The sequence below is a fragment of the Trachinotus anak genome, unplaced genomic scaffold (genome assembly GCF_046630095.1).
Source record: "Trachinotus anak isolate AG129_WGS33_773 ecotype Australia unplaced genomic scaffold, CSIRO_AGI_Tana_v1 ptg000011l, whole genome shotgun sequence".
Classification (NCBI taxonomy): Eukaryota; Metazoa; Chordata; class Actinopteri; order Carangiformes; family Carangidae; genus Trachinotus; species Trachinotus anak.
Genome location: NW_027273862.1, coordinates 6,968,036 through 7,028,309, shown reverse-complemented (window position 1 = coordinate 7,028,309; position 60,274 = coordinate 6,968,036). Strand labels below are relative to the sequence as shown.

The 60,274-nt window shown below is 41.8% G+C and overlaps 1 protein-coding gene across 2 annotated transcripts; it reads right to left on the bottom strand.

Moving 5' to 3' along the window:
- Positions 1–9,857: 9,857 nt before the first annotated feature.
- Positions 9,858–42,466, bottom strand: nkd1 (NKD inhibitor of WNT signaling pathway 1). Of its 2 annotated transcripts, XM_071489164.1 has the most exons (10): positions 42,222–42,466; positions 42,081–42,113; positions 41,785–41,921; positions 23,147–23,204; positions 18,964–19,067; positions 18,693–18,788; positions 16,590–16,737; positions 15,580–15,661; positions 14,978–15,105; positions 9,858–14,356 (listed from the first exon to the last, which is right to left on the bottom strand). In XM_071489164.1, the coding sequence occupies exons 1-10, from the start codon at positions 42,244–42,246 to the stop codon at positions 13,824–13,826; spliced, it is 1,344 nt and encodes a 447-aa protein (XP_071345265.1). In that variant the 5' UTR covers positions 42,247–42,466; the 3' UTR covers positions 9,858–13,823. The 2 variants fall into 2 exon arrangements, with proteins under 2 accessions (XP_071345265.1, XP_071345266.1); XM_071489165.1 differs by lacking the exon at positions 41,785–41,921 and having other exon boundaries at positions 13,057–14,356; positions 42,222–42,421.
- Positions 42,467–60,274: the final 17,808 nt, after the last annotated feature.

Here is a 60,274-nt window from a genome sequence, read left to right as displayed (position 1 = left end):
TGTTCCTGAGGCAGGGGTCCCAGCCGACTGCCAGTTTGTTCCCAAGGCTACTGTCTTAGCTGCTAACAACTAGTGTGCTCCGTATGCTGTTGTCTCCACCAATGACCAGCCTGTTCCTGACGCCCTGCCTGTTCCTGCCTGAGAGTGTATTCCCAAATGGGGACATCCTGCCAGACCGTCAGACTGCCTGCACAATGCTACAGTTGGTTGGTTACAGTTCAGAGGGGACCCACCTTTGCCAGCAGCCTTGTGTTTTCCCTCTAAAGGGGTCCCTCCCCGGCCACGGTGCCATCTGCCCAAAGTCACTTGCCAGATCGTTTGCTAATGTCCCTTTGGGGTTCTCATGCTGTGGACTCCCATTCCTACTATCTGTATGTGGTTATCTGTTGTCTGTATCACCATACCTGCCTGCCTGTCCATCCATCTGTCTATAAGCCTGGTCCTCATCAATTAATCTATTTAAGTTCCTTCATTGCACCTGCCTGGTTGGGTATCTGTGCTTGTGTCCTCCCTTCCTGTGCTCCTGCCACCAGCCATGACACTTTCTTCACTGTACCCTGTGGGGCACTCAAACACAAAGACATGGGTAATCAAAGACATACTAGAATAAAACTTTATGAAGCAAGTTTCTTTGTTTCCTTCTTCATTTTTGTCTAAGAAACAGGGAACTCTACCAAGGGGAGTGTAATGCAGAGTACTCTCTGTCAGGCATCCTGCATGAAGCTCTAATGTGGAATTCTGTCATCCAAATCACAGTAGGGAGTCCAGATGGGGTTGGATGGATAACAAAGAATAAGGTAAGACATTGTCAATAAAAGAAATACAGATGAAATCCCAAAAGATATCTCAGAGTATTTCTGTCCTCTCTTGCAACAACAGAATTCTTAACATCTTGTGTCAAACCATTGAAAATATGTGGCTCCAACTTCATGCATTTTGACTATATAACATCCTTCATTATGAATGTAGAGATCTTTGGACCTGTTTAGTAATAATAGTTATTAGTCATTGGTCATGGTGAAAATTTTAATAGAATAAAGTATTCATGTTTCCACCTCAGACAGAATGACTTAAACTTGCAGGGCCTGGAGGATCTACTGCTAATTTTGCAATTTATTGGGCATGAAAGTTATGTCTTGATTCATATGGAGTCAGTTGAGCTCTGGGTACTCCACTAAAGCTGCTGCCCAGCACTAGGTAACCTTGTCCACCAAGTCAGTTTAAATTGTATGTCATTGAATAAGTGTGCAGTTCAGTGCTGGATCCTTCACTCTCTCATAGCAGAGATGGAATACTTTGGCTCCAGTCATTTCACCACAGCATTTTTTCTGTGCAGATATCAAAAGCACATGTGATGAGCTCAGTGTTAGGCCAGGTGCACTGCTGTACTGTGTACAGTAATGTGTACTGATTGGTTTGCCAGAGATTCAGAACTCCCAAAAGTAAATCACCATGTCTCATGTATTCCCGAAGTAAATCTACACAGCCAACTATCTTTCATGTTCAGTGATGATTATTTATTTTTTGATGTTATGAACTTTAAAAGAATGCACAGCTGTACTGCACAAAAAGCACTACCAGTTTGACATCAATATAGTACACAAAATAACACAATTATTTAAGATACAATCAATCAGTCAACCCAGAACAAAAACTTTATTTCATCCTTGTAATGGAAACTACCTATGACAACAAGGAGTGTTTGTGTTTATATGAATTAACTGATCATTCTTCAAGAGTAGATGACCATTTTTGAAGACTATCTTAATGCAATATATATGCATCCAGATATGTATTGAAAGACTTATTGGTTGCTACTCACAAGAGAAAAACAATCCCAATTGTTCAAGGGTAAGTCCACAGTGGAGGGATAGTGAAATAAAGAGGGAATTTTCGACTGAAAAAAATCTTTGAGGCATATATATATATATATATATATATATATATATATATATAGTTTTTGGTTTAAAACAGAGTTGAAAAAATCTACACTGATCCTTTAAAAAAACTAACTTACTTAACCTTGTAACCTCTTAAATGGACATATATTGTACAAAAGGTACCATGGAATTTTTGGTTCATTATGTAAGTTTTTTTCTTTTATATTGCTTTCAGATATCAGTTCACATATCCCCAGAATAACACACAGTTACAATTCTGGGAAACAATAATACATTTGGATACCAGAAATATACATCATTGAGCTAGGGTAGGATCCATGCAGTGTTTCCTGTTATGTTACAGATCCAGTCCCAGTCCCCTATCAAATGAAAATGAAACAAAAATGTACTGTCCTCTAACACAAGCACTGACAACTTTCTTGTTACAATCTTCTAAAATGCAAAGAACAATGACAGCCACTTTATCAGTGATGTCAAGTGAAAAAGATGGAAATTACTCATTAACAGGCTGTAATCTCACATTCCCATAAGGAGGGAATGACGAATAAAGGTGGATTACCTCATTTGATTAATGGAGACATTAACTGTAAGAGGATCACTGTGCGCAGCAATACTGTAGCATTGCAGCCAATCAAGCCCCAAATTGACTCATACATTGGAAGGATTAGTGTATAATTAGAAGTGGCCTCTCCAAGCCAGAAAGAGAGGCAGTCAACAGAGGAAGTGGATGGCATCTCTTTTAGAGGTAACTGGCTAAGGGGAGCACAATTGCGTGACCATGTGTGCATGGGTGTGTGCGTCAATCAGGATTTAATTGACAGGAAGATTAAAGCTCACATCTGAGAGCCCCCCTTTTTTCAGGAGAGGCAAAGTTGATAGAGTCTGGTCTCCCGTGTCTGCCCAAGGTTTGGGGTGCTGCGCTCAAGGTTAGCGGGTGCACCCCGCTGCGTGTGCGCTGTCTGAGATGGGTCCTACTTGTTGGACATTCATTATCAAACTCTGTTTGCTCCTTTCATCTGCAGCTTTCTGCAGCACTCATCGTAAACTACAGAGGCACCTTGCAGCTTGACATCTCTCCATTCACTCTGTACCTTAAACAGCATGCTGCCACATCAAAGAGCTGCGGCTGCCTTTGATGTTGCAAAAAGAAAGAGCTCCAATGATCTACTAAAAACCAATGCAACTTTCTGGAGCCTTGTTTTATTCATTTGCTATCTCAAGAAGTCTGGAGTCAGTCTCTTGAAGTCCAAGCAGCAAATCTGGAATTTGGAAAAGTTGAACTGCGCTCTTTGCAAAATGAAGTGAATGAACACCCGGTAAAAAGATAACAGTGTATACTCGCTTTTATATTGCAGTGGTGGGGTTTTTTGTTTGTTTTTTTTGGGGGGGGTTTTTGCAAATTACTACTGCTGCAGTTTAAGTAGTTGTACTCACATTAAGTGGACGGTTCATTTTGTGAATTATCAGTATTCATGTTGTTATATTCTAAAGAGCCAAGAGAATTTGGCTCTTCTTAATAAGACAATATCCACATTCACTTCACATCAAGATATAATAATTAACAATATCCCCAATGTGTACGTTTTTAACACAGACATGCAGTATTAACAATCCCAGGTTAAGCATCAAATAATGTATAGTAACACAACATCCTTGACAATGAGAGTGCTCGGCCAAAACTTTGAGAGTATTTTAAATGTTGTAGTGCAAATGGCATCTTGCTCAGCCACCTTGGTACTTCAACGATAAGACTAGTGTTATTCATTTTCTTATGGTGAACAAATCTCAGAATATCCCGTAAAAGATCAAATCATCTGTCAGTACTATGCTGTTTGTTGAACCTGTCTGTGGTTTTCAGCCCCAAACAGATTTACTCCTATTGAAGATAAAAAGGGGGTTAAAAGGGTAAAAGGCTAAGTAACTTCCAAAGAAAACAAGATGTATTAGGATCTATTTTCAGCTACAGATTAATATGCATTTGGTGCTTTAATATTTAATAAAGACAGCATATGTGGGATCAACTAATAAAAAACTATATTGCCCATGTTCATGGTTATGAAGTGTGTTTTTAATAGTTTCAGGATCTCTGTTGCACAGAAGAAAAAGATATGTCAGACAGTTAGTGGGAGGTACAGAATGAATGAGAAAATAATTGCAATTTCTGTGGTTTCAGGATACAGATCTCACCCTGACATATTGCATGCACACACATACAAACACATAAAACTTATCCAATCTATCTAAAAGCAATCATTTTTTTTAATCCACAGAGTTGAAGTATTTTTGCTTCTATCCTCAAAAGAGCTTTGTAATTGCAGATGATAAATGTGTGGTTGCTCAACTTTTCCTGTTTATGACAAATGAAGTTCATTAACAGTGAATCTTGTGCAGGTGAAGACACTTCAACATGAAAAATCTCTCCAACACAAATGACCTTTTTGTGGTTGGGTTGCTTGTCATTAACTGGAGGGATCATAAGAAACTCAATTAAGTGGTCCTAACTTGCACTTTCCTCTGTCATGGAGGTGACCACTTGCTATTGCTCAATTCCTTTGTTTCGTTTACAGCAGGATTTCTTTTTAAATGAAGATGTTTTTACACATATTTGGATGGCATGGTTTTTTTAATGACATGCACGAGCACTGTGCATGAACGGCAAACTACTGGACCAACAGACAAATTACTGCCATCCTCAGGCTCCAGCTACCACAACATCAGAGCTGAACAAAACAGTCTCTCTCTCTCTCTCTCTCTCTCATACCAGGATGGTGATTATAGGGTGAATTTAATCCTGCTAATTATAATTTCATCAGATATAACAAGGCAAATGTCGACAGTGAAAAGTGACATTTAATGCAAATGGCTACTGGGTCGGGCACACTGAACTTTAGCACTTTGTCAGCTTGTTTCCTAATTGAATGAACTTGACAATAATTGAAGTGTTTTATTTTTGCCCTTCTTTTCACACATAAAAGACTGCCATGCCAATTAGCTTTAATTCTCCTTTTTCCCTTTTGCTTTTCATGCTCTTGAGTAGGCAGGAACCGGCATATTCTGATCATTTGCATTATCCAAAGCGAATCTGCTTTGAAGTTCTGAGATTCTGTAAGAAAAAGGATCCACTTATCCCACATGAAAAAATGTTCAAAGCTCATAAATTCACTGGAACAGATGTACATTATCATTGGATTTGCCTTTTTTTTCCCTCTCTTTGCTCCTGTATTGGTAATAGACTACCTCATGTCCTTCTCATCCCTTAGCGTTTAGCATCCTGCCTTTACAGAAGCTAGCACCCTGCTGTGCCAATCCACACTTCAAAGCTCTCCGCCTATCTGCTGGAAACAAAGCACACAGAACATATTATGACAGCCTCTCATTTCCCCATATTTAAGTCAGTATCATAGCTTTTTTTTTTTTTTTTTGCGAGTGGTTACACAGAGATAGTGTTTATTTCTACCCAAAAAGACCAATTGCTGTAACCCATGTCTCCCGACAGCACAAATACAACACCATACAGATGCACAGGAAAGGTTTATCCCATTATAGTCCCTCCTAATGTTGGATTTTTCCATGACAGTCACAGAGCTGTTCATGGCTCTAAATATGGAAAATCCAGAGAGGTTGCCATTATTCTCTGAAAAATTACATAAAACTAGATGTAAAATGATGTTTAAAATAGTCATTTGGGCTTTGATTTACCAAAAAGAAGCCTTATGCTCAGCAAAATCCTTCTGTGTTGAACCACCTGGATCAACTTGTTAGACAACTATAATTACACTACACAGTTACTGACATGTTACTATCCTCTTGGGCACTGGCAGAGTTAAGGTAAGTGAATGAATATTTTCAGATTATAGTCTTAAATACTTAAAATACTGTGCTGAGCAGTACTGAGAGACCATTACTCGCCTCAATGCTGCTCTTTATTGTCTTCAGTGTGAGAGATACAGGTCTCTGGAGGATGATTCTCAGAGTAATTACGTACTGTAATTGCTGTCTTTAGTGCTCATCTATAAATGATCATGTACCTTTTGCACAGACCTCAGCTTCCTATGTTGGTAGACTTAGAAGAGCATTAGACTACTATTAGTTCTCCAGCTTTGCAGATATATAGGATATCACAGACAGACTGAGTGAACTTTCACACTGTACAACTTGGAAAATGCCAGAAAAGCTTTGATTATGACTATAGCATCAAATAAATACAATAAAACATACCTTTCAGTTGTCTCAAAATTTAATAAATCGGTTTAGAATTCCTTAACATGTGCCTATTGCTGTAATTTACCTTCTTTGGTGGTTATTTCTCATGAAAAAAACGATCATGTCATGTCTGTAAACATACACATAAATCTTTGTATTTTGGAGTTTACTCCCTTGGAGAATGATTTAAATTTCACCAAGAAAACCTACGAACTTGAATAACCCAGAAAGACTGCATGTGCATGTGAGTTCTCATAAATACTGTTTTATAAGTAAAAGTCCTGTGTTCAAAATGTTACTTAATTAAAAGTACAAGGTCACTATTAAAATGCTCATTATGCAGAGTGAACCTAGTCAGTTAGTTATTATACTAGTTGTTAGAATGTTTGTTGGTGACAGCAATCAATAATTACATATTTTGTTTTATAAAGTGGTCGCCCTCAGTCCAGCCACACAGTGTGGGTGTGTGAAAACTGCACTTGACAGACTTCCTCACCTCCCCACTGACTTTGATGGACCTGCTGGGGCCGGGCAACTTACCCCATCATTATTCCCAGCATAGCTGCACCAGCACAGAGATCTAATGAGTGAATGAAACTATAACTATACTTTATAATGTAACTATAGCTGTCAAATAAAGGCAGTGTAGAGTAGTGCAAAAAGTATAATATTACATCCGTAATATAGTGGGTTACAGGTAAAAAGTAGCATTAAATAGAAATACCCCAGTATAGTTCAAGTACAATGTGTCAGAAATATAGTTTCACTCAAATCCTACCATACATGTGGTACCACTTGACAAGCAAAGGTGTTATAGTATGACCCAATGTGTACACAAGCTAACCTACAAGAGCTTTGGCCAAAGAGATTAAGGTCTGTTTTGCCTCCAGCAAAAAGAAAGGAATGATATAGTGTAAAAGAAAACCATGGATGTGGAGTCCAGCAGTATTATAACACAGTCATGAAGCAGCAGTTGAAATTGAAAGTAGTGAGTGTAGATCATCTTTTTTCAAAAGTCAGACACAAACTTTAGTTGGAACTTGTAAAACATGTTCTGCACCCATTACTTCTTTGCCTGACACACCTGTGAAGAGTCCTGAACCAAAGAGATTGCGCAGCAGACACAGATGAGAGGAAGGACACTGTCTGCAGTACTGTCATTTCAAAAGGCGTGAATGCATTATCAACCGTTACCCTGCACCGCAGAAGAAAATCTCCATGAACACCAAGGCTATTACCAACATATGTGAAGAGTTGAAAGGAGTACAGATCAAAGTCAAAGTAAAAAAAATGAAGAAAATGGCAAAAAAAAAAAAAAAAAAAAAAAAAAAAAAAAAGAGCCAGGCTACAGAGAAGAGAGGATGCAGCAGAATACAGTAGGAAATGGCCCCTTTGGCTATACGGCATGTAAGACTTGCAATGAAGATGCAAGGGAAGTTTTTGAGCTCTTTTTTCTTTTTTTAAATAATTTGGTGGATTGAGTGCACAATCTGCATTTCACGCAACAACAAAACAACATGTCACCAGTTCACAATGAACACAGTCAGAGCCCTTTAATTCAGAGAGAAAATGTGTAAGTCAAGACAGCCATGATTGTATTATAGTTCAGGGTTAATTATTGTTTTCTGGGCTTGTGGTTTGAGAAGTTTTATTTCATTCAAGTTAACAGCTTCAGCCTACGCAGGGTCAGGACTGTGGTTCTAACTTGTTTTCGTTTTGCTGTAGCACTCAGCTCTCATGGCTTTCATTAGTTATGGCAAATATAGAGAAGCAGTCTTACAAAGAGCAAGTATGGAATCTATTAGGTTTGCCAAGTGCTTATGAAACAGTACTATTGAGTGATGCTCACTTGTGCAGTCTTTAAATCACTTCAAATATCTTTCTGTCTCTGTCTAGGGATGCAATGCTAACTAAAACTTTTGCAATAAGAAGAAGAAGAAGAAGAAGAAGAGAAAAATTCCATGTGGGCAAATTTTTCCAGTAAATAGCACCATTCTGCAGGAGCTGCTGTGATGACTGCCATAAGCCAGAAAGGCATTTCTTCATTGTTTGTAATTTGTGTGCACCTAATAATACATCTCAGACCTGGACTGTGTTTGCTTCAATGCATTTAAAATTGAAAGGAATAAGCACGAGTAAGCCTGTTTCATCAGAGGAGGTGACTTTAAAAATGAGTCTGATGGCCACATGGAGCTCTCTTAAAAATAATAGCTGAAAGTACTCTGCATTGTTGGTCACAGACTTCTGGCTTAGTTTAAATGCTAACCTAAAGAATTAAACTTTATCAATTTAATGTTTTCCTATAACCTTTAAGAAGTCTAAATATGATGTGATTATAACTTTAACCACTTACTTCACACCAACTCATTCTTTAAATAGCCTAGATGTGTGAAGCTGTGGTAATAATAACCTTGTAAGCTGTGTCAGGATAGAAATCATTTGTAACGATGATACAAGTTCTGCGGGTTCGCTTACACAAATAGACGTGTTCGTGAGAGGAAGTCGTATCACATTGCCAAGAGGTGGACTCTCTGCAGTTGCCCCGACCAGAGATAAGCTGCTAAGCTGCAGATGAAAGTGTGGGTGCGTGTAGCGAGCGTGGCGTGGTGTGCAGCTGTGGTCAGCCAGATTTGGGAGCCTTCTGTGACACCACAGTTAAGATACAGTGGAGAGGAGCTTTACTTCCCTACAAACACACACACATACACACACACACACACACACATTTCCTTAGACCCACCCGTATCAGTCCTTCTCCCTTCTTGGAGATTAAGAATAAAAATGTATTTAAATTCTTAAGAAACTTTGAAAATTTGGTCTGGTGTTATAAAGGTATAGCAAGGCAGCAGTAAATGCGTTGTCGCACGGGCCCTCACTCACCCAAATCCAGTGTTTTCTTGTTTTGATCCTGAAATCCACATTTCAGGATCATTGGCCATAAACGACGCAGTAGCTGAGTGGATATATCACTGTCACCTCACAGCTAGACTTTTGGGTTTTTCTGTGTGGAGTGGTAGGTGAAATGGGGATTTATTTTAGGTGTTGTTTGTATTTGTTTTCTTCTTTTTAATTTACTTATTTAATCATTAGCCCTGTAAAATACTTGTGATCTGTCCACGACCCTGCATAGGATAAGTGGGTATAGATGCAGATGGATGGATAGATGGATAGATGGATGGATAAACGACATAAATTGAAAAGCAAAGATCATGAAAATATTCCATTTGTGTTCATCAAAAGTTAAAACCAGTTCAACTTTTCACAGACGGAAGGTCAAGGCCATCTCGTGACTGACTCCTTGTCTTTCACCTTAAAGGAAATGATCTATATTTTCGTTTATTTGTTTTCTTGCTATGATTTTAATGAAAAGATTAATAACCACTCTCTTGTATGTATGGTAAACATGAAGCTACCACCAGCAGCCGGTTAACTAAGCTTAGCATAAAGACTGGACATAAGGGCTCCATTAAACATTCTGCCTACCAGCACCTTTGAAGCTCACTAATTAAAGTGCTATATCCTGATCTCTCTCAGCAAATACATTCATTTCCCTAAATGGAAGACCTACATGTCAGTAGATGATGTTTTCGGTTTTTGAATGCAGTTGCGTACAAATGATGTGTTTTTGCCTAAATAATTGGTGTACTTATATCATTAACTGGTATCTTTTAAGGGCCATAAGTAATATGTTCTTATTATACATACACATGCACCACGCAAATCTGAATAAAATAAAATGACTCCAGAAGTCAGTTTTTAAGGAACAGGTTCATACTTTAATAAAAGGGTATTTCCCTTGGCACAGATCTGCTATCAAATAAATAAAGCAATTAATCAAATACAATCTATATAAACTAAACAAAGTCATGTAAAACATTAGGAGGGAGGGAGAAAGGGAACAAACGCTAGTGCTAAACAATTTTCCTTTACAACAAATACCAAGTGAAAGTGTGCGGAGAAAGAAACAGCTCGTGTTAGAGGCAGAGAATTATTCCTCCCTGCTGAGTCAGATTGGTGTGGCAGGTATTATAGCACTAGCTGACAGTAGGCAGAGATAGTTTGACAGTCATTAATTATAAATAAGCCTTATTTTCCTTCTAAATGATGCTAGTTTAATCTTTCTGCAGTCCACTATATACATCAGATTTTTTTAAAAATGTTGATACACGGAGATTAGTGGAGCAATACATAATGTATTAACATGGAGAGGTGGCTCTGAATGCTGAATATCCTATACAACAGGACAGAGGACGATGGATCTAGAGCAGTTTGTGTGACATGATTTGACTTTTTTTTTTGTTCCAAAAAGAGGCATTTATCATTTGAAATATTAAAGTTACACCCACTCTCACATAATAATATGGCAAGCAAAATAATACAAAAAATGTCTGGTAGATTTAGAGGCATAGCTGACGACTTGGCTGCTGATAAAACAACAAAAACACCTGCACATGATCTTTTTTTTCCTCTCCAAATATAGATATATTGCCACGGTATGACAAGACAGAAGAGGGATAGTGACAGTGCTAAGGTTACAGAGTGAGGTTTTGACAACACATGTTTTTTAAAGGAAGGAATCTGTATAATAAAACAGAAAGATAACTGCCTTCCCAACCCTTAACAAATGCTGTTTAGGTTCCCTTGAGCAAAGCAAAGCATCCCAAGATCCTCCAGTGACTCTGCCTGGTGGTCAGAGGTATGAAAGTACATTTGTACTTTCTAGTGTGCAGCTGTTAAGTTTCTAGTGTCACTTCAGGTGATTCTATGAATGTGAAGCAGGGGATTAACAAAAAGGAGTTATGTGTCCTCAGTAAAACTCTCTCTGGGTGAAAGAAGTTTAAAAATTACAACCTGACTGAGCCTTTCACCCAAATTCCTTCAGAAGCCCTCACACACCGTGTCAAATCAGACCACCCTGCTGGATGAGCAGTCGCCTGCTTGCTGTCTGTTCACACAACTAGACGACCATTTCCACACAGCTTATATTTAGAGTCATACAGTGGTATCAACACAGTTCTTGGGTGAGGTGAAAGCACTGACAAAGGAGTTACAGTGTTGCGAGGGGACCAGTGGGAAGGGTTTGTCATCCAGGAAAAGAAGCTGAGGTATGGAGTGCAGCTGTGATCCCCCTCGGGGAATGACGCCGTTTTCACCGCCAGGTCCCGTGAGACGACCCGTCTGTCTGGTGCCTCTTGCTAAAGGACAGCCTGCAGCTGTGGGAGGACGTCGCAGGGCTGGCATACACTGCATTCTTGCTCATCACAAAAACACACATGCTTATGACAGACTAACACAATCAAACGTAGAGGATAGTTTCGGCATGAAGCCTGCTCATGGTAATGGGCTCTGGTTTGCTCGGATCACCTCCCCTCTGTATGTTTGAGGCTACCCTAGAGCGAGGCACTTAAACTTTCAATGCTCTAAAGGTCAGGAGACTGGCTCCACTAAAATCAAAATGGAAAGTGCTGCAAAAGATCATGTGTGCTAACTAAGAATATCAGTAGGAAACACAGTGAATAATCCCGAAGAACATGCATCTCCAACTTCACTGCCTCTGTTGGACCAGATGTGGCACAGTTAAAATACATTTCTGCATGCTGCATGTGTTTTGCATGCACCATCGCCATCTGCATGTTTATAGGAGTGCCCTTGGAGCATCATGGGACAGGATGAGCAGACCGTCCCAGGCGCTGGCAGAAGAGCACCAGCGGTGAGTTATGTGTCTAGTGGAGACTGCAGGCCGGGCCCAGTGTTATCCAGCACCAGAGGAATGAGACAGCTGAAAGAGCCCTTGCCCTGCCGCACCACAAAGAAAGACCTGCTGACAGCTGGGGGACAGGAAGATGCCAGGAAACAGAGGGAGCAGCCATGTGACCCTGGGCCAGGCCGAGGCCCCCGGACAACAGAGCTGCTAGGGAAAGTACCAGCATGAAAGCAAGGAAAGAAAACCATGGAGTATGACAACTCCCAGGTGTGAATATGCGTGACTGCTCGGCTCTGAAGCAGGGCAGTGGTGAAATTACATGCATGCTCAGCAAAAAATGTCCCTGCATTAATTACTGTAAAACAAAGGTCAAACTCTGCACTGATAAATGAATACACCAACCTCTGACTGGCTGGATGAAATGTATGCAAGTATATACTAAAAGGCCTGAGGCAGAACTAGTGTACTCACAGATCACGCCATGTCTAGTTTTGTTTTTAAGTTTATCATGGGACTGAGGACGTGTGATTCAACTGCTGACACTTTGGACATCAAATAAAAAAACACTGCCAGGGTCTACGAATTTAACACAAGCTTGATAGTATATGTTTATAATTTGGATATTTCTACCTTATCTTTATGCAGAACCCAGATACTAACAGTCTACATGAACATGAACACCATAACATTACAGCTGAGCTTACTTGAACTAAACTCCAGTAATGTACTTTGATTCAAAAGCCGTGCCCTCACTTTTTCGTGCTCTAGAAACACTACTGAACGTGACTGAACAGCACTGTTGAGAGTTGGGATTTCAGTCATTCAGCCATAATTACTGGGTCACGGTCAGGTAGCCAATCACATGGTGAGAAAGTTGAAATGTGGGATTGTGTGAGTGTGAGTGAGTAACACAGTTGTACATATTCTAGTGAAAATGGGGCTCCAAGTGGTCTTATAAAATGCGGCTGTGTAAGAAAACAAACATAAAAGCTTCAGATAGTGAATACAAAGATATCACATTATCAATAAAGCTTATAAAATTGATAACAATATATACCTTATGTACAGTAAAGGTTAGTTAATAAAAGGAGCTTTTCGACACTTCAGTACTGCAGATTATGACACAATTTCTCTTCTTTCAAAAAAAGTTTTGAAGTAATTTGAAAATAACTTCTGAATGCTTAGTCAAAGTCACCATTACAACAACAATTAGGATAAAATTAGAGGTAGCAGCGGATTTGGGATCTGTTTTTTCTTTTTTCTTTTTTTTTCACTTCTTCTTCCCATTAAACTTGCTTACAGGGTATTGCGTGCTTAGATCAGAATCTTCATTTTCATCTTCAAAAACCTGCCTGACAGCCAGCTTTAAATACTCACGCACCCATGAGCGCACTTCAAGTGGTTTTCAACAGACACCAGTGATGTGACACTCACACACACACACGCAGACACACACACTCTTGCTACGTCCACACATTCACACAATGTTCCACACAAACACACTCACACACATACATATGCTATGCCCTGCTCTCCTATCATCTATATTCCTTCATATATTTTCATCTTTACACCACAGTCTTTCTTCCTCTCATCCCTCCTGTTCCTTAAAAATGTTTTGGCTTAGTGGTCTGGAAGGGTTGTGGTGCTGGTTTGGAGCCGTACAGTTCATCAGGTAGTGGGATACAAAGTCGGTGGGGGAAGAGGAGCTTCTGAGCTGTTCATTAAGTCTCTCCATCCATCACTCCTCCCAAGCCCCTGCCGTGATCCTCAGTCCTGCTGCATACCCAAGTCTGACCAAACTGTTTATAACACTGGTTAATATCATCTCAGCACTGGACTGCCCTTCCCATGATCCCCCCCTCTGCTCCCAGTGTCCTGTGTCCACTACAAAGCCACTAGAGGGCTACCTGCACAGTCTTTGAGGAGGAAGCTGAGTGCAGTCAGTGCCTGCAGGCCTGGTTGGGTTTTGTGGGGATGCAGGAGTGCTGAGCTGTCACAGGCGGGGTGGAAATTCAGGACTGATAAAAGTGGTGGTAGTGGTGATGGTGTTCGTGGTGGTGGTGATGCTCGTGCCGCTGCACCACTTGTGCCAGCCCCCCCTCATAAAGCAGCACACTGGGCAGGTCCCTCACCTGCTCCTTCTCCACCACCGGTCCTGAAGCTGCCAGAGGGCCTAAGGCGCGGTAGCCCTGGCTCTCCTTGGACCGCTGCTTGTGCTTGCGGTAGGGGGCTGTAGACTGGTGAGGGGGGGTCTGGCTAGGTAGGGCTGGGGGAGGAGGTACGCCTCGGCTTCTCATCACCCTGCCACTGATCTGTGCAGGAGGTGTGCGGCTGTGGGTCTTGGGAGAACGGAGGGCATGTTTCCCTGAGTCTTGGCCTCGCGTCCGGGGAGGGTGGAGGCTGTCTGGAGCAACAGTGTCCACAACAGTTTGCAAGCGGCGGTGGTGGGAATGGGAGTGGCCATTTTCTGGTTCGTGGGAGCGAGAGCGAGTCTGGTTGGACGAGCGGGTCTGAGGCTCTGCCTTCGCCGGCTCTGTGACAGGAGCTGTGAAACAGACAGAAAGGCATTTAATTTCAGCAAGAAAGGAACATCAGTAACAAACCTGCAGATAAACCATTCTATCACAGGACTGGTTGATGTTAAAATTCATTACATATGTACTTACAACCCAGCAAAAAAACGGAAGAAAAATAAACCATTATGTGGAAATTATTGTGCCAATAGCTCACTAATGAAGATCCACTAAAAAGCTCCACGATCAGATTTTGGCAGCTTCATTTCAGGTTGTGTCCTCGTGCCTCATGCCCCCTGACACACTGTGACACGGAGCAGATCTCTGTTCGCGCTTTCCTACCAGAACCAACATTAAAATAATCACATGTCATCACTGACCATCAGATCAAGGCTGCTGCTTATTAGACCTAATACTTCACTTCACAACAGCCTGTTCTGTTGATGGGCTTTAGCCTTGAACACTTGATGTATTGTGCTTGCCTGAGCCCAGATGTTTGTACTGGCGAGGAGCTCAGTGGGCTGGTAGTTCCACCTAATGGCTCCAAGCAGGTGCCGCAGTAATGAGGGCCCCTGGATGCAGCTTCAAAGGGCCACGGTGTGTGTTTCTCCCTCCCCTCTCCCCCTCTTTACCCCTGGCCACGGTCCACTCACCGGCTCCGAAGCGGGATGTGTAGTTTTCGATGCCTGCCAGGTCCAAGTAGTGGTTCCTGCGTTCCAGGTTCTCATCCACACAGTGGCGCTGGCAGCCCGGCTGGGTGTGGTGGTCACTGTGGTGGCGCCTGTGGACACAAGCGGCACCTCTCATTAGGTAGCAGTTTGGGTCAGTGAGGTTCAGTATGGTAGTGTTTGGAGAAAGTAAAACAAGTGTTCCTTATGATCAGGCAGCAGCAGAGTAATTGTTAGAGAAGTGAGATTGTGACTGGAAAATCACAGGTCTAAACCTCAACTGGAAGGATCTGAACAGAGAGCGGACTCTCCCCTCCACTGTTAACTCCTCCGCAGTGCAGTAGAGGGAAATTTGGGCTAAACTAATTAAAGAGTAGACGACTATTGCAGATCCCAAGTGTGTTAACATTCATAGGCCCTTTGCACTTTTTTATGAGAACATTTTTAGTGTTCTGTCTCAAAAAGTGGATGTTCAAATCAGTGAAGTCAAAAAAAATAAAATCTGATGATAATAAACTTCATATTCTTCATCGAGGAGACACCACAAACTTTAATAATGAAACTGTGTTCAGAGGAGGTGGGTTTACCTTAGCAGTGCTCGAGTCTTCTTGTCTGCACTCTTGGGGTCTTCTGTGCACTTGTCATTTTTCTCTCTGGGGTGGGACAAGTCTGTGTATGTGTGAAAGACAGGAGGCTATTATCAAAGAGAGCAACACAAAGTAGTAACACACACACATACACACACACACACACACACACACACACACACACACACACACACACACACACACACACACACACACACACACACACACACACACGACAACAGTCACACAAGCCTCAGAAGAAAGCAACCTTTGTTTTGGGGTTTTACTTTGAAGATCTATAGAAAAGGAAAAACAACAATGCTTCATTTATTCTATTTTCAACTCCCAGCCTCTTATAAGGCGTGAAATGAAATAAAAAAAAACTTGCAGACTTCAGAAATAGTTTATTAAGGCTGCGAGATCTGATGCAGTTTGAAATTAGCATGAAGGCAAGCGACGATATTTTCAAAGCTTGCTCTGTTTGAATCTCTTGATGGATATTTATAGTCGAAACAATAGGACGCAAACACACAGGAATATATACTTTTTGAGATATTTTTCCCTGACTACTTGTTTACCAAGTCATCAGTGAGAAAAGTTAAGTTGAACGTAGCTATATTTTCCCGGCAGCTCTGAGAAGTGGGGGAGGGAGAGAGGGTGAGAAGAGGGGAAAAAAGGGAACTTTGGAGAAAAGAAAAATGGCTGTGGTTATCAAAAGGACTCGGCACATCTCTTAAGGTTTCTTTCAGAGTATTTGAAGGCGCTGAGGGAGGGGGCCTTCTCTTGGCTCTGTCACTCCCCCCATCATTAAAAATGAACCCCATTGAGTGGGAGAGATGGAGCGACTCTGAGACTGTGAGGAACAAAGCTCTGACAGGCCTGAAGCAGCCGCCTTTCTGCATGACAACAAACACATCTCTGGCTGAGCTGACAGCAGGCAACACATGGGAGACCCCAAAATGCCCCCTCTTCTCCGCCGCCCCCACCCACTGTGTTAATGCGAGCTTTACCTGCCGCACCCTGCGTGCAACTCCTCCACCGCTGGCTGGAATCGGGAGCCACCGAGAGCTTGACTCGCAACGTCTTGCTGCTGCTGGGAGAGTGGTTGACAGAGGCGTCCACGACCTCGTAGATGGTGTGGAGCAGGCTGGTGATATCCTGCAGGAGAGAGGTTACGGGAATGTGTTTGATCTGGCCTTTTTGATACGCAGCTTCCATTTGCCACTTGATCACAATGTAGAAGAAAGATGTTGTGGATTCTTGGTAAAACTGGTGCAGAGACAGAATTTCAGGGCAAATCTTTTACAGAAGGAATCAAGAAAAAAGGAGCATGCTGTAGGAGACTATTCTTATTACTACACTGTTTGAATTCAGTATTCTTAAGCTTTGTGCATGTATCATACATTTCATGCTAGCTAGGAATTTAAAGAAGTGACTCAGACAACAGCGAACAGAGAAACACACTGATGTCAGTTGTTTCAGTTCAGCTTTCCTAGTGAAGCGATCAGACAGGGTGTAAAGACAAGTTATAAATTCATGAAAAGAAACGTCTCTGCAGTAGCAGGGGAGGCTGACTGAGATGTCAGACCTGATATCAGTCATGTTACAGCTATGTGAGCTCTAGACTTTTTCTGTTTAATTCCTCAATGTCTCTTAAATGACTGAGATCACGTCTGCAGACACACTAACATGTGTGTAGATTTTCAAATAAATGCACAAAAGAGCATGTGTACATAAACTCAAAAGCATACATTCAAATGCAAATATGCAGATATTTTCATGTGACTACAGGTAATTATAATGCTCTGGCTCAGGCCAAGGAAAAGGAGGGATATAATTATAGGAAAAATAAAACAATTACCAACATCAATACTTTCAAAATAAAAGGGAAACCACGTTTACTTCAGGGTGAGGTAGCTGACCATATTTGGACTGCTTAATTTGCACATAAAATAACTCTGTCTCTTGTGGCTGTTTATATTATTTATATTTTCAGTATGGTGTTTTGTGCACCATTATGGAGCTAATGACTCCCTCTTGGACTCCCATAGTAAACCCAGTGAGGTTTACCATGAAAAGATCCAGCACAGTTGGTGCTGGATCTTTTCATAGTAAACCCAGTTCTAATTGTCCATAAACCTTTCACCTGGTGTGGATGTGAAATGAACTTACTTATACAGTAGCTCAAATCTCATCTGTGTTTTACTTTACACAACTTCACAATAAGAGCTTATTTGACAAAAGTGCTGAGAATTAAGCCTGTGCCACAAAAAGACTCCACTAGCATGATTTTCACTCACGACACCACTCTGGCTCACAACAAAAAAGGACTATTATGAATTCTTCAGGGACCGGTTCCACATACTGGTTTCAGATATAGATGAACTGTAAAAAAAAAAATGACATAAAATAAATTCTTTCTGTAACGTTTTTTTTTTTTTTTTTTTTTTTGCGTGAAGAGGTTCAAAAAAAAGAGTTAGAGAAGAAAGCTCTTCTCTCCTCCTCCAAGCCGCCGCCTGCCGTCTCATGAGCCGTGGAGCCACAGGCACTGCCAAAAAAACTGCACAGCCAACCACACAGAGGACAGCTCCAGTCTCTTTGCACTGTTTCAAGTTGTTCTCAAAAAAACACGGGCCTTTCTGGATGTTCTCTCAGATCTGTACCAGGCAGACACAAGCCACAAGGTACCTCACAAGAGTGGGAACACACAGACGATGCTGGATTTGGAGTGAGATTGGGTTGGAGGTTTATAACTTCTCTCCTCACTTTCCTTTTGGGTGTGGTAATACCAGAAAAAGTTAACAAGGAAGTTACTGATTCATTTCCAGGCAAAGGTGGGATGGTGTTTTGTATAAAAAAGCTGCTGACTGGTAAAAATTTTTTGTGGCATTAACTTAAAATATGTTCATTTTTTCATGAATATGTTCATTCAAAAATGTTTCTTTCATGTTGTTTCATTTGTATTAATGCAGAGTGCAGGGAAATGAAATCAAAAATTACTGTGTGGTGTTGGCAGATGTTTTGTTTTAATTGCTTGCTTTGTATTCATTCCCTTGTCTGTTCATTCATTCATTTCTCCAGATTAAAAGCCTTTCAGAGCAGATGGTTATTACCTCTCTGGTTACTTTGCCATTGTTGTCAAAGTCGTAGAGGGTGAAGGTCCACTCCTGCCTGTTATCCTCCTCCACAGACACAGCGCACTCCAACTCCTGAAACAGCACAGCATCGAACTATCAGCATCATCCAGCGTGCATGTGAGTGTGTGTGTGTGTGTGTGTGTGTGTGTGTGTGTGTGTGTGTGTTTGTGTGTGTGTGTGTCCTGCCATTGCCCTAGTTTCATCCAGAGGGGAGGTAATAAACGTCCTGTTCAGTGTTGACACTCACTTCAAACTGGAGCTGTTTCTGTGGCCCTGCGGGGGATTGGCTGTCCCTCTCCTGCATCTTCTCCTCCACACAGCAGCTGTCTGTCTTCTCTGGGGGTAAAGCCACTGCAGGGACACACACACACGCACACACGCACACACACACACACACACATACACACACACACAAAGATAAAAGAGTGAGCCTCAGGATGGAAACGTTGAGTGCAGTCATAACCTGAGGATATGTCGTTGCCTTCAAGTGTTCCTCGTAAGCTCCTACTTCCGAGCTTGGCAGACGCAATTAAGTTGTGTTACGTACTGAAGTGCTCCTGATTGGCTGCACAGCCAAGCTCCTCACTGTTTCTGTCTCATTGTAATTGCATTTTTATATTAATATTCACATATTAATTAGGAATATAACATATTTGAAGGCAGCACAGGTGTCATTAGCATTACAAATGCATACATAGTATAATACTTTAAATGTTGAAGACTTCAAAATTCAGCTGAATTGTAGTTGACAAGTGTATTTACAGTATTTGCTTTAATTTTTGAAGGTAGCAGAAAATCAAAGTACAGCTTGGTTAAGATTATTACATATCTAAAACACTAAGAGGAAGCAATCAGAGCAAACTGATCTGTGACAATGTGGGATCAAGTCATAACAGGGTTCAGCAAAATCCAAAAATATGTATTATGTACACTCGTTTTGTTTAAGATATTTTAAGGTGCATATACCAGTACTGAAAATACACTCATGGTGCCAGGTTTGAGAGGCAGTACTCTAATTGAGTTTCATTTCAAATAAGAAAAATAATTCGTGCGTCACTGGGGAGAGCAGAAGTGCTGTAGAATCAAAACATCAAGACTGGAACTGGGGTCCAAAATGTCAATTTAGTGCAAAGAAAAATGCTGAAACTGTGACACCACTGATTCTCCAGTGGCAAAAGCTCTTCCATCAGCCACACATAAAGTAACAGTTTTTAAACTCTTAGCCACCATAAAGACAGTATATATCCCAGTGGGTTCACACTGAGAGGGGATGTCAAACATGAAACTGAATGGTATAACATGCCTAAAACATGACAGAATATTAGGTGGCTTTCGATTATAAATGGTGGAACTAAAACAGCATCTGAACATCAAAGGCCTATAGGAGGCCCCTGAGTCCTCAGCTCTGTGCAGCAGAGCTCATCATTTTATGGAACGGCATTCATTACATTACCATCCAGACGGGGAGTACAGGGACACAGTCCAGAGGGAGCAATAATCTGTCGTATACATTTTACCAGTTAAAGTGACGGCCAGACCAACCTGTGCAGAGCCTGACAACATATCCAATACCATGAATCAATGAGGGCACAGATATTCCCAGACCATAACCCTGCTTTGTAATGAATCAGTGAGCACAAGTTCCTGGATAGGGTGAGAGTCCATGAGGGGTCAAAACAGGTGGACAATACAAAAAATAAACATCTAATAGAATACATTACAGAAATGCAATTAAGAAATATGTGCAGCCTTTACTGATTAAAAATATAACTGTGTAATACATTTTGGTAATGTCTGAGGTCTCAGTTAATGGTGGTGTATTTTTGGATTGCGTGGCATTGTGAGGCGGTCCACACTGGTGGACAGAAATAACGTGACTGTCATTGTGTGGCTGGATGTTTTAGTGTCAGCGCTGGATGTTAGCCCAGATCTAATGCTACCGGATATCCTTCTCTGCTTTGAAAACCAACATTTGTTTGACACGTGAGACCGCAGATACACGCAACATATGACACCATAGAGGTGTATATGTCGGTCCCTATGAGTAATGGTCGCCTAGACACGTCCTTGGTTCATCTTTGTAGATGTATCCATGTATTTTCTCAGAAGCGTCTTACAGCTTTTACCCAGCCACAGCCCCTGTGCGTTTCACCTCTGGTCATTTGCTTTGCTGTGTGGAATCATCAACCCCCCCCCACCCTCATCCAATCACAGACCTGTAGGCCGCAAACACACCCATAAACCCACACAGACCACGCCCCTCTCTCTCTCCACCCTCCACAGCTCCTCTCTCCTCCCGCCACACTTTGAAGTTCCATTCTCAAACCTTTTGGAAGAGGATCAGAAAGGCTGTAAAACAGAATCACTAATTAATTAAGCCAAGTCAAATCTGAAACACTGTTTGTTTGCTCGCCAACAGAGCAGACACAACAGCCCAATTTCTTTCCTCCTGATCCAAGGCAGATCAAAGCGGACCTGTCTCATCCCTGGGTAGGGGAAAATGCCAGAAATGAAAGGCATCATCCCAGGGAGCTTTCACCAACTTTTTGGAGAGGAGCAGCATTTGGGGTCCTGCTGTTTGATCATCTGAGGTGCTCAAAGGGAACATTGTGTGCAGGGGCAAATCTGTTCCGTAGCAGGCTCAATATGGTGGTGAGATGCTTATCTCGGAGCTAATGAAATGCCGGGAGGAGTAACAGTAATCTGCTATCACCCTCCCCCCACAACCCCCCACCCCACCCTCCACCACCACCAGAGACATAAGCCGACTCTTTATGAGAGAAGCTGCCGCCAGGGGATTGGCTGCACATCACATCTGAGGGGCAAGACGAGGGCAGCAGAGGCTGGCACCCTCCATGCCAAGCCTGCTCCAGCAACCCTGCTACACACACACACGCACACACACACACACACACACACACACATTCATACACACACAAACACAAGTTCTGGCAGGTTGGGAAAGCTGCCACACACAGTGAGCAATCACACCCAGCTTAGCTAGGTGACTGTATTACACGTAACTGAGCCTGCATACTTTATATTCCTCCAATCTCATTTAGCTACTTAGTGACCAACTGTGCTGCCCACTGAGCCCGTCCTCCAATCTTCCAATTTTTGCCAACATGTTCTTTTTAAATCCCCAGAAAACTTTCTTCTGAAGTGCTTCCTTAAACCCAGAGTACAGAAGGCTTTCATGTACATTTATTGTCCTATCATCTCTGTTTTCTCTGTTTTCCCTTCCATTCATATTTAACTCCACGTATCTTTAGACAATGACTCTGATCGCTGCATTAGATGCAGTTCATGCAGGCGATGGCATAAATCCTCCACAGCTGTCTTTATTTGGGTCTTGTGCCTGAGGAGGCACACAATGGCCTGCTATGAGGACAATTTATTCCAAACTAAAATGAAGAACCGTAAATAAAGAACATAGTTTTCACGAGAGCACATTAACACAGTGCAAATACAACATTTGACAAATTCTCAGGCAGACAAAATAATTTGAATGTATCCACCTCTGGCTCATAAAGTGAGTCCAAACTCTGACACTTGAAAAAAGTCTGCTGGTATGAAACTTGTTCTTAACTCTATTCAACTATCAAAACTGTGTCCCACTCTCCCTGACTGAGACCCCAGTTTACCCCACAGATATTCTGGTATGTAACGTTTCTCCACCCATATTTCACACAGTGGCCACCCCTTACTTGCTGTCAGTGCCTGAGTTTATCTTCGTAACTTGAACATGATAAGTAGAGTTTTATTAAAGTCTGAATTATTGAAATATTCACACATAAACTATGGAGTCTTTTATTGAAGCAAATTATCAAGGCTTTTGCTCATTAATCACGGAGAATGAATAGAGCAACATACGCTAATTTGCAACATCTGTCTTCAAGGGAGGACAAGCTCGGACCAGACTCTGGTTCAACCCGATGGCTAAACATCATTTCCAGCTCCATTTATCAGCCATGTTATCTATTGTCTCTGTACTCTGTGAAGCAGAACTGAAATAAAAGTCTCTGCCACGCTTCCAAATTCTGGGCTGGTCTCATTCAATTCTACATTTCTGCCTGCATGTCACGTCCAATCCTGTCTTTAAATGGGAGGGAGAGACTTTCTCCTCCCGGAGCTCTTAATCCAGGATCACATCACATCAGGGAAAAAACATGGAGGAATGGAGGCACTTTGCAGAGCACCGCTGGGGGGGGGATGAGAGACGGAGGAGGTGAAGAGGCGGGAGGGAAGGTAAAGGGGACTTCATCAGCACATTGTTGAAGCTTAGCGAGTGGGTGTGGAGCAGTGGGGAAAAAAGGCGATAGTATGCTGCAAACAGTATTTTTGCAGGTTTTCAGTCAAATTAAACAGGGACCACATGAGCTGCTGTAACCTTTGGTGATGATGATGATGATGAAGAGCAGGGGGCCTACCTTCTAAGCGGTAGTGTTCATCACCAATCCCATCAGCACATGCTTCATCCATAGAGTCCTGGAGGGAGAAAGAGAAAAAGACACATATATCACTGTTTCAAGTCGTGTAGTTGGGAAGTATAATATTTTTGTCACGTAAAACAAACATCTTTAACGGTGCAAATCCACAGCACAGCTTTCCAGCACAGAGCGGCAGGCCCCAATCGAAATTATAGCGTTTATACATCTATATATGAACAAAGTTTGACAGCTGCGTGCTGAGCTTAAACAGCAGCGGAAAGTTTAAGAGGCTTGTAATTGCAGGACTCAAATGAACTGGGCATAAGACTGGCAGTCGGAACTGAGACTATGAAAGAAGTATCTAAATCACCACCGCCGGCCCTGCAGGGAATCATGAGAAAGACGGCTGGTAGTAGGGCTATTTCGGTAGCGGGCTATCGTTGCAGCGATACGTTCAGAGGCTTGTTTTGTCCCGGGCAGCTTTCACCCGGGGCCCCCTCTCCTGGCAGCTCTATCTGTTAGTGCATACCACAGAGACTGGAGGGACATGTGATCCCCCAACTTCACTGTGGAAAAGTGTGGCTCAGGTATCCATGTTGCATTACAGTCATCTGGCCAAAAAACCATTACTCACGGGCTGACAAACGCATATACGTACACACGTTCATACACACATACACACACATAAAATGACCCACCCCTGGCTTTATTTTGAAGTTTCCCACTGCACATAAACAGTTCAGCCAGGCATTAAAAAATGAGACAAACAAAGACCATGCTGAGAAAAAACATATTAACAGCTGACTTATTATAGGTGATGATTAACCTTAATAATTAATAATTAACCTCATAAAATAGCTCATATATACCTGCTAGTATGTTCATAAATGTGTGTGTGTGTGTGTGTGTGTGTGTGTGTGGGTGGGTGTGTTTGTTTGACAGCATGAGAGGGGATTTCTGTGTAATCCAGAGAGGTAGAAGGTCAGATGGTGTGATCCTACCCTCCTCAGGCTAGTGCCGGCCAGGCTGCGGCGTTGTAGGTGGCCTCGGGAAGAGAATACAGCAAACCACAGGACTGACTGGCTGACTGGCTGACTGGCTGTATGACTGATTGCCCAAAGCAGGGATAAACATGCGTTTGTTGTTGGTGTGGGCAGGTCAACACCCGTTACGGCCCAGCTTTCATGAGCCTGCTCCTAAGCTGGTTTTAATGCAGGTCTGATGCTGCTCGGCTTGGGTATGATGAAAGGGTCGCCAGTTGTTTCTATGATAACTGCAGGATCATGTACGGGTTACAACAGAATGCAAGAAATAAATATAGGGCTATGAACCATGCTTGAACTGACAACTGATGTAAACAAAAGTCTTTTACTTCACCAAATGTTTTTGAACAAGGTCAACAATGAACTTTAATACTTCAAATGGATTTCAGACCACAGCTTATATATGATATATGATTGCATCCAATTTTGTGTTAAAAAAGCTGGCTACTTCTGCAGTTGTTGCATTTGTAGGGTTTGTGGTATTTTTCAGAATTCTGCATCGTGATGAAAATACTTCATATTTACTATAAATTTAATTATGACTTCCCTCCCTCTGTCAATATACACACTCACTTTCTCCAACTTGTGTTCCACCCTGATCTGGAGGATGTCCACAAAGGAGAGTTGGTTGATGTGTGTTGACCCACGCAGATAGGTCATAGCTATGAGCCATATCACTGGGTAAGTGTAAATTAGACTGTGGTAACATTAACACTGGGCTCTGTTTCAATAATACCCCACAGAAAAATAAAATCACTCCACAATCTTGAGAGCATTTCAGTTTTTTGATGGATGATCCAAAATTATTGAGGGGTTAGCCAAGAACATGAGAAAAAAGGGGGAAGAGGAATGTGCTAATTGGTTGTTGTCTGTGGTGATGGATGGGAGCTGTATTATTAGTATGCTGGGGTTACTCTGGGATTTGCTCTGGTCAGTGTTAAAAAAAATGCCATGTTTTTTTTTTGGTTTTTTTTTTTACCTTACACACACACTCTCTCTCTCTCTCGCTCTCTCTCTTTCTCTCTCTCACACACACACACACACACACACACACACATACACACACACACAGACACAAACTCCTCTCATGAACCACTAAACAGAAATAGATATACAAGGAAGTAGAAAAAGAAAAACAGAATTTTCAAATTGAAGCAGAAAACCCACAATTCTAATAATTTCTTAGTGCATTTTTCTTTTCCCTGTGACATGTTGTTGAAAATAAAGAAAAACAGTTCTCCTGGTTAAGAAACCATATAATGATGTCAGATATTCAATCTTGATCTGTTTCATAAAATAACTGGGAATATTTGTTTTATTTTTTTGGTTTTCAGTAAACAACCCTCCTTTGTGGACATCCTCCAGAGCCTGTACGGAGGTCCTTCAGAGTGACTGACTGACCTGATGACACAAGCACTTTCAAGCGCAGCTCTCAAGTTTCAGGCTTTGGCAGTGATCAATCAGATTGTCCTGGGCAGAAAAATAACATGTAGGAGTTCTAAAAATAAGATGTTTGCTTCTGAGTTTCCTGCTTTCCCACCAGCCAATTGGTCAGGGAAACAATGAGGCAAATTTCTTGCCCAATTCCAGAAAAGGGAGGTTTTGAAGGCAGAAGCAACGGTTCTGGTTACACTATTCACATTATTTGCTGCTGTAACAGACAACACCAGGTCCTGTTCCAGATCCTCCGTCTGCCTGATACCTCCTGGCCTGACCTCCTTTGTCTATGAGTCATATCTTGACATTATTCATAAACAAAACACTGCCAAAGAAAAGAGACAAAATTTATTTAAAAGAAAAAAAGCTACGAAACTGAAGGCAGCATAGAATGGTGTTGCCAAATTGGAAGGCTATTAAAAAGACTCAATACCTTTTGTAGAGCAGAGCAGAAATTTGATGTCGCAGTCGTAATAACTGCATGTTAATGCTGCTTTTAGACAGGACAGCACCACAGTCCAGTTTGTTACACCACAGAGGAAAAAGACTGGAACTCCCTCCTTCTAGTCTGACTTGAAATTCATGGGCTCAAAGGGGATTTTGCCCCAAACTGTGATGCTGGTCATCCCTCTCTAAAGTGATGTCTCAACTAATGAGTACAGACGAGCTCAACTGATGCAACATTTACAAACAGTTAGTGAATCTGAATGGTCAAGGCTATCAATGAGAGAACTGGGTCTCATTAGTTTCTAGCACACATGTATGCATGCACAATGACCAGCCATGTGTATGTTACACGGTAAAAGAGCCATCAATCTCATTTGGTCCAGCAATGAGCCAATAATGGGCTTCTCTTGTGTGACCCTTATTAACTCAAGGATCAAAGGTCACTGTGCGAGAGCTACCCCACCCCCAGTGGCTCAGTTTCAGTGCAAACGATGAAGATGTCTGTGGCAAACTTCCATAAAGCAAATATCGGCATTGGCTTTATAAACTCACCGCTGCACAATTCAGAAGCAGTGCTGATTAGCTCTGCTGTACACTGGGTGTCATGGTTTTAACTTTCTGTCTGCTCGTTCATTCAGTGCAGTTGTTTGTGCATTCATGTTTTAAATCTGCTGTCATTTCTGACCCTGTCATTCCCACCTGTCTTTCCCGCCAGTAGAGTCACCTGACCTGCTCCTCCTCCTCACTCACCTGCTTACCTGTTCCCCATTCCCCCTAGTAAATATACCAGTCCATTTCCACCTGCTCTCTGCGTCACGTGCCTTAGCTTGCCTTCCTGTTTTGATCCTGATTGTGTTTTGGGCCTTGCCTCAGCCCAACCCTTTGTTTGCCTGCTTGGACTTTGGTATCATTGTTTTGTTCTGCACCAAGACTTTAACATGTGCCTCTTGAGTCTTGCTCTGAGATTCTGAGTCCTGCTCTTGGATCCCTTTTCTGAGGACCATGACATTGGGTGTTATAGTGTTCGGATGTTTTGCTCCTGCTTGTCTCTGTATGCTTATGAAAGCTACGGCGAAGGTCTCACTTCCCCCCGTCTCTGCAGGACCTGGTTAGAGGTGCTGGCTTCAGGGCACAAACAAGCATCTTTCTGCTGCACTTGGGACCAGCTATAACAATTTTCCAGACATGATGTTAAATGTTCTGTGGAAACGAAAGCATAAAGCACTCTGCTTTTAACAGCAGCCATGTCCTTCAGAGCTTCTTCAGGGCCTTTAGGACAACAGATTGTATGGCCCCTGTGTGTTTTAAAGTCATTCAAGCCCCTTTACTGAAAGTGATTTATTACTAGACTCTAACACAGAACACAGTGTGCCTGCCCCATTACAACATCCCATATACATAACTAGCCAGCCTGAAGGCTTGTTTGGGTTGGCGATTTGAATTATTTTGCAAACCTCATCAATGGCACACTTTATGAATATGGATTTGAAGATGCCAAAGACAGATTAGCATATTTAAGAACGATAATATTTACTGAACTAACACTATATCAAGTTATTTGTTTAAGAATGGCAACCACTCTACACTCCTCAGTATGTTTTCCTTATTAATGAAAACGTCAGCTCATTCAACACCAGTCCTCTAACCAATTCCTGTTAACTATAATAAAATAATAATTGACATAGTTACGCTTAATTATGGTGGACCCAAAGAAATATAATTCAAGAATAATTACAACGATTTCTATGATTTCCACTTACTTTCAAAACACACTGGAGTAAACTAGTCACGTCAACAAAGCACTGAACAGTACATGTTTGGATAGCTGTTAAATTTAAATCATTTAACAATGTAATTAACACAGCTTACAGAAATATCTTTCTAGCTTGGTGTTGTCATACATACTGTATGGTCCTATGTGTCTGCATATTGATAAAGTCTGTGGACATGTGATAATAAATGAAAAACAGTCAACCTATTCTAACTGAATTTTAACACTGAGGCTGTACCTCATTACATGCAGTGTAGATGTGAGCACCACAGCCTTTACGTCCATAAAGTTATTCTGATGCCACAGGCTTAAGGAAATTAAATGAAAATGCCACATTGCTGTTAACGCTGGCCATTTTCGTCCTGGCTCACAAGTCAGCTCCGAAAAGGTAGCAAACCTCCAAGAGTTAAACATTTCCACCTTGTCAGCAGTTTAAATCATTGCATTTGCTTCAAAGTGGTGAGATGGTGTTAAATGACCCAACTGACCCCTCAGCTACTAACATTGATCAGCATGAAAAGCAATGAAGAAATCATCAATTGAGTACATCCTAAGTAATTAAGAGCAGGGTGTAGTCTGAGAAACTGCAATGTGCTCAACTGGCCTGCACCAGATATAGGGTTAAAAGTATTGAAAAAAAGCTTCTGCCACTGAATTATGCTTTATAGGGTCCATATTGTGCAGTAAGACATTGAGAGATGCTGGCACAGAAGCGATTTGGTGAGTTAAGACAGAAAGTTGCCACTAGCGTCATCCCTTACTCTGGCACTGCAGACATGGACCCACTGGGCCATTTCTTTCTGAGTCCGTTTGAAAGCAAAAGGGCACATTAAAGTGCAAGTAATGTGTACTCGTATGTGATTGTGGGAAAGTCCCACAAGGCCTCTTGGTCTCAGTGCTGTCTGCCTCCACGACCCACCACATAGGCTGACAATTTATGCGGCCGACGACAGCTCCCCCTGATCATGCGCCAGGGCTCAGTGGAGGCAGGCCTCTAGAGCAATGGCAGTGCCACTGGCACTCCATCAAAACCCAGGAAAAATCTCATTAGGACTGCGGCTGGGTGCCTCCTGCTTCATTCTCCACACAGCGCAAGAAAACACCTTCAGGACTGCGACGTTTGGAGCAGTGGTGCCAACATGAAGCGGGGTGCGACACACATGAAAGGCCGTTTAGCCAAGTGCAAGGCGAGACAGGAAGGGTGACAGAGACAAGGGTGAATGTGAGAATAGCAACAGTGCTCCTCCAAGTGTGTCTGCATCCCCTGGGCCTTCAAACAGGAGACAGCTGAGGTCGCTGACACACATAAAAGCCACCCAGCACTTGAGAGGGTGAAATAGAGCCTTTTCCGAAAGTGAGAAGTGATTATTCTCACTTGTGTCATATTCTTCACAGCCAAGGCATGACCAATATCTGCAAAGACTGATACAGGCGGTAATATAAAATTTAAACAACAGTGCAAGGCATGCAGTCTTTGCTGCGCTTATACCACGTATGTTAAGATACAGTCAACTTGTCAACATGTATTTGTACTTTGTCCCATAAATTTACTGCACTTGGCAAATGAAATGATTTTAACTGATTCTGACTGACCTGGAAAGCAGCCACTGACTTTAAGTTTATGAATAACTAATGGAGAAACCAGCTGTAGAGCACTGGGATTTTCAAAAGCTTTAGTATACATACTGCCTCAATGTTGAAAACCAAGTAATAAAACAACAAAAAAAAATCTTATTAGTTTTAGAGCTGCAAATTAGCTTATAGGTGTAGCGTTACTCGCGAAAGACCTCAAGAGAGGAAATACCCACCCCCCCACCATCATCCCAAAGAGTAAACTGAGATACACCGGAGGCAGTTTCAAAGGACCGAACAGCACAGCTCCTGGAATCTGGAGCAGTGCCTATCCTGCAATGTGTGGTGAGTGCAGCAGTGCTGCCGGAGCGGACCACCAGTCATTGTCAGACAGCAGTTTAAACCTGGCTCCAGTCTTTTGCAGTTCTTTAACACTGGAGGTGCCCCTCACCTTCCAGCAACATTAAACAGCCTCATTCAAAGCACCACGTAGCAGTAAAACATAACGCCCAGAGATGGAGCCAAGATAGAGGGTGTTGATGTGAGGCAGTGAAGCGCTGCGCTGCCTCTGAGTGAAGCTTCAAAGGAGATCAGTTTTCACACATGAAATAAAGATCTCAGATAATCATATAGAATAGCGAGGCTGACGCGAGACGGTCCCATTTACAGGGGAGCGGTGATTTGGAGACAACACCTACAAACTGAAAGCCACAGCAAATTAACGTCTCCGCATTTCACTCTCCAGCCAAACAAGATACAGCTGTTTTATTTCACAACGATACTATCAGGCTCATCATCACATGATGCACTGAGGTAGTTTCTTGACTTTGCTCCAGTAGAACAGATGCTTACTTGTCTAAAATGTCAGGGCTTCACAACAAAGCGAACAAATGCATAAAACTGATCTCATGAGCAGTCTGCAGTGCCAAGAGGAAGTCATAACTGCTGTGTTTTTTTCATGCCTTTGATAAGAAATTCAATGCCTTTCCAGAGGTCACAGATTGTAAATCCTTTGATGTTGAGCCCTTCACATGCACCATTCACATAGCATACGCTACCTGGTGGACGCTTTTTATCTGAAGCATTTTACAGTACATTTAGTGCACAACTTTTCATTTTTATGAACAGCACTCTGCAAGAAAAAAATCTGATTATCAGATGTGTACATTTTATCAAGTGGTTGCAGCACCCAACTCTGAAGAACCACATGTAGGCCCAAAATGACCACAAAAGCTTTCTCTTCTGGATTCCAACCACTTTATCTCCCTTGACTTTCTACCTTGATGAAAGTCCAACACTTAAGTTGAGAACAAACTGGATTAATAAATGAACAAGCAATCCTCAAAGTATGCTGACTAAAAATGTTTTTGACGTCTCAGGGGGAAAATCAAAGACAGACACCTTCTGTGCAGACTCTGCGGCCCCATGCCTGACACCCCTCAGTCACGGCACACCCACTTCTCTTCCTGCACCCCAGGAAGGAAATTATAGCTACAGAGTTTGGATCCATCACCAGGCAGGTTGGAGGAAGCTGCTCTATGATTAAAGTGTGCATGGTCAGCAACACCACGACTGGAGGGGTTTGAAGAGGCTGCGCATGCCACAGGGCTTACTGTGTTAACTCTTGTGCACGACACAGGTCATGCAGAGATTCTCCACACACACACACACACACACACACACACACACACAGTCCAGAAAACACTTTAGTGAGGTTGACGTAAAGCCCTGCATGTGGAGGAGGTGCAGTTCAGCACTTTTGCTCTGTGCACCCTTTATTATGTCAAATTATAATGTGTGTCTGTGCAAATGAACTCTCTAGCATTGCTGGATTAGAGGTTGCAAAGACACGTGACAAGATACGGATGTGTGAATTTTTGTACACGTGTTGTTTGCTCTCAGAATCCAGTTGTTTTGTTTTGTTTTTTTTACGGGACCCACAAGTGCCGTGATTGGATGCCTTCCTTTTGTAGAGCAATAGTGCACAGACACCAGTCATTTCTCCACGTCAGATTAACATTGCAAACACTGCTGGTCACATTACCTCACCCACATCAAAGGCTGCCTCCTGAAAGGCTCAGTGGAATATTAGCAGAGATTTACAGCCCTCATCTCTATGCTTCAGAAACATGCTGATCTGAAGTAATCTCCCTCCCCCCTCTCCCTTTTTTGTGTTTTATGTGTGAAGTTGGCCAACACTTTAATGACCCATTTACAAAACTTTTACACCTGCAAAGATAAGCTTTTACAACTCAGCCAGCCCCTCAGGCACGAAACCCTACCTGATACTCAAGGTAACAGCCTTTATTAGCTTTCAAAAAATATGTAACCACAGCAATTAACATTTATCACACTGTTTATCAAAGCCTTATCTGCACAGAGAGGAGGCGAGGGAGAGGATACGAGGTGTCAAGATCAAGAGTCAAACTGCATGATCACCCCTCCAGCAATTTAGAGAAACCAATCGCCGAGAGTGCTTACATTTTTCTACAGTGAGGGAAGAACTGAGCCTCATTCAGGAAGTTTTTCTTTAAAAAATAATTTAGAAAATTAAAAAAAGATTAAAACAAAAAAGAGAACTTTTTCTCTGATTCACAAGATGGATGTGAGTGTCAGCAATTAGCCAAACATAGCTGTGGAAGCTGCTGTAATCTTCAGAATAAATGTTCCTGCAAGTTAAGAATTGTCTTTTTGAGCCTTCTTTGGCTGAGCTGGATGCAGCTGAACTTTTAGGTAACACTGCTCATAAACAGCCAGTCACACACATGGATTGAGGTAACAGCAACTTTTCCCAAAAGTTTCCCAAAAGTTTCCTTGGGAGTCAGGGGGTTAACAGGGAATCTGAGCTAGAGGTGAATCCTTAAAACACATTCTCCACCAGCCAATGAACTCCACTTTGGGACCTCACATTCCCAAGTGGAAGCTATGGTTTGGAAGGGAATGGAGACAGCCTGTCGCTTGGCCTTGATTTACAGGTGGTCTCCGCCTGCCAAGAGTAACAAATCACAACATTATGGCCCTCTGAATTCAGAGTAAAGCTCAGATCCAAAGAATAAAAGAAAGAGGGGAGAGAAAGAGAAGAGAGAGAGTCTTATGCAGAATGACACACCTCATCTCCAAAAGCTTGGGCGGTTTGTGCAGTGACAGAATATCTCACCATTCATGAAGTAAATTAGTTTGCTCTGGAACCTTTAACTTGCTTGGCAAAAATGGCAGAGGAGTCCAGTTGAGGTGACACGGGCTCACAGAGTGTGTGCATGTGCGTCAATCATTAGTGCAAAACGGGATGGATTATACATTCAAGACACATGGCTGACAGCATGTCTCCATGCTTAAGTGTCTGAGTGTTGTGTTTTTACAGTGAGTGTGCTACACTGTGTCTAGAGGGTCTTAGCAATTAGTCAAAGCTCTCTTTGAGGGGAGACAGTCCTTCAGTCGTCTGGGTGGCTTCAGACGCCAGTCTCAAGTGCTGCAAAGTGTGGGAGGAACAGGGTTATAGTCAGGAAGTCTACCTCGAGGGCAGCAAGAAAGTGACAGGCACTTCAACCTTTTACCACAGCCAAATGAGAGAGACACCTCTGTAACTTGTCATGTCAGTAGCTACAGGAAAGGATCTCATTCTAAAATAGTATATTCAGGCTGGGACAATTCTTGATGTTTTCCAAGATATTCAATTGTGTTTTAAAAATTTTACTTCAAAACCTCTGCTCACTTGTGAGTCACCTTAGAGAGGAGACAAAAGGCTTAGACAAGCCTCAAGGTTGTAATGTTTTTAATTGAAAGAGCATCTCAGTTTAGAACCAGAGTCTTCTCTTTAATGTGGTTTTATTATCTGATCCAGCCAGGACTTGTTAGTTGAAAAGCTGGAATGAACAAAACAATGTAATGGCTTTTATTACAATTTATTCCAATCTGATCTGCTGAACCAGTTGTTAGGGCTACACTGTGAGTGCAGTCTGGATTCAATCAAGCCACTCTGCACATGGTGAAAGAGAAGCAACCTGTAGGTGAGGACATGTCATAAAATATGATCTTTATGTTCTGATCTCTACAACTCCACCAGAAGCCGCTTGTCAGTAACATTTATTCAAAGACAGTAACTAAACCTTGTCACTGAAATCAGCAGCGAAGCTCCATGTGATAGGTAGCAGTTATAAAACCTCTGACGTGTGCATGTTGACCAGATGGAGCTGACCTCAACACCAAGGTGGTCACTCTTCCTCTATGCATATGCACACAAATCCACACAGTCTGAGACACACACAAGCAGACACACACACACATACACACACACACAGCATGTTTAGAGCAGACATCCTTCCAGCCACAAGCCACTACCTCTAAACATCCCTCACATCTGACCTTTTAACTGTGGAACTAAAATCTCTATAATTACAGAGAGTGTTTCAACTTAGCAAGTAAACATAGCAGCAAAAATAGACACTTCAACTACTATATACAAGTACGCTGGTGCCAGACGCACGTTTCTATTCATAGCTGACTGGAATTAGTGGCTTGTGTCACTGCTCACTATAATGAACTTGCAATGGAGTACGATACTGAGTTACAAACTGCAACCAAAGTCTCCTGCCAATGCTCATCACACATTAAAATACACTGCACACAGGACAAATACAAAGACACACACAAACCAGGAAACAACATTTATGAAAAAACTAACTCATGCTTGTTCTATCCATTTAATTTGAATCCCTGACTTCAGTCAACAAGCGCCTCACCTCTAATAGTTTCACAGCTCCATCGTATTGTGACTTGAATGTAAGTGAAACAATCGCATCATCAGCATACAGGAAGCAACACTGACATGTAACGCAACATATGACTGAAGACAGTGAAAAGTTCAACATAATGTCCACAAAATTAAATAACTACAAAGAGATGGATCAAATTTAACATCCTGTTACAACAAGTTGACTGTGTGAAGAGGACACATTTTGTGCTAAAGTACACAAACACTTTAAAGGCACAGCTACAGTATGTTAAAAAAGACTAGCTCTGTCTCTCACATACACTCAGATGTAAAACTAAACTTACTTAAATTTGAGAAGCCCACTGAAGGATTGTGAGCTTTAGGGAGCATAAGGTTACTCTGCAGTCCCCTAAAGACTTACTAAATCTCTGTCCAAGGGAGCTGGCTTTTCAAACTTGAGCAAGACATGGCTGGGGGAGAGGGTAGAGGTGGGTTTGACAGACAGGGCAAATGGCCCTTTGGGGAGCACAGGGTTGGCCTGCTTCATTGAGAGTCTACAGGGTAAGGTCCTCTTTGGGTTGTGGCACCTGTGGAGCAAAAACACACCAGGGGAGGACAGCTTTCCTTTCAGCACGGCCACTCCTCTGTTTAGCTTTCCTTCCACCAAAAACATCCCCTAACACACAATCCAGACCTCCTCCAGCCAAGGCGCCACAGGAAGAGCTGAAGAGCCCTGGAACCTCTGTCTGCAGGAGGCACAATGCTCTCCCAACTCTGTTTATCTAAATCCACTTCCTTCATCCCCTCTACCTCAGGTGGCCTGAGAGACTTGTCCACCAAGGCTCTAAACACAAGGAGGATAAATACAACATCAAGCTGTGGAGTCCATCACTGGTGTTTCCCTGCGTCTACTTAAGAAAAACAAGTGGAAGGGAATCACACTGGGACCCTGCGTCTGTGCGCAGTGATGAATGAATTCACATATAAGGGAAAACAAATAAGTTAAGTGTGTATGTATATTTCAGCCTGTGTGCTTCATGGCACATGAGTGAGCATGCACGCTCCTGTGCATGTGCACATTCTCATGAGAGCTCGATAGCAGTTTTATGCAGATGTTGATCTCGTCCTATTTGAGAGCCACTTTGAGTGCTCAGTCAAATTATTCAGCACTTACTGCACGGGCCAGAGCGCAACCCGCAGGGGAACCTGATAAACAAACAAGAGAGAATTATTCAGGGTTTAAACACTTAAACACCCACTTCAGCAGAGCCTTTTAAGTGGGTGATTAAAATGGGCACTGTGCTCCCACAGAAAGCTCAGTGGAGCTCAGCGCCACCACAGGAGCCCCAGTCACCTAGAGTTTGTCCCAGTGATAACTGTGTATTAATAGAAAATAGTGCTTCTGGTATTGAGCTGTTTTATAAATGTTTACACTAACAGCGCATGTGTAATGTACAACCTTCTCTAAGGTTCTCTAAACCTACATGTCTACCTGAACAATTACGAATTATTCTTGATTATTAAAAACAGCATTAATCCTTAGTTGATCAAACAGATTAGCTGCATGAAACTAGCCCTTATCTATCAACTAAAATATTTATCAATTAATTGGTTTCCTTCCCAACTGATGCTGCGTCTTGGGCATACACACATCAAGAGGTTAAAGATATGTGAGCAATACAGCAAAAATGATGTTGTCATTTTAATGTGCTCTATATTTAGATTTGTGACTGCCTGTTTATACTATTTACTACACACATGCTTATCTCTTGCAAGCAATTTCGGTCTGAGGCTACACCCACACTAATATGTTAAAGTTTTACAACGCATCATCTTTGCTACATTAATGCCAGGTGACCACTCTGCTCTGAGTTTTTGACCCCTAAAACAGAGACTTTTGGAAGCGCTGCTGGCACCATTTCAGTTTGAAAACTCAAATGGAGGCTTTCGGAAACAATGACACAGATACCCACATGCTCCTCCTGTATCTGTTGTTGACACAAGCAAAGAAACCTCTGGTCTCACTTTTTGCTATTACTGTTCCCCAAATGCAGAAACCAACTGCAGTCTGCTTAACTCTTTACACCAGCACACACATGCCTAGTGTATGTGAATGGTCATGTGATGTGTGTTTTCAGGTGTGTTAGTATGGATGGAGATTATTTCTGATACTAAAACGCTCATCTGGACAGAGATCTTTTCATTTATTTAACACTGTTTTAAAATAAAAACGTATTAGTGTGGATGTAGGCCAGTTTCAAAATGGAGGCAAACTAACATCCATCCTCTAAATCTAACTATCCCTTAAATGTTTTGAAATAAACGCCACCTTTAAACATGAAACAAAACCCTGCAGCCTCAATGTAACTGTGAAAGGGGTGGTGAGAGACACTTTGATCAACAGCTATCCGTTGCTCTGAGCGTATATTTTGGGGAAACAAAGCACAATCTCAGCTGCTAATCCCCTGAGATTCAGAGCACATTCCCGCAGAAGCCTTTCATCTCTGGAGTGCATCCGGACAGCTGACTGCAGACATACTGCACACTTATATGCACTTGCATGAACACATTTGCACATACATGAGCACCACTTCGCTCATAATACAAAAATGTTAAATAGACTATTTTATTTGTAATGATACCAGCCTGTGGTGGTTTTACAAACTTTACACACGCTGCGGTAGTTCATGAAAAATTCAGAGACCTCTGCATATAGACCAAATAAATTCAGTACCGTATTTCAGAAATATGAAATCAGAAATGGCCAGAGGAAATTCATAAGAGGATTTAACACAAAAAAGAGAAAGGTGGATAAACCTGGTCAAATGTCTACATGTCACTAGAGCTTTACCTTACTCTAAACCACTGTCATTCTTCCACAGAAATCCTTTCCAGAAGGCACCATTCACAGCAACTGAGAGTTATCCGCTCTGCTTTGTCACACAGGAGAAACTCCTCCAGCTTTTAGTAATCTATGTGACATACGATGCTGGATGTGACATTAAAGCCACCTGCATGTCCTCGAACCTCCCAGTCCCCCAGCTACACTGACATCAGCCCAAGACTTCCACCCCATCTTCTCATGGGAAAATTTAAAAAAAAATCACAGAGCCCCTTTATGGCCAGGTGCTACCCCTCCTCCCCAAAGGCTAAGGCTTTTCTTCTCTTTAGAGTGTGGCTCCAAACTTTTCTCCCAGCCTCTTCAAAGAGCAACAACAGGCCCTCGGTCCCTTGGGAGCACAGAGGGGGTAGAGCCCGGTGGGAGAGGGGCATACGTCACACAGCACGCAGAAGAGGCCAGCCGGTGGGAAAAGAAAACGCACAGGGAGAAGACAGAAAGAAGGAGAGAAAGAGGAAGAGGAGTCTGCATTTGAAAGGTGCTTTCAGCTTCTAAACAAGGACCCTCGCTTTGTGAAAACGACAAGGGGAGAAAAAGCAGAACAGCAGAAGCAAAAAGCGAAGGGGGCGCAAAACCTGCCATGTCTTTTATCAGACTCGGAGGCTGGGGGAATGCATTTAAAAGCTTCAGGCCTACTTCCAAAAAAACCTTTCTACTTTCAACAAAAAAAAAAAAAATCAAAGAGCTGACAACCAACTGCGAGACAAGAGGGTTGGGGGCAGAAGTTCCACTGTGATTCACTTTTCAGTTGCATTCTGTCGTCAGATGTACCTTTGCTTTTTGTATACGTTCAGTATAAGTTGATGGGAGTTGAAGAAAAAAAAATAAGAGCGTTGGAACTGTAAGAGCAGCAGCTTGGGAAGACTGGAGGTGGAGGGGCTGTTTTTACTACTTAGGCCTTAGGGCTTCACAATGGAGGAGGAGCCATCAGTGTCACTACAAACACCTCCCTGCGTGGCCCACTTCAAATGCAGTTTCAACCAACACACGGCCACAGGGTAAACGCAAGAAACAGATGGAGGCTAGGAGGGAAGAGAGGAGGAGAGGGGAGAACCAGAGGAGGGGGAGGGGGGATTTTAAGAAACAGAAAGGGGTGACTTTGTGAGAAGTACCCATCAGAGCTGATCATTTTTAAAGTCACTCTTGACATGCGGCAAACATGATAGACTTCTTTCTCATCTGATGCCAAGAGAAGCAACCTAATAAACTTGCCACCAGAAATTTGAACTTCCAAGTCATAAGTTGTAAAAACCCCATCAGTATCTATGTCAGCAGCGTAATTCTACAGGGTGCACATAACATATCAATTTAATGGGTAGGTGTGGACACCATGCTGTACACAGGGGAGAAAGTGTGCCCAGGCTCACATGACCTGGATCTCATGTGTTGAGACCCGCAGATCCACCTGCCCACACCACTCACTCACTGTCTGCCACACTGAACTAACGCTGCAACTGACAGCAGAACTCATGAATGGCTACAGGGTCTGCATGGAAACATCATTAAGCGCTCAAGAGCACCTCTATGTCTCAGTGTATCTGTGTGTGTTCAGCCACAATTTCAATGCAAAGCCACTAATGAAGGTGAAACTGCGAATGTGAAAGCATTCTCCTGTGCAATGACTCCTGTGAAACTGGCATCGTTCCTACAGGGAATACGGTTTGGAAAAGATCGGATCAAAAGAATTCCAAGCGTGGACTCCCTACTGTTGACACCCGACCCACATTCTCCCGGACCCTGGTTCAGCTGGAAGGGGGGCTCAAAGAACAGCAGCTATAAATAACTGTCTCACCAGGTATTCTTTACAATACAGACAGCTTTTAAAGTTAAGAGAGTTGACTCACATTCTCTCACCTAAGAGGTTAGCTTCTGTTTTTATCTGAGAGCACCGTGGGGTCGAGCTTTTGAACTCCTTCTCACTGAGCGTCAGGACTTCGACTACAGTTAAAGCTTGTGAGATGGTGAACATTTTCTTTACACAAGGCTATAAATTCATTCTGAGGAATAATACTTGACTCTAAATTATTTCGATCATTTAATAACAATATTTTTTAGATGATATTCATTTAAGTGAAATGACTCTCACACATGAAATTTATTCTGTAAATGCTCTGGAAACTTTGGGGCCTCACAACATTTGCGTAACTCTTTTTCAGCAGCTCTACTTTAAACAAAATCAGCAAAATTAACAAGTAAAACAGGAGCCTGCAATGTTCAAATACATGTAACGTATAAAACATTTAACACGGTGCTTACACCACACAAATGTAAAAAGTGTAAAGTCATGACTAGTTTTTGCACAAGCCAACGGTATTGAAGCACGCATCTCAAAAACCTGTGATGGTGGTTGTTATTTAAGGTGCGGTAAAAATTCATGGGCAAACATTAGAAGCCGCCCCCTAGCAGTGTCGATGATCAGCACTCATCCAGCTGGTGAGATGAACATCAAACTACAAAGACTCATCTTTAAATCAACCTTACAGGAGAACTGACACCATTCTTTATGTCCGTATTTTGCGACTCAATGCTGCCCTGCAGTAGTGGTGCCACCTTGGTGAAAAGGCGAAATAGCTCATGTATCCAGAAGACTCACACCATGTGTGAATGGACTCGACGTTTTGAGAAATTACGCTCTGAATGCCAGTCACCGATGTGTGCACAAGGATTTTTCTACCCTGTTGACATTGCTTCAAACCTTGACTTCGTAAATGTGTACAAGTATGTTTCATGACACACAAATACAGCGTGAAGCAAACAAATGATTTAAACTTAAAAGTTAAATATTAAAGAGTCTGGATGATAAAACAAAAGCGAAAAGCACCCAAATGCATATTGATGGTGGAAGCACCTTTCTTCTTTTCTTCATCTTCCCTCTGAGCTATGAAAGCCATTAGGCACCCAGACCTGAATTATTTATACAAACTGAACTCCACCAACTCCAAATTGTTCAAAAACATCCAACCCTTTCAAGGGGCTCCTGTTCCATCCTGGGCCAAAACTTCACACACCACTGTTGTAGGGAAAAGAAGCACATGAATATTTCCAGGAACAAAGTAATGACTGTTTGTTTTTGTGGCAATAATGTATGGTAACTGCATGGTAATAATGTGATTTTAAATGCTTAAATTGCCCAAAGCGTATGAATCCCACTCAACAAATAAGTGCCCATGTAAACGGCAGGACTTTTCTGCTGCAATAGCGTAGACAAGCTCAAAAAAATAAACATACTTTCAGGTGTTTCTCATGGAGTCAATCCCCCCCAAAAAAACGTCCTGTAGACACGGCGTCTGCTGTGAGTAGGATCCTGTTACGACTATATGGAGTTTAGTGCAGTGTTGGGCCCGTGTCAGCTTTAGCGACTTTGACACCATGTGGGTGCAACATGTAAAGCTGGTAACCTCTCAACACTCCCTACACTACCACTACCTCTCTCAGCACAGACCCATCATGCACCACCATGGCTGCTCGACAGGGGAAAAAAAAGCTATAAAAACAATGGTGGACTTTAGACCCGACTTGGGCGGGAATCACGAGATATTTCAGTTTCCTAAGACTTCCTCAAGTTTGATGTTTGCCTTCTCTTCCCCAGCATGCCGATGAATCCACATACCAAAGCCTCACTTTTCCAAGAATCCATACTCGCACTGCTTTGCTTGCAGGATAACCAGTTTACATGCATGGTATAACATGGACTTAACATGAGAAGTCCTGTGTGCTGTGAGAGCAAAGGTTTTGTCACTATAAAAAGCAAATGAGAAGAAATGAAAAGTAAAACAAAACAGTTTATTACACCAATCAGCTACTTATCACCAATTGTAGGATTCTGGTTTTTCAAAGCAATGAGCATCTTAAGGAGCTGTCAAGTATTTTAAAAGGAAAATCAAGCCACACAGCATCACAACAGAATATCACTAAAGGTGCACTAATATGTTCAAAATGCAAGCGCTCCTGGATTCTGGGCTGCATTCAATAGATAGATGCATTTCTGCTCAAAGTGTCTGGCTTGTGGGTGGAGGAAGTGATTTACCCTTTTTTTTTCCTTGATGGGCTCAAATTCCTCAAACAAGCTGCCTTTGAGGAAGGCATCACCAACCAAAGAGGCTTAAAGCTCCTCTGAAGCAATTCCAAAGGATTTCCCTACTTGACAACAACAGCACAGTGTTTACACCAATGCCAAAACACAAAACAAGCATGACCTCCCAACATTTCTCCCCAGCCTTTACAATCCACACTTGCCACCAGACTGCCACACAGCAATGTTTTCAACTCAGGCTCGATCTACTGTTACCTGAAAAAATCCCTCTGATCAGCGCAGAGAATTATACCAACATCTGTCCTCTACATGATGAGATGAGCGCTCTCCCTAAGGGAGCGTTGAAATTCATCTTTTCAGTTTGTCACCAGGACACACAGACCGGACAGAGGCGCTCTGTGGTTCACTCAAGAATCCCGGTTTGTTTGAGAACATTTTCAGCTCACATTACTGAAACCTGCAACGTTTGACTCACTACATTTGACACCTACTCTCGCCCCCCGTGTTAAAAGCTCGTCCGCCACGAAAGCTTTAAGAAAGTTGGTCGACTAAACACGGACCCACGCCGGAGCCTGACGCAACACCACTGATAAGGGGAAAGTCTTTGAGGGGGAAACAACCGCAGCAAAACCTCGTCCTCGATGCGTGAAAAGCGAGGAGACAAGAAAACACTTGAGAGGAGAATTTCGCTTCGCCGTGAACACCGTGGGCTGCGTGGGACTCACCCGCGCGGTCGAGCCGCAGTTGCTCCGGTGACAGTCCCGGCGCTCGAGGCGCGAGCTCGTGCAGTAGTACTTCTGCTTCACGAGCCAGTCGTCCAGCCCCCTCCTCGCCAAACAGGCGTTCACCACCAAGCTGCCGCCTGCAACAGAGCGCAGCGTCAGCGGGACCGCAGCGCGGAGAGAGCCGGACTCTCCGCGCTGCGCAGTCCGGGAACAACTGCTCCGCTTCACAAACTCACCTCAGTGTCCGGGAGATTATCAAAGGCTTTCATAATAAGAAAAAAAATAGGTGCGCTTACCTTCTGGACTCTCCCTCGGTTTACAAATAGCGGCTTGAGGGAAAGAAAGACACAAGACAATGAGCGCTGTTACTCGAAAGTATCGGAGCACAGAGGAGAAAACTACAGCTGTGATTTTCTCTCAGGAATTAGAAACCTTACCATGTTTCGAGTGCAGTTTACCCATTTCTATGCATCGAGTTGGAGTTGAAAACCATCAGATGAATATAATCCAAGGAGGAAACAAAAAAGAAAAAAAGAAGAAACAGGCTACGATATCCAGACAGAGGAGCGTCCGTGGAGACCGACAGCAGACTGCGCTCCGCACAGGACCGCACGACTGGAGAGCCACAGCAGCCTCTGGTCCAGAGCGCCGCCACCGACAAGGCGCACACAAGGAAATGTGCAACTTCCTGTCCACGCTTTCAGTATAAAACCCTTAACTGGCGAGAAACATTGTTTTACAAAACGACCTAATCATTGGCAAAATTAAATTAAAGATGGCATGCGGCCAACTGCTGTTAAGCTTTGAGATAGGAAGAGCAAGTATTTTCACTGCATTCACCCCATGACACGTCTACAGGCCTATACCAGCGTGTATATATGTATCTGCCTGCGATTTTGAAAACTGCTAATTTTGACTCACTGTGCATTGGATAGATTTTATGTAAACCATAGACTTAAACAAGTGAGCCAACCCTCCAGAAACAATCACACAGCAACCAATGAGGCCAATTTCACGTTTCTTTCATACTTCTATTGTGAAAATTAAATGTTACAATTTCCGGTTTAAATTGACTTTTTCTAGCTGACTTGACGCAGCTAGTTGAGCTTTCCAGACTCTTTCCTCCCTTCAAAGCGCAGATGGGGCGTAAAGAAAACCTTTACTTCACCTTTACCACTCGCTCATATTGTAAGCAAGCACATTTACACGAACTGAGCGTCTCCGCAACATTGTCAGAGCTTCCCAAAAAATAGGTCCTCCACGGATTCCTACAGGGGGTCCCAGTACACTAGCATGCCTGGTGCCAACCAAGGAGTCCAGATCACATCTTGTTTTATTTTAGAGCAAACAAAATATATTAAGTGCCACAAAAGTTGTCTCGGTGGAGCAGGACTGACGGAGACCTACATCTAACATCACAAAGCATCATTCAGGATCTTTAACATATTTTAGAATGAATTAAGAGCAGGACATTTTACAGTTAAATCACGCTTTGGGTCTGTTCATACCGCCCCTCTTTAAAGTTGTTCACTTTAGTACCTAATAAACTGTAGGCTACCAGTGAAAAGAAAATCATATCACATTGGGCTCTGTGGTCAGTGTGTTTCTTTCTCTTTGGGCTCTTTGACATAAGAATAAGGTTTAGAAATCATAGTCTTACTGTACTGAGGCAGCAGATGAAAGGAGGCTAAAATTCTTTTGAAGTCTTCAAATATATAATAAAAGAAGCCATGTGCCATTTCATGCAAGGCTGCAAGTAGCTCAATGTGACACACACTTTGGACATCATCTTTTGCAAATGTTAAATGGCTAGGAATTTTTAAGAGACACCATGTGAATCTTCATTACCAATGTTAAAAAAATAGCTTAAACATTAATCAAGTTTTGCAGTTTGAATATGTGACTGCTGAAGGATCCATTTTTTCCATTCTGTGATTTAGAGGAAAATATGCACATAAACAAATAATACTGTACTAGAGACAGGAGAAAACATTGATCTGTGAACTGTAAGACCTTTTCTTTAGATCAGATCCCTAATGTGTTTTTTGATTATTTATGGCCAAAGGTTAATTTCCCAGTGGTGTTAAATATGAAAGAGAAAATGTAGCACTTTTTTTTTTTTTTAATCACACCAGCATTTTCAGTCTTCACATACTGTAGCTTCAATATCAGTACACTAAAATACATGTAAATAATACACTCAGCAAAAAACTTGCTGTTTGTCTTATCCATCAAGTTGCAAAAAAAAGGTGCCATGTTTTTTAAATGATGGATGTCTAATTTTAGAGCTCTCTGTTATGATGTTTAAGTCTAAAAACACAAAATTAGAATATGAGAGGGAGGCTTTGTTTAATTTTAGGCCACAATCTTAAGACAACATGTCCGCAAACACTTATTGAAGTGCTGCTTAAATAGCATTGTAGTAGATGGCTCCCATGTAGTTGGATGGTATCGGCCCTAAGTTATTATGGGCCTCTCAAGTAAAGAAGGCAAAGCTGTGTTTAAGTTTAGAGGCCTGGTTATTGCTACCTGTACCCACGCCTCCAGCATACCAGCATGTTAGGCACACATTGTGCATTGGCAGACTGTAATATCTACTTTCCTAATGCAAATGAAAATGGTTTACTTCACATTTTTCCTATTGTCTTTCTTCAAGACATTAGCCACCACATGCACCTTCAGCACTTTCCATATTGGTATCATGTCCAAATGTCACACTTTTCTAACTTCAGGAATTTCCACTGTAGCTCTGGTAAAGCAAAAGCACCAATACTCCCACACGGAACTCCTAAAAGTGACTGTACCTCTGGAAGTACACTGGAGATAAGTACCCATTTGTACCAAACAGGAAAAATCTGCCAGCTAGTGAATTTACACCAGTGTAAAGTTGCCCTGCTCGTAAGCTTAAGTCGTCTATGGTTCCTTCTGCCACACACCTCTCGTAGGAGTACAGGATCCGTCACTTTGTTGAGGTACCTTTGTTCAGTGTCTTATTTGGAACATGTCCGTTCCAAATAGAGCATACATGTTAGAAACTTGTAGGAGAAAACACAGTCACAAGTCCTGTGTTCCCCTCATGGTGTCTCCAGGGCCGTAGCTTCAGCATGTAGTTACATTTATGAGGAGGCACATATCAGCTACAGTGTAACCTTTGGCATAGATCAAGCCCACGCACATACAGTAGATGCCATGGGCTACATAACCCCTTCATACACAACTGTAAATCCGGCCTCAGCCCTCACAGAGGGCACGCAACGTTGGAGTTTAATACACTGACTACCTGCAGAAGAGGTCCTGTAGAGTCTGGTGACAAAGATTTTTCACGGTTTCTGGGAAAGCTCAGACCAAAAAGCAACCTGGCCCCAATTTTCAGGGAAAGATTTTAACATCTTTAGTGGTGATACACTTGACACATGTCCCTAATGCAGCCCTCTAGTTGAATTTTTACTAAACAGTGGTTTCCGCATCCCGACTCTATCATCACATGTTGTACCAAGAGGAATCAGGCTCCCCTTTGAACTAGCCTGCCACAGACACACAGATGAGCTTGTTATTATAGCAACTCGCCCGAATTTGCTGGGAAAGAAGGCCTGTCCCTCTGACACACTTCCTGTCCTTTGAAGAGGCCAACGGAGAGATGGCTTTGCGGGCCCTATTTCCAAGCTTCGCCTTTGATGCCTGAGAGAGAGGAGGTGGCGGGGGTTTAAAGCCAGAGTTCCATCTCATGGACATAAACCCCCGAACGTCCAATCTATCCCCATTATTATGGGTAGCATTTGTTTTAGCTTGACACATCAAATCAGAGAATAAATGAAGTAAATATTTGGCTCTCATAGAGGAATGTGTCAAGTCCAGTGGAAATCTGTCCCCTGATTTCTATTGTTTCGGGGGGGGGTTGTTTTGTTTGTTTGTTTTTGTTTGTTTTTCTGTTTGTTCATTTTTTTATTTTGGAAAAGTTGCATAGCACAAAAGCTAAATTCTTGAGACACCTGCCTGATGGGTGTAGGTATTTATTGTCCTGGGGTGGCTCCTACCTTGGTGGCCAACGCTGGCTCATTCCACCATAAATCTCAGTGCTCTCCCTGGAAACAGGCATAATGGGGGGCATTCAGACAGCTAGATTCAGGGGTATCTAATGGTTTGTCTGTGCTTATGTCCTTGTAACAATGTTAGGGGCCTCATGCCTGGAGAGACCATAGGAGGGAACGCTGCCTGGTGGTGAGGAGGGGGATGTGAAGTATATAGAGGGAGAGAAGAGCAGCTGCTGGGCGCTTAAAGCTCAAACATGTGACTGTTGCCTTTATCTTGAGGAACAAAAGGGCATAAATGTTGTAAAGGGCAGAAGACAATCGTGACTGAAGTACAGTGTTGATTCCTGCAGCGGTGGTGACTCAGCCCATTGTGGTGGCCCAGCGTGTGATGTGTCAGGCAAAAGGGAAAGGGGGGGGGGGGGGGGGGGGGGGGGCATGCGTTTGCCATTCTGCACTAATGGAAATAACCTGGATTTACAATATCACTGGACACTGTGGTATACTTTCAGCTTTTACTTCAATGCACCTGCAGTACATGGACACTTTCTGAGTTTCAAAGTGCAGTAAAAGTCCAATGTTAGAATGGAGACCTTTGATGTATTCATATGAACTACCTGCTATCTTTAATACCATTTAATGTCTAATAATGACATAAAAACTGTCCTTTTATATGGTATTATATACAAGAGATACAACACAATCATAACAGGCAGGATTAGGTTAAAACATTTGAAATTTTGAAATTATTATCAAAATGTTTTTTTGCAAAATGCATTTATAGTAAAGACATAAGTCTTTGAAATGATTGATTGATTGAGCATGTGGAAAACAGCGAGGTTTCAATAAAAATTTTGTATACATATTGAAAATTAAAATATTCAAGAATTGTATTTGCAGTTGAAAGAATTGTAACACTTCTAAACTCGCTCTGGTCTTTTTTCAGTTTGTTCTGTCATAATAGCACAGATAAAATCATTATGCTGCACAACATCACAGTGAAGGTAGTGAGAACAAGAGATTGAAAAAAACAATCTTCAGGATTTGAATTTCTAAGACTTATCTTAATAAGATTGCTGATCCCGTACTTTACATTTTTGGTTTGTAGTGTAAAATACGGGAATCCTTACTGTCTCACTTAAAAATTCCTTTTTATCTTAACGGCAGCATAAAAACAGTCATAACAGGGCCTTAAGCCCACTGACATTTTTTTTCTTTTTTTGCAAAAAGTGTAAAAATGAACTGGGCAAAATGATGTGAAGTAAATAAACACACACGTGCAGACTTTTTGGCATGATGCTGAATGACTGGTAATCTTTCCAACGTCAAAAACTCTCCAAATTTAGGCCTGTATAATCAATACTTTCTGCTTCTGTACTTCTCTTTGCTATCTGCACTCAGCACTGGCTGCCTTTTTGAAGCGATGGGGGTGTAGCCCCATCCAGAACGAGGACACAATTAGTGTATTCAGCCGAAAACAGTGGGGTTCCCCCTTTGATGTAGGGATCAAATGAAGGAGCTGTGTGTTTTTGTCCAAAATGACAGGCTTGCCAGGTTTACTAATGGGTAGCTAATAGAAAGAGAGGTTTATGATGCTCATTAATTACACAGTCTGTCATGTGTTGGAAGGGTAGAATAGAGGAGATAGGGAAAAAGAGAAAGAGAGTGGGAAGAGAGTGGGGGTGGTGGTAAAAAAGACGGCTGGGTGTACTCCGAAAGGGGGAAATTGGAAATGAGTGGAGTGAAAAAGCAAGGGCAAGGAGAAGATCTCCTAAGAGATCCACACAAAACCCGAGTTGATGGAAAGCAAGAGAGAAAAAGAGAAAGAAAGGAACAGGAGGAGATAAAATAATCCTTTCCTGAGATAAGAGCAGCCACCAAGACAGGAGCTTCAAAGAGCAGGAGACACTCTCATGGGAGCGTGCCATAAACCTTTTCCTCATCTTCAGAGGAAAATTCAGTCCCTGATCCAAATACACCCAAGCTCTCAGCACCCACCACTCTGCAGGTGTCCGAGGCCCGGCGACTCCTGGGGTGGCGTGCACACTTCCAAGCAACGCTGCCTTTGAACTGTTTGGACTCATGTTGAGTGGCGATGATGATCTCCACATAAGGTCCAAATGTGAATAGTTAATGAAGAGAGAAGAAAAAATCAGAGCCTGTCACTCCCACCACAGGGAAGACTAGTGATCTCTGCTATCAGCTTCAACCAGCACAACTCCTATGAACCCTCTGTAGACGCAGTTTGTAATTTCAAGCTGAGCCACTAACAATGCCCTTGCCAACAGTAGCCTATCCTTTGTGACAGAGTAGAGGTGTGACTTGTGGGATGTTGCTAGTGAATGTCATGGTGAGTTTAGGGTAAATGGGGCTGTCATTTACGCTGAGCCCGTCCAGTGACCTGTGAGAGACCAGGCTGCACTAGTCCCCAACGGGCCGGGCACCAGTGGGGCCACTCAGCCAGACAAGGTTTATTTAGCTAAGCTCTGAGTCTCCCACACATAGAGGCCCGCGCTGCCATGGAATTCATTATCCTGGGCCGTTAACGGGCCACTGGTGTTTTGAATAGTTTCAGCAGGCTTTGAAACTGCACTCTCTGCTTGGGTTCAATCACAGAGGCCACGATCAAATTGCACCAAGTGTTATATCATTTTCAGGGCATTCGGCTTGAGGTGCGAAGCTGAGGTCCATACAGGAAAACAATGGCAGGCTAATATCCAAATATTTAGGAGCACTTTCCATGGTGGAGAGGCCTGTTTCAGAATAACACAGCTATGGTTTGGCGCTGTGAGCCTCCCAGCTCTTGTTGCAGAAAGGCTTCCTGTCCACAGACCTGTGACCTTTCACCTACAGATCCACAGGACAGTTTCTCTTCTTTTTGGGAGAATGGAAAATGAAAATATAGACCTCTGCTAATAGAAGCAAAATATATCAGAATAACAATATTGTAATAAAATACCTCTATAGTTTGATGCAGAGTAACATCACACATTAATCCTGTATTGGGAAACATTCAGCATTGGTCCTTAGTGTAAATGACAGTACTTTATGCAAGATGTGGAAGCAGACTAGAAATCATCCCACCGCTGTGTCCTCAACTGGTGCAGAAATGAACAGAATCACTGTAATGCCAATGACAAATTTATTCTCCGTCCTACATGCACTTTGTCGCTGCTGAAAAATTGCTCAGTAAGTGGAACAAATTCTGAAAGTTCCAAACATTGCATCTCAAAGGTGGAGCAACATGGCAACACTGGTGCGACCTACAACTGAAGGGCCTATTAAAAGAGCCCTTCAGTTGTTAAAAGAGCTGTGAAATGTTAAAAAAAGGTAGCAGGATTACATCATACAATAGGATATGAAGATATGAAGATAAGATAAAAAGTGCTCTAATCTATATTTCCTAATTGGAAAGAGAACCAATGACCAGGGAAGAATTTGACATTGTGTTTTTCCTGCATACATACACAGCATATCCCTGAATACTGCACTTTACCCATCCCCAAAGAAAACACAGATGTACGCTGAGAAGTGATCAGGTACATTGAAAGTCATGCACTCATTGATCTTGCTCAACAGAAAAACACATTATGTGGAGCAATCTCTGAACAGAACTATTCCAAAGAGCATTTCACAACATAGTGTTTTGACATTGTTCTTTTTATGTGTTTACTTAAAAAAAATCTTGTAAAGCATATCATTTAACCAGACAAAAGCTACAGAGGGCTGTCAGCAGAAACAGGCATGCCTCAAGCAGCATTGTAAAGCGAGTATTTAAAATAATTTTTCCACAACAATAAAACATTTCGGAGTTGGCTCATAGCCACCCCAAAGAAATCTGCCTGTAGCTGCTTGGCAAGAAAGCAGCGAGGACATTTCAGAAGAAAAGCAATAAAAGCAACACTAATTCTTTACTGGCTGGTTTCTACATCTATAAAATGTTTCAACGACTGTACGTTACAATGAACAAATAAATAATAAAGCATATTGATTCCTTTTATAGCACCGTTTCTGGCACAAGTCAAACTAGTCTAAGTGCCAGCCTCAACACTTGAAAATGGTCCGACTGTGATGAGAGAACAAAGTCAGATTTCAAGTTTTTATCTTGAAGCAGGCTTCTTTCCCTCAAAACAGCTTTCACTGTTTTGATCATGTTTTGATTATGAGCAGAGGAAAAGAAAAAGAATAGCAATAACAAGCATTAGCTTTTTTCCCATTACATTGTCTTTATGGATCCTGTGTTGCACTGGACGGCTTCACAAATGTGTGTAAATCTAGGAAATCTAGGAATAGGAACAGGTAATCTCAACAATTGGCTTTCCTGCTAAAACTGAAGTTCAACAAGACAAGTCCACAACCCCACTAGCAGCTCTGATGCATTTGTATTTTGACAAAAATTTGCATGTATTGATGCTACTAAAAGCAAAAAGGTGTGAAAAAAGACGACAATGCAGACCAAAGTTGGTTGAAATTTGCTGTAATTTAGTGTCACTTAACACCAGGCTGAAAATCTGAGTTTCAATATCTTTATAAATATAATATATTTAAAGATTTTAGGTCTATTTTCAATTGAGCTCTGTTGAACCTGTAGCCACACCCACCAGTGATGTCACAGTGTACTGACCACACACTAGAGACATCATTGCAGCAAGGACAGAAGTTAAACCACTGAAGGTCAGTGAAAACAAGACTTTTAGTCAGATGTTAGCTACGATTATGAATAAGATGTTCTCCTTGCATTAGTAATTACTGCTGAGTTTTCCACGAGCCAAACATGTATTAACTCATCCATTGGAGATGCTACATTAAGGTGAAGCTGACTGTGGCATCAAAAGAACACATGTGCTTGGGTCAACTCTTCAATGGTAAATAAAGGTTTTTTGTTTTGTCTTTCTTTGTTTTTTTTTATCTTCAGTTTTCCTGTTGTAGTGTTATGACTATGCAATTGTGTTAGCCACAACGTGTGTTTCACTGTCCTATTGAGACACACATATGTTTACAGTGACACACATGAACTGTTTCCTCCACATTAGGAAATTGCTGCTTCCTTCAAGAGCTGATCAAACACTCTCCAACCAGCCTGACACTTGAAAACTGACCACCCAGATGTCTGCCTGCAAAAGTTTGCCTGTCTTCTGCCTACTTTGCAAAAAGGACAGATTTTCCACACACAGTAGATAAAGCTGGCTGGTCCTGACTGTGCACATGCCTTAGGAAGAAATTGTCCTCTTTCCTACACAATGGTGACCACGGTCAGCTGTTAGTCTTCAAACAGACCACCATCAAAGATATTAAATTTAGCCTGAGCCGGTAAATGAGGCTTCACAAACTTCTTTCATCATCTATCCATACAGTAAGGGTCATATTGAAGAATGAAATCAAAATCACATTAACAGTGCAAGAATTAAACTAAAGTACGGATTAGTACTGACAAGTACCGAAATATTGATCAAGTAGTAGCACAACTATAAGTGGGATTTCAAGTCTGGAAAAATTATCAATAAAATAATTAACTGAGAAAATTCAAGTTTTCCTCTTTGGTCAAAAACCATTAGGCCTTTCAAGTATTTCAGAATCTACTGTAAGATTTTTTTTACATCATTTTGACATAAAAAACAAGTCATATTTTATATGTATGTATTGTCCATAAGTGTACAGTCATTAAGTTTTGTAAAAGATGTACAAAGATGTTCAGCCCACTGGTGCCTGGTGAGTGAGTGGCTGTGAGAGGGCCCTCAGCTGAAAAGAGGAGGCAGTCATCCAGTGATGCGTTACGTGAGATGCTTTCCAAACAGTGGGTGAAATGACCCCTGAAGCCAGGTCACCGCATGATGCCCCAATGTCCAGCAAGGCTCCACCCTCTCCTGCTAGAGGGGGCAGTTGGGTCTTCACAATAAGACAATTCATCTCTGTAATGAAGTCGTGGTCCCAGAGAGAGAAAGGTTGGCTGATTGGATGGCTGGCGGTTCAACAACTGACTCTGAAGTTGGGAGTGGGGGTTAGGGTGGGGGTAAAGGGAAAGGGGATGGAGGGCCCATTGAGGGCAGTGATGTCATACTGTTGGAGGTTGTGCCTTTTGTTGTCCACTGGTACAAAAAGAAGATTTGGAGTGGAGCAGGAACTGGAATATGTTAAAGCCGTTTGGTGCACAGACGTACAGAGAAAATGAGTCAGTGCACACTGACACAGGGTATAGGGACCTCACATATGTTACACAAGATGCAAAACACAGATATACAGTATATCATATATCACCAGCTAAAACACTGTGTACGTAAATGCTTTGGTAGGCACTAACTAACCAGAATGCATTGATATTAAATTAATGTAACAAATACATTTTTTATTGCTGCATACACAGATTTCACATGTTTCATCGACCAAGCACAACTTTTTCAGTTCTATGGTTACACCACAAGTTCAAACATAGCCTAATTATGACGTAGGCATAACTCTTTCCTATGAGGAGCGCTAGCCACACCTCACTAAATATAAACCACACCACAGAAACGAGTTCTTAGAGAGATCTATTGTTACTAAATAGCATAGGCTAGGTGTAACTGCTGGGTGTAGCTGCTGGATAGTGTTAGGTGACAAAGATAGCATTAGCTTGCTAATATATAAACTCTATAGAACGAAGAATAAAAAAGCTAAGAACATATCAAACTTAATATTTGAGTAAAGATTCTGTTTAATAATGACATAAACTGGGATGATTTTAAATTAAATCTCAGGAAAACAACACAGTATAATTCAACTGTTATGCTAACATTACACTAATTGCTGAAAATAACTAAACTGTGTGAGTAGTATTAACTCTGACACAAGCTTAATGTATGCATATATAACTAAAACATAGTTATGAATACATACATACAAAGGATATATTGTTTGGTCTCCTAAAACTGTCACTTTTGGCAGTCATGTTCCAGCTCTTAATTAATATTAAAGTCCTTACTAGCTAAGACATTTCTTACATTATAAAGGAGCTATTTGTAAGTTTAGCTATGCTACATAGCCAACAATACTATTAAGAGTTGTTTACTTACCAGTCTTGTCAAGAGCTTCAGCCATTGTTGCATTTACAATAAAAGAGGTTTTAATATCCACTCAGAGCAGCACTATATTTCCAGGGCAGACTGGACACCACAGGCTGGAGCTAGCTTGTTAGCATGCTAGCTACAGAAGAAGAAAAGAGGTGATAGATATAGAAGCTAAACAAAACTTAACGTTGCCGTTGCTTTCCACCGCTAGAGACAGCTCTTGGTGAGTAATGGCGGAAACACACTGCCTGCATTGTTTGTGCGCGGCGGCTGCATCACTACTACCAGCTCTAATGCAAATGCTGGATTTCTTGACATTTTAAATTAATTTCTGATTTATTTGTGACAGAGAATGTAACTAAAATGCCACTGTCTCCACATGCAGCTGTCAAAATGGTTAAAAGATAGAATATTTATATTTTTTGATGCCTGTTTAATATTCAGATTCAGCCTAGACCTTGAACGGTGTCAATTTTATGTGATGTTGCTGGTCTTTTCTCAACAGGTCTTTTCTCTGTCTATTTTTGTCACACCTGAAAACTGTAGGTGAGATGCCGAATCTGTAGACCATGCAGTACAGTTGCGAGCTGTGAGGTGTCCGCTCTAACCCAGTAACATGGGGTCTGAAATGAAAAGCAAGACGTTCACAGCAAGCGGGTTCCCAGCATAAAGCAACGAAGTTTGATACTTAATTTGTAACGTTTCCTCTAGACTGGCAAGTATACAGCTGTTAATGCTGACGATGGCTATGTAGCAATAGGAAAATTTATAAATAGCTCCATTAATAGTGCGACCTGATTTATTAAATGACTAATAATAGTTACTAATAGTAACTTAGCTGATATAACTGGGTCCTATAACCCATTTAAGTATCTGCTTATTTTTTCTAGCTCAGTTATACAGTATGAAAATGGTCACATCTCATTTGTGACAACAGCCAACTCGAAGTGGGCCCTCTGTGTTGTTTCTGCTTTACTGTATCTGATTTTGATGCATGATGACTGCTAGTGGACCCCTGACCTTAAAATGGTAGTGCAGCTTAATCCAAGATTAGGCATGTTTTCTCAGCACAAAGTACAAATCTCCCTCCATCTATCAAAGCTGAAATGCTTTTGAAAAATTGAGAAATGGCATAGGATAAATCTGAGAGGATAAAAAGATGTTGACGCTGAACCAGAAACAGCAACAAATTTGAAAAAGCCATTTGTGTCGTTTCATTTTTGACCACACTGGATTTTATGGTCTCCTATGTACTTGGCACAGGACAACCCCCAGGTTCAAACACAAGTCATCCAGACTGTCCTGTTTATTCTCACACAAATTCAGTGGGAATGGGAGGACAAACAACATCACACTCCAATTCTTTCTCATGAGCAGGAGCATTGGGCTCCTGCTCATCCAGACTTCGCTCGCTGTGTCAGACCATCTTACACTTAAACATCCACAGCTATGATAATATCCTCTGAGTCCTACTGATCCCTTAATTTGAGGCAAAGTGTCATTGGATGATCGCACACACATCTACACCTTGCCAGACCCACTGGTGGCGAGCGTCGTCACCGGTTTGTTTTCTCGAGGTCTCAAGTTGTTTGAAGTTTTTTCCGTGGAGGAGTTTGCAAGGCTGTAATTAGGAGCAGATGAGGAGGCCCCCGCGTGCCTCCATGGTGATGTCAGCGCTGGTGGAGGGAAAAGCATGACGGGATGGGTGTGAGAGGTGGAGGAGGAGGGGGTACATGCGGTGAGCCAGAATGTCTGAGAGGCGGCCGACTCTCTGCAGGTCTACAGGTGGGCAGGCTGGCAGCAATCGCTCAGACAGCAAACGTGGAGAAACACTTCAAATAAATCCCTCGTAAAACATCAACAGGAGAAAAAGTTAAAGGGGTTGATATTTTTGTCACATAGCATTATAGTGAAAATGAAAATTATAGCCTTGTTATTCGGCACTGGAAACTGAAGACAAGGCTTCTTTGTAATATAAGACATATTACTGTAATATGCTGCACAATGTTTCGCCGTCCATTATCTAATCAAAGAGAGACTCATGAAGGCTTCTTTCATTTTAAGCATTAGTGTGACTGCTTTTTGTTGTTCTGTGATCTAAAATGTAAATTCGTTAAGCACTTTGCTCTTATCCTGGTAGACACAAACTGTGCCCACCTAGTGCTGCCCTGACCCATTTTGCTGCATGCAGGACATTTGCATGAAAGGAATGAAACTCGATGCCAAAATAAACATCAATTAAAGCTGTCAAACACCACCAAAAACAGCTGCAGCTTTGAAGAGCTCGACCAGCAGGCTTCAAAAGCGAGCCGTCTTTAAAGGACTGCCTCACATGTACCAAAGGCCAGGCTGGAATTAGCACGGCCTAGGTTAAAACAGAAATTACCTCTACTAATGAACCAAGGCAAGATGATTTCACTAAGTCCTCCATTAAAGTAAGAGATTTTCCCTCTGTCATTTACCATTAATTTTAAAAAGTATGTATATAAAAGAAGAGAAGTTAATGATACAGAACAAACTTTGTAATGACATCAGATTCTAATATAGATGAATAGTTGTTCATTTAAATAGAGCAAAATGAAAGACTAGAAAGGCATTCGTTAGAGTAGAGGCCAAACCTTTTTTCCATCAGATCCAGATTATTATCCAGATTATTATCTGGATTTGCACCAAATTGTACAAACCCATAAATCTCAAAACCATACATATGTCTGATTTTTTTTTTTACATCAAATCCATAAATTATCTCCTGAGAAATTAAGAAAATGTTGAAAAATGCCCTGCTTTGCAAAAAAAGAGAGAAAACATTCCTGGATCCACCCTTAAACCAGATCAGCAAATTGAATTGGTTCTTCCCTGGTCCATGCCCCATCCCTCCACATTTGTGCACTCCTGCTGACAAACAAACAAACCAACAAACACACACGTGTGAAACATAACCTCCTTGGCAGTGGTAATAAGGTTGTTTTTCATACAGACTCAGAGCTTTGTTCAGTTAAAACACCTCAGCTATGATATATAGCTAAAGGTGATTAAACAGAGCAGAGCAGACAGGTCCTCAAGAGGAGGGGAAAGCAAACAGGTATTTGTTCCCTCCTGGTGATTTTGCTGAAAGCACAAGACGAGCCGCAGTGATTTGTCAATACAGGTTTTTGTCTGATTTTAATCCATTATGGCCGCTCTCCTCTTGTCCATTTGCTCATACAGAGCTCCCATTGAGTAACTGCCATGGCTCATTACTACCTCAATACCAGGCAATTTTTGCCTGGAGTAGGTTTAGCCGGAGATCTTGCCTCTTTTGCACAAAAGCTCACACTGCGAGGCAAGGACTGCTCTTGTGAGAAATAAAAAGCTTTAGTTTTAAACCATATCAAGGGTGAGATCAGAGGCACAAGAAAGCAAGAAAGGCGACAGGAAGGCAGTCATGTTGAGGGGCATATGAATGACGGCAACAAATTTTATGGTAATCCATCCAATAGTTGAGACAATTCAATCAAAATCACAAATGTAAACTCCATGTACTACAGGTGAGGTCAAGAGATCATCGAAGTCATTAGGATACATCCTCATTAGGATACATCCTCATCCATAAAGAACACAGCATGGCTAAAAAGAGAAATAAAATTTAAGATAAACATAAAATTACATTTTTTTTTACAATGGTACACCAACTGTCTACTGCCTTTTAAACAATGTCCCTCTACTGTTTGTAATTTCATTTGTCAGTGTCTCCTCGAAATGAAAGCAGACCGTGTGCACTCAGCAGTAATTTCTCTCGGAGGCGTACAATTAACATCTCTCACCATCAAAAGTTTACACCTTTACAAACCATATGTGGTATTGAGCACATTCATATTCCTAATGATCAAAATAAACATTGGATTCTTTATTGTATTTCATACGGAAAGCAAAGCAAATGAGGCCCCCCAGACATTTTCTCCAAACACTGAAAAGGTAAACACATTTTTTCCTCGCAGAGTAAAGCGGCAGCCAAATTACCAAATTAACACTGAGCCAGTGGAACGTCGGAAGAGAAGAAATAAAAGCTTTGCTCCGCTTTGATCTGACGTCTTTGGGAGGAATCTTCTCGGCAAAATATTAATCTACCCTCTACGCTGCAGATTGAACCCGCCCCCCCTTCAAAATGTGACTGTTCTCAGATGGTCAAGGTAATTTTGACCCACTTAGGCTGCTTTGATCCGAAAGCCCTTTTAACAGATCCTCCGCACAAGAGTTCAAACTGATTTTGTCATTGCCGACCACAGCCCCTCTGCTAAGATTCAGAGTCGAAGCTAAAGCTCTTCCAAGCTGCCAGAGTTGCTGACAGCCAGCAGAGTTGAAAGCACTTTCTAATGCTGACGATCAGTGCGAGTGACTTGCTGCTAATGGGTTGCACTCCCACTTTTTTTAAGGGGGGGAGGGATCAGTCTCATACTTTAGGACAGGAACAGTTCTTTATTTCCTTTCAAAAAAATTATGAGGTTTGCAAATGATCTTGTTTGCTTGTGTATTCCACTGGCCTTTGCTGAGACAGAATGACAGCCGGCGTTATGTGGCTCTCCTTTTAAAGTCTCTCTTACTGTGATTCTGGGTGCTCTGTTCTGAGGCAGTGAATCAGCTACCCCACAGTAGCTGTGAGGTGACAGCAGCGAAGCACTGTCACAGCAGCATCACAAAGGAACAGAAATGTGATTAAAGAATCAGATAACGAGACAGAAAAACAAGAGAGTGTTGAGAGACATGTTCACGGACTCTTCAGAAGTGATCTCAAAGCCTCTTTACTTGGAGACCTATTCCCTGACAGCACTGCTCTCTTCTCCATCTTTATTCCAGGAATGTCTGCACAGCACTCTGAGTTTACTTAACTAGGAAAACCAGCTTTTGCACCAGAAGAACCAAAGCTTTACACTTGCTGTTTCATCCCTCACTGTTGATGGATTGGTCACTTTTTCCCACTTAGCTGATATACCTGTTTAAGCTTACGGAGCCATTATACTTGCTGTGGAAACGAGTCTGGCTGTCAAATGCTACTTTGGCATTGGCCTCTGCAGTATGGCAGAAATAAAGTCTTTTCAGTGGAAAAGTACAAAACTGGTCTAAACTATTCAAAGATTGCACTGATTTTGCATCATTGTCTTTGTGTAAATCCCCATGAAAACATATTGTGTCAAGTCCTCTAAATGATTTTGAGGCTTGGCTTGCTGAGCTTGTTTCAGAGTATCAATACTTCTCCATCAAACTTCAGACAGCTTAACAGCAGGTAACACAACAGGCTACAAGAGCAAAACACTCTGCAGGTAAAGTTAAAAGGCAGTTTACGTTGCTATGGTCAGGCCTATGATGGTCAGCAACAGGCTGGGAGGATCAGGAAAATGACTTAATCTAGGTATAAACCTATTACATGGTTGGAACATGTATTGGTGTATGCCTCTTGTTATGGGTAGTCACACAGTCGTCCTGTCTTTTGGAGTCGCGCTTCCAATTCACTGAGCTTCAGCTCTATTTTGGTGAATAAACTACATTTATTACATGTACAGTTATCACTAAAGGATGTAGAGGAATATCTAAACATAAGACACACTGAGTGGGAGAGAGCAGGAGATTGGGACATAGACAGAAGCTGTTGCTAACTGCTAAGTTAAAGAAACAAGCAGATCTGAAAAGCATGTAAAGTACTGTACTGTAAATTACTATTTGAAAAAGTACAGTAGTTGGAAACTGTTGTGAATCTGCTGTAAACATCCCCTGATGATGTAACAGAAAGCACCAATTTATTTTAAAAGAGCAAAGGCCATTGGGAAAAGTCCAACACTCGGCCAACGAATGCTGTAACTTCATCACTCATCTCCACCACTCAGTCCGTCAGTCAGTTTATTGGGTTGGACCCACTGTTGCTGTCCAGCCAAAAATAGACAGGTAGACTTCAGAACTTCAGAATGTCATCAGAACGGGCCGAGAAGTTCTTTGTGTTGGCTGACCTACGCAGATGTCCAACATTCAACATTTTAGAGACTGCACTGGCAGGCTCACTTCTAATTAAGAGACTTATTTACAGCACATATGTGAATGTATAATCTGGCTGATACTCATTCTGCACTTTTGACTACATTTCTTTAAAGACTTTTAAAATAAAGAATTAATACAGTACAAGATCGTCTTTGTGGGTATGGAAAAACCTGTTTGGGTGGGTCACCTAAATACATTTTATGGTAAGCACAAACAGGGAGGCAAGACAGGCAGGTAAGCTAACAGGTGGCTGGAATGCAGCAACATGACAGTCTAACATTCACACAAGGATCTCTGCCATGTGTAAGAGTCCTCTTTCTATAAATGTCACAAGAAAAGAAAGCTATAGCTTCAAGTAAAAACATGATCTTAGATTGTGTAAATTCAAGGGAGATTTAGATGCACATTATGTACAATGTACAATGCATAAATAGAAGTTTTTGAGAAAATATATTCAATTTAAAGTAACTTGACTGGCTTTTATTCATCAATCAATTGCTCCCCACTAATTAAACAGAAATACTTCAGCAGGGATACCTTTTTGTCCAGTTTTATTTCTACTACAATATGTAGGGTAGATGTAAAATGATGGTTTTTCACAAGAGAGTAACATAAAAACATGCTTTAAACAGAAACAGAAGTGTAAGATTGTTTTCCCAGTCTATAAATACAGAGAAGTTTGAGAAGTTTGGGGTAGAAGGTAAGTAATAGAGCAGGACGTCCAGCCAATAATCAAAGGCAGAGTTGCTCATATCAAAAGGTTTTTAACTGACTGTTGAGAGTCTTCCAGTTGCATGCAGTGTTGTGATAATGCTTTAACTTACAGGCATATAATTATGCAGTAATGACTGGAAATAACTTATATAAAGATAGTTATAGCATTCACGACTGTAAATTACTCAGTCACATGGAGATAAAAATATTATCATCACTGTGCACTTCTGAAAACTTGAAAACACACACACTCAAAACACAAAATTCTTATTGCAACATTTAAAACATTTGTTTTTCAGTGTACGTTCTCATCTGCTTATAATCTAGAAAATATATTTTAAAAAATGATATTATATGAAACTATATTACAAATAGCCTTGTCGGGTGCATAATACTGTCAGCTATAATGCACTGAATTTATTGTGTCCATATACAAATGTAGTCCATACTATCTCCATGAGAGTGGGCTTTGTTCACTGCTCCTGCTAATTATGTCACTTTACATCTTCAACATTTTATCTACTGTTACATTAAAGTGGTCTATGTTTATATTTGTCCTTTTTTATTTTTAACTTTATGTGAAACACTATGCACAACCCACACATGTGTTTTTTTAATCACTTCACTTTTTTACTGAAGTTACTTCCTTTTTATTACATATTGTATTTACTGTGTGCCTTTCATATGAGTGTCCATATG

Excerpts from the sequence above, each read along its gene's own strand:
- nkd1 (XM_071489164.1), bottom strand. The coding sequence starts at position 42,246 with ATGGGTAAACTGCACTCGAAACATG. Across the intron at positions 19,068-23,146 it reads TGAACACTACCGCTTAGAAG|TGGCTTTACCCCCAGAGAAG; the intron begins GTAGGCCCCCTG and ends GTGTCCCTGCAG. Across the intron at positions 16,738-18,692 it reads ATGGCAAAGTAACCAGAGAG|GATATCACCAGCCTGCTCCA; the intron begins GTAATAACCATC and ends TCTCTCCTGCAG.